General features: G+C 31.1%; 1 protein-coding gene across 2 annotated transcripts; it reads left to right on the top strand.

Moving 5' to 3' along the window:
* Positions 1 to 12,668: 12,668 nt before the first annotated feature.
* LOC143230866 (protein kibra-like) lies at positions 12,669 to 55,215 on the top strand. 2 transcript variants are annotated; one of them, XM_076465145.1, is made up of 22 exons: positions 12,669 to 12,896; positions 28,294 to 28,403; positions 31,312 to 31,406; positions 31,798 to 32,087; positions 32,961 to 33,090; positions 33,559 to 33,678; positions 34,231 to 34,379; positions 38,733 to 38,897; positions 39,260 to 39,349; positions 40,427 to 41,161; positions 41,371 to 41,439; positions 43,538 to 43,624; positions 44,417 to 44,609; positions 46,878 to 46,994; positions 47,285 to 47,363; positions 47,895 to 48,058; positions 48,478 to 48,684; positions 49,011 to 49,109; positions 50,143 to 50,326; positions 50,765 to 50,838; positions 53,612 to 53,727; positions 53,973 to 55,215. In XM_076465145.1, exons 1-22 carry the CDS (start codon positions 12,769 to 12,771, stop codon positions 54,181 to 54,183), a joined length of 3,612 nt encoding a protein of 1,203 aa, XP_076321260.1. In that variant the 5' UTR covers positions 12,669 to 12,768; the 3' UTR covers positions 54,184 to 55,215. The 2 variants fall into 2 exon arrangements, with proteins under 2 accessions (XP_076321260.1, XP_076321261.1); XM_076465146.1 differs by lacking the exon at positions 33,559 to 33,678.
* Positions 55,216 to 60,948: the final 5,733 nt, after the last annotated feature.

The following is a 60,948-nucleotide window of genomic DNA, read 5'->3' as shown; positions in this document are numbered from 1 at the left end:
TAATTTTACGCCTCGCTTAAGCTAGTTAGCTGTCTTTTCTTGGCTGCCATCACACCACTTACAAGCTGACTTTTAACCGGCAAAGATATTTAATGTTCTCGTAGAAATGCTAACTTCGAAGATAATTCACTGAAGATAAACGGGTTATAATGTACGAAATCTATAAACATTCTAGAAGGTTCTAGAGAGTTTAATTGGGAAAAATACTAGTAATCACTAGTATTTTACATATATCGTACATTGTTGATTCTTCCGCAAATTTACAGAACAGAAGAGACTTGCGCAATACACATCCAACAATATAGGTCAAATGAATAAACCTGAAATAAACACAGATATTAAAATAAATATATATCAGTGATTCTGTTACAATACTTACTTCAGTGCATAGCACCTATGATAAAGCATGAGGGAGAAAGTGTGCTGTTTTGGAGGTGTTTTTTGATCAGGAAACAGAAGATATTTGAAAACTAGGTTGAATAATAAACAAGCGTAAGTACCATCAGCTGCTGATCTGTCAGATGCTGGAACATCCAAATGGTGCAATGCTCTCCACAGAGCCCCAGTCTCAACCCACTTGAGCTGATCTAAGATTTAACAAATCAAACGTTACTCAAAAAACCATTTGTGGGAGTGTATTGCAAACATTTGGAGTAAAATCCCAAAGGAAACCATGATTAAATATGTTAATCAAAGTCTGAAAAACTGTCTGCAATTATTAAAGCAAATGGGGTCACACAAAATATTGTTTATTATTATTATTGTGTTATTCACACAAACAACTGTTTGCTGAACTCAAGCATTTCCACTGATTTTCTCTTGTACTAAATACGCAGATTAATAAACACTGATGTTTCTCTTGTCATTTATCTTTCCTTTTTCTTTGAAAGTAGCTTGAAATCTAATTGACATTTCACATTTGTATGTACTACTCTCAAATACTTTTGTAATTCAGAAGCTTAACGTTATTTTCCTCAGGATTTATCAACGATTTCTAGTAAACGTGCTTCATTTTCACCTACGAAATAATTCTTATTTGTGGCACTTATTATTCATCAATACCCATATTTTTGCTTACTGAATGCTTCAACAACGTGATTAATTGGTTATAACAGTAAAATGCCCGCGTGTATTAACTCTGTGTGCAAGAGTAAGACAAACGTTATAAACAAATCTGGGGTCATGCAGTTTTATCCAATTAATATGTTTCAAGAATAGTCTTATTTAAATTATTTAGCACTGAAGTTAATTGGGTGAGCGAAGGAAAGTGATAGTTAAATACACTAGTTCGCACACGGTCGTTTTAATGTACTAAATTTCTGTAAAATGTATTTGTAGAGGTTATATGAAGTTTCCCTAAAAACAGTTGCCCAGTAGTAGGCGGCGGATGGTGATAACTAATTATCTTACCTCTAGTCTTTCACTGCTATATTAGGGACAACGAGAACAGAAAACCCTCGAGTAGCTTTGCACAGAATTCAAAAACAACTATATTTTATTACGACGACAGAACTGTATTTATAACTAGGCATTTTGAATAACAAAGTGTAATTACTGTTATGATATTCAAATTTTTGGAAGCATATCACACTTATATCTCCACCCTGATAAAAGGATAATGGAAAAATTTCCTTCTATTCTTCCTCTTGAAAAATATTTCGGCCAATGGACTTTTATAAAAAACATTATGACTAAATCTGTGTAATATGAATGCATTTAACCTCCTTGACAGTAAACATCTGTTAGTAATGGAATAATAAATTTATTAGAAAAGTGGGTGATATGCAGGCATATTACATAGTTTTTCTTTTGTTTGAGATACTTAGGATTTTTAAAATATTACATTTATTTGGTGTGTATGCAATTTTAACATAACATCTTTCTAGTGTGCGTCTGTTTGTTACTTTTTTCTTCCATGAAAATTTACTACTTGCCGAATATTTTAAAATAAAAAGTCAAAGCATTATCTTACTAGCATTACCGAAAATAACAGGCAAGCTACATTTTGCAGTTTTCAAGTTTTTATGTGTGTATGTGTAAGTGAGGTTATTTAAAATACATACCTTTGACTCTTTTTGGCAATAAATTTCAACAACAAATAAACAGTACACAGTCCACTTTTTTCAAAATTAATATGTATCACAACTAGTCAAACATATACGTGAATGTTCTTTACACAGTTGAAAAACACAATTGTACCCAGAGCTTTAAATGTTCGTATATTTGTTGTTATTCTAATTCAAGTCCATGCAGTCTGGTTCAGTTACTTTAAAAACAACTGATAAGACGAATTATCCTTGTATGATCTGTTATCACAATACAGTTGGGGAAAAGTTCACTTGTGTTACATTGTTGATTACCACAGTTATGTCCGAAATTCTGTATACTGTCTTTTTCACCAAAAGTCCAAATAAGTTTGTTCAATTACTCTAGAACACAAATTGACAAGCTAAATTCCTCTTCGCTACTCTATTGTTACAGATAACTTCACTTAAAAAATGCCACTATATGATTTTTATCTAGATGTATTTGATTATATTTCTCAATAATTTTGCTTCTTTTTTCTGTATAACTTGAACTTTTTTTGGATGTGTATTTATAAATAACCTGACTGAGGCCTAAAGCTTTCAACACACTACCAGATATTATGATGTAATGATATTCAAAAAACTTTGAAGGTTCTAGTAACATTACACAATAATACGACAAACACCATTTTACAATAACTGAAGGGCCTGGCATGGCCTAGCGCGTTAAGGCGTGCGCTTCGTAATCTGAGGGTCGCGGGGGCGTTATAATGTGGCGGTCAATCCCACTATTCGTTGGTAAAAGAGTATCCCAAGAGTTGGCGGTGGGTGGTGATGACTAGCTGCCTTCCCTCTAGTCTTACACTGCTAAATTAGGGACGGCTAGCACAGATAGCCCTCGAGTAGCTTTGTGCGAAATTCCAAAAAGAAACAAAACAAACAATAACTGAACTGCACAACGTATAATTCTTACAGTTATGTAACAAACCTGTGATAAGTTAACTCTTGTAAATCATTACCTAAATCATTTAAATCGTAATACTTTCCTTTATACTTAAACAATCGTGTATATCTAACAGCAATAACACTTTCCACTTCAATTGTTACAGGTAACCTCATATTCATCAATATTTAATGTCAATGTAAATCATTTGTTTCCAAGACCTGATTGTTCTTGGTTCTGGTTTTTTTTGAGTAATTGACTCCTTTGTGTTATTAAACACTTATTATTAACTTTATACAGTATTCACACGTGTATTTAGTTACGTACATATATTGCCGCTACAAATTAAGTATTCTAACAGTTTATCAAATGACCTGATTAAGATTTGAAGTACCTTTCAACATTACAAAAGATAGTGATTGTAGTGTTATACAGGGTCATCAAGTTTTACAGTTCAGGCTTCATAAAAGAATTAGTTGCTAGAGATATTACGAAGAATTAAAACTTTTTATCTAAAAGTTTATTCCAGGAATAAAATTCATACTGAACTTCCACAAACTCATAGAACAGCAATTCTCCCCTTTCCTCTCGAATCGGCGAACTTCACAAGTAAATAAATGAAATAACGGTGAGTATTGAATGGCATGCTCCATAGAATTCCTCCACTGTACTATATCATGGAAGTAATTGTTTTGAAGCATTGGATAATGTTTTACACCAAAAAATTAATCCTTTGTTTTAGAAAGAGTTGCAAAGCCTTTTCAATACATGTTCGTCCTACTTTAAGATCACCGAGTAGCAGTCACAAATCGCATTTCATACATTCTGCTGAACAACACTCGCTCGCTGACAGCTCAAAATGAAAGAGTCACAAAGCCCCTCAGCTGGGTTTTTGAGCTTCTAGATACCATGTTCATTTGCAACTTTATACTCCAACTGTCTTAGCTTCTGCTGACTTAATAAAAATAATATGTTGTAGTGCGTACACTGTATTTCATGTTACCACTTGGAATTCTTGGAGTTCAGGATCGGGACATCCTTTCAATCACGTGACTGTCCTGGAGAGATAATTATACAATGTAGTGTACATATTGTATTTAATGACACTAGGTATATCAGAAAGTAAAGGTCACAAAGCCTTTTTTTCGCTGGTTTCTTGATCAAGAAACAGTTCTAACTACCAATAATCAAGTGATAATCATAAAATGTACTTCATAAATTAGGAATATAATAGCATACATACAGAAACTGTCCTAACTACTGATGCTCAATCAGTCCCATCCACATTGACTGGAAGGTTGACAATAGCGTCTTATCCTCTGGCAGGAAAGTCTGTTGTTTCTGACAACTTCTTATCTTGCCCATAATAGACCACCACATAAGTCTAGAGATAGTAAGCTCATTCTCCTTAATTCAATGATCTCATATTCACGTTTCTAGTCAAGCCAACACTAAATGTTCATCTGTGATATGTAGACACGGCTTATAGATGCAATTTTTCATAATTTGATTTCCTTGTAACTTGTACTTTAAAGGATCGACTTGTCAGAATATCAGATAAGGATCACTTCAACTAGATCCAACCTGTTTCTGTGCTACTGGCACGTAAAATAATTAGACCCAATCTTCACACTGGAATATCTATTTTTTTCCAGTTCTATTATAACACTTCTTCTTCTTTCACTGAGTGGTGTTCTATACTTCTTGCAAGATATGTTCATGTATGGTGACCATTTTCGACCTCAACCATTGCACATATTCTGATACACATTAAAAATCTCTTTTCTTTTGGAAAGACCACATATCACATCAACAGAGAGAAGTACTTCCTGCCCAAATATGAGCATAATCAGTGAGCAACTTGTATATCTCTATTCCAATGCCCTATTCACTATCATTACATATAGCAAGTGTTCATCCCAGTAGGTTTTGTTGGGATTAACAAATCTGCTTGATAGTCTGTATTTGCCATTTTGCCAAATCATCAGACTTGGATGATAAGATGAAATTTGCATCTTCACAACAGCTAACACATTACATTACCCAGAAAACAGCTGACTGTTAAAATTAGCTTCCTGTTCCATGCTGATTTATTCTAGTACATTGAATCATAATATCCAATACCACACAAACACATTGGCAATGGACTGTGCTAACGTATCAAACAATAGATAAGCCTTGGCTCACTTCATAAAATACTCAATAACAACAAATATTTATTTATGGTTTCTTCTAGTCTCTGGGAATGAATTAGTGATATTTAAAGATATCTTTTGAAAATAGATCGACCAACTATTTCAGAGTTTACGCTGTTTTTGTCCAATTCTTTCAAATGTGTCCTTGTAGACTTTACATCTTTGTTTTACAGAGTTTGAAGAACTCCTTGATGTATTGCTTTGGAAGCCACAGCTGCGTCTTGGCGTGGTGGTTTATAACAACAGCATATTAGACCTTCTTGCACATGTAATTGGTTGTATATATATATGTCATTACGTGCATCTGTGTTATGCTCCTTTATTAATGCTAATCGGGCTTTGTTTTAATGCAAAGCTTCTGAAGTATCAGTTTGGGAGTTTATCTAAAAAAGTGAAATTTCCTACTTCATGGCTTGTCTTCGCTATGGGGCAATGGTTTTGGTTTCAAGTCTTGCACAATGTACAGGACCAAGACATTCCATGAATGGACAATGTCTTAACGTATGATATTGTAGGCTAGGATGACGAACTATAACAAAGTCATATTCTTACAACATTGTGATATAATGTGCTACCAAACCTTCCAGATTTTTAACGTTCATTAACTTCAGTGAGCCTCCTACTATTGAACTAATAATGACAGTGTTTCTCGAAAGTTACAACTGTAAATCGTGCATTATTCATCTGCATTATGGAATCGTAAGTATACATTGGTACATGCAATAATACATTTCATTCCATCTTGCAACTGAAAACACATTATTCCCATTCCATTGTTGGTGACATTAAGTTTAACAGAAACTCATTGCTTTGTTGTGGATAGGCTAGCAATGGAGCATTCACTTAAGCAAATTTTAAGCATAAAAACGTTTGATCACAATCCTTGTTCCATCCAAAGTGCATTTTGACTTCCATGAGAACAGACTTTGATGCTTTTATCTTTGAGAAACTAACCCAAAACTACAATTAATAAAATGCAAATAAATAAAACTAGACTTTATGTTTGGTAAAAGGTTGAGGCCAGCTACTCACTGCAGCTATCTTAGCTAGGTCCATGAATATTTTATTTTTGCCTACAAAGTGATCCATGAACTCTATTTTTGTGTTTATGAGTGAGCACTTTGTTTCCTCATATAAATAAACACAGAACCTTAACATACCATATTTCTTCCTCACAGTCACCATTGGAAACAAACAAACGCTCTATGAAGTCTCTATAACTTTGTCCTTTACCAACCGCTGTATTTAAGCAATGGTGACGGTTGCTTAACTGGGTGTATATGGCCTATATTTATATGGTACTAAGCCAGTGGTGTTTTACCCAATCAGCCATTTGGTCCCACAAATACATTAACATATTCAATCAGCAAGTCCAAACAAATATATTGGATGTAGTTTAACTGACATAGCTCCAACATTACCATTGTTTACTTCTACTTTGCTTGCCGTGCCTATGACTATTCTAGCATATAGTTGAATAACCAATTGCCCTTAACTACAAAACAATAACTGGAAACTCATCTCTTTAAATATATGACTGTCTGAACTACTGCTTCCTACTTTCTGGATAGAAAATACAGTTCATTTCATCTGTGGCTTCTATAACCATGTTACACGCTACAGATGCCCTCAACTTTCTCCAGGGAAAACCACTTGTGTGTGCGTAAGTAACATTATTACCCTCCACAAAATACAGTTTCACAGTCCACTGTTTGTAGGCTCAAGCTAACCAATATTGAATAACTTTCTCACATAACATAAGTTAAGCTATTGCACAAGTGAAGCTGACACATAACTTTAAAAGTACATCCATCCTTATAATGCAAGTTCTAGATCCTTGTTTTGCGACCAGCATTTCCTAGATAGAAGTTCCAATCTCACAAGAAACCTCGTATTAATATCTTTATGATAACATTACCTCATGACTGGTCATTTTTTTCACAGCATTTGCCAGCTGCAATTTATAGCTATCATTTACTTAACCTACATAAGTGTGTGATGCTACTGCTATGTAATATCAAGCAGAGTATATATCAGGGGCGTAGAAAAATTCTACTAGGTAGAGATTTTGAAGACAAGGTGCATTTAACGTGCTGTCTTGGCTTTGCTTCTGTAATTTGTTTTCGTATTTAAAGCCGCGTTTGATTCTTTAAAAGGTGATCTTATAAGAGTTGTTTTTTTTCTGAGAGTTTTAAATTGTTCAAGATTTTGTAGTTTATTATTACAAACATCACGTTTAAGCTTCCTTGTGGCTTGCTTTTCTTTTAATATTAGGGATGTTGTGTTGGTAGTTTCTGTGTTTTTTAAATTTAACTTCACTTTCCACTTGACAAAGTGATATAGTTAAATTTCTGAATTTTGTTTTAATCTATAGTTTAATTAACGTTTAAAATGAAATTTTAAAAAAATGATTTTAATTTTGTTTAAATACAACTTTTTCTGCTTTATCTTAATCTTTATGACGGGTTAATTTTGAATTCAAGAGTAAGGTTTTAATTAGCTTAGTAGGGAGACATACTGAACTGATAAGTTTACAATAAAATTTCCATCTCGCGCTTATCAGTCCGACCAACACCAGCTAGATTCTTGTCCTTGCATAGCTTTGGTTTTGTATTGCATTGTAACTGTGTTTTTTCTAAATGAACATTTATTAACTTGTGATACTATCTTCTTTCCTAGATGATTTTTGGTTGTAGATCGGAAAGGTTCAAGAATCCATTATTTTTCGGACCACTAATTACGCCTAACTGACTTCTGTGTGAAAAAATCATTTTACCAGGAATACCACATGATAGTAGAATGTACTTACTTCGGGGTAATATTCAGCCCGCCAACACAGACATTGCATAAGTGAAACTGATGTGTAACGGCTCATTTTCATAAAACCTCGTACGTTAGGAGTTCCTCGCTGAGATAGCGGTAAGTCTTCGGATTTACAAGCTCAAATTAGGAGTTCGATTCTCCTTGGTGAGCACAACAGATATTCCGATGTGACTTTGCTTTAAGAAAACACATACTCTTAAGTTAAGAATATATGTATTTTTTAAATATGGACATTAAATGATATCGAAATTGTACTGATATTAATAACCAATTTTATACAACCCTCACATGTCCTTCTTCAAAATAAAGAGTTTTAAACATGTGTTTATTTATACGAAACATTTCACATGATTAGTATATTTTCTCTACATTGAACTCTTGATTTAACAGTTTGTTAATGAATATTAGGTAACAGGGTGTTGACTTACAGTGGAGCTGTACGCAAAGACAAGCACGAAATGGTTATATGACTATTCCATAAGTTTACAAGAAAGTAATCAAGCAGAAAGAAGCGTAATTTAAATATTTAGACGTCGGAAAAATATGTTTGGTACACGCGAACCCAATTTTCAATCATAAAATACGACTACAGCAAGCAAACCCTACTGTTTCGCTTTCTACATGCTGATCTTCACCCAGACTGCTATATTAATTTCGGGAATCTGATAAAAGATGGCAGTAAACTCGTTTCATTAGAGAAAAAAAAAAAAGAGTTCTACAATCTGAGAAAAAAAACAAAAACAAAAACTGACTATATATACATACTTACATTCTGTACATGTCAAGAGATGGCAGCACAATATAAAGTAATCATTTTGCTTTTTAATTTCAAGTACGTGTACATTTACTTTACAAGCAAAATTAAAGCTTTACAGATCAAAAATAAATAAATGCATTTACGTATACAATTAAAATACAAAGCACAGAAAACGACAATCATTAAAATAAAAAAGAAAAATAAATGTATTATGTTTTTAAAAGTATTTCTATAACTTATCAATTTAATTCATTTATTGTTCTACATGTTTCACTGACTCCTACAACTGAACGTCAAGACTTCAATCAAATATATAATGTTAAAGTTATCGCACGAATAAATTCGTCTGCGTCATTATTTTAAAACTACGAGGCGAATATATTGTTTCTGACTTATTCGTATGCATTAATAATGTTTTAGTATCAAAATATTACTTTGTCTATATCCTGTTTTTATTAATTGTTTATATTCCTCTTGAACTGGAATCATTTTGAATGAAACATTTTTACAGTTAATTCAATTTACAGAAGTGAATGTGAAAATAAATAACTAGTATTGTTTCAAGTAGTTATAGTTATAATAAGTTATATAATATGAGTTTAATTATTGATTAGTAATTTTTTATAAATAAATAATAATTACTAACTGGTTTTACCCTTTAGTTTGGAGATTAGGGTACTTTAACAACTGGGCTGCACTATGCCTGGCAGTCTACGGGGCTCGTCTTTATATTGTTTTGGTAGCTGTATTTATTAAAATGGAGACATTTATCGTTATCTGTAGGTTAACATGGAAGTTTGTGTTTTTTCTCTTGTCAATTGTACCGATGGACGTCGTTCAGTTAGTTAATCAAATAAAATTTGCATGAAATTATTGCATTTTTTTCATCTCTAAACGAGTAAATACTTATAATAACTTATAAATATACATTCCAGGGGCTGAGCGGCAAGACTGATCGAGAGCTCATAACACTAAATATTTTTATTAAACCTCACAGTGTGAAAAATGTAAACAGCTCACAAAACTTTACAAAGATTCTACATTTTAATAAAATAATAGTAATGTAAGTTTTATCACGGCGTGATAAAATATTGATGTGATAAAACTATTTGACATTTAAAGTTACTTGTTATTTAAGACAAATTAGTAATTATATACTGAATTAACTAAGTTCTTATAATTATGAATATCTAATAAAAATTTATTATCCTAATGGAGGGAAATCAAGTTCGTTGAAACTACTATGACTTGACGAAGGTGTTAAAATATTGTACTTGAAAAATACTCAAAGATATTCTGTGAGTTGCGGCTAAAAATCTGACAGTTAGCCCTGCGAAAACTCTATTCATAAACTGGTATGAGATATTGAAAAAAAAAATCAGGGATATATTTATGTATGTATATAAATGGTTGATTTTCTTTTGTAAGGGAGTTTTAAACGGTCAGGCATGGCCAAGCGTGTTAAGGCGTGCGGCTCGTAATCTGAGGGTCACGGGTTCGCATCCCCATCGCGCCAAACATGCTCGCCCTTTCAGCCGTCGGGGCGTTATAATGTGACGGTCAATCCCACTATTAGCGCAGAAAGCCCTCGTGTATCTTTGCGCGAAATTCCAAACAGGCAACTAATCAAAAACACATTATAACTCCCCCACGGCTGAAAGGGCGAGCATGTTTGGCGCGACGGGGATGCAAACCCACGACCCTCAGATTACGAGTCGCTCGCCTTAACACGCTTGGCCATGCCGGACCCATGTAATTGTGATTTCAACAACTTCCGATACAATTACGAGTAACGATGTTTACAAATGTGCAAGATGAAATTTAGTTTAAATGTAGGACAGTCATATCCTAGATCAGTCTCACGAGTCGTAGAGGAATGTCGAATGTTTAGTGCTCATAACAACAGTTGTTTTGTCATTATTAAACTTATATGAAAAAGCCAGCAGTAAAGAACGAAAAAAACACTAAAATAATAACTTTCTAGATCATTTTACTTTTTATCCACAAACTTACAGTTTAAACGCCGAAAGCCGGCAAAATATTGGAAGACCAATAAGCCTAAAAAACTTTTTAAAAAGTTAGCGATATATGTGCTCTCTCACACTTCTATCGTTTCGAGCCACAGTAAACAAACTAAGAATGTTAATGGGGGTTTGCAGAAATGCACAGGTAACTTGTGTTATAAATAATATATAAATTTGTTTTCATATTTAATGCTTGAATGTTTTTTTCTTATATTAAAAAGTCACATCAGGGTATATGCTGTGTCTACTTAGGAAATTCGAACCTCTGATTCTCGCTGTCCCACCGGTGGACTTCGTATTTAGTAAAAATGTGACCCAATTAATTTACATATCTAGACATTCCACGCAACACTGAGCGTGTTCGTTTGTATACTCACTTTAAAATGGAACCTTATAAAATATGCTGAGTAATCTTGGGCATGAACTCAGTGATCTGAAAAAAAAAGAGTAAAATTTTATATTTCAGAACCCGAGGACTGTTAGCAAATAAAAAAATTCACTCCATAAACACGATTACATACACACATACAAGTATATTTAGATATGGTAGGAGATTAGAATTAAATATCTTATAATAATATTAGAAATAATAAATTTTATAAAACAGAATGTGTCTTTATTAGGGCACTTCCAGTGGCACAGCGGAATGTCTGCGAACTTTCAATATTCAAAACTGGGCTTTGATACCAGTGATTGGCAGAACATAGGTAGCCCATTTATGCTTAAATTTAAACCAAACAAACCCTCATTATGTTAACAAAATGTGAAATCATTCAAGTATTTCTGAGTAACTTTTCGCAGAAAAGCATATTATTAGAAAGTGAATTGAAAAGCTACATCAAGTTTTTTGCTGTTTGTGATAAAAGGTTGTAGTAGCAGAATAGATGTTTTTCTTGTGACGAACCTTTGAACTAAAGTTAATTTGAATCCGTTAAATTTTCAAGCCAATCATCTTTAATGCAGAACTCAAGATTTCAGATTCAGATTAATTTCTTGAAAAGGGAGTTTCTTAGAAAAAATGCAGTATTTTGATGTCTACGAATAAGAAACGCCGTTGTATGATTGAATCTTTGGATATTTTAGAAGAGGAAAGCTAGCTAGTTTGAAAACCTAATAAAAATAGTTTGGAGCAATTTTTATAGGATATTATGAATAGAAAGTTTGCAAACGACAATTTATTTAGAAACTATGGTAGAAAACTAAAACAGGCCACTTTTTAATTTTGTGAATTAGTTTGAAATCACAGATCTGAAAACAAAATTTAGTTGATTATCAGAATGTATAATAATGAATTAATAGCTTTCTCAAATTTTGAGGCACTTCCCAGTTCTTAAAATCCTTAAACCAATACTATATGCATTTGCTCAATTTCTTTGAAAAATTCATATAATCTTAGTTACATACATAATGTAATTTTTGAAAAGCCATCCTGTAATCTGAGTAATGGGCATTAAGTTGCTTTAAAATTGTGTAACTCTGAAATACTTTACGGTAATTTCTTGACTTTCAAGTCACGCCATTGACGTAAGCTCACTATACAATTGACCCTTTGTTTTCTAAGTGATATGTAGTAAGTGTGCCTTGATTGTTGTTCTTGTTTATTTCATCATATTTGTTGAAAAATTCAAATCCGGTTTCATAAAAATTAATGAAAAATTAAAATCCATATATTCTAAAATAGTATCGATTGTGTATGGATCACGTATACCAAGAAAGAGAGTGAGAGAAAAATTGATAAATCTATATATCATCCTTTTATTTTCCCGTGGAGAACAAGTTAGTTATTCCCCTCTGGCAAACAGGACGAGCCAAGGTGGGGAAAACATCCACATTCCATTCTCTTGTTCATCCGGCTTTGATTGGCTGTCAGATAGTTTTTGATGACGTCATCCGAATGCAATTTCAGCGATAATAAGCTATCCAAGATGGTGAATGTTAGTTATAAGTTGCGTAGTGGCGGGTGAAACCTTGTGAAATTTTACTGGTATTTGCTTGAAATATGCCTGTTGGACGCAATGATGATATTCCCTTACCCGATGGATGGGATATAGGAAGGGACTATGATGGAAAAATTTATTTTATCGACCATATCAATCATCAAACTACATGGATAGATCCCAGAGACAGGTAAGCACGGTGGTCCCCGCGTTACTTAAGTTTTGATATGCGTACCCCCTTGGCTTAACTCACAAGCTACAAGTAGTAGTAGTAGTATTCACCAGTAGTAGTACTGTTTTAGGTACTTACTGTTACTAGCCGTAGTTGTAATGTGGTATGTTTTATCTCGCTATTAATAGCATTTTAAGGAATTTACAAAAACGTACAACTTTAAGATTCTCATAATTAGAAAATTAATTTTCATTATTTTTATTTTGACACTTTTTTTTATTAAAACTAAACGTCCAAAAGAGATTCAGTTATTTCGGTATTTGTTAATATCCACGACCGCAGTAGTAATACTGTTGGTATTAAAAGCTTATTACTAATGAATAATAAGAAAATTAGTAAGTCGTAGGTCAAACAGTAACAAGCCAGGCCACATGCCAATGGGAGGGTGTAATGCGTTAAGGGTAAAGAATGGGGTTCCTTCATTCACTAAGCGTGCAAACCACTATGTGACCTTGCAGAATCTGTGTTCTACTTCTAGTTCAGCCTTTTTCCAAGAAAACATAATTTATTTCCTTATTTCATTTAATAAGATATCTTAATATTCTTATAATAACTTATGATACATTGAAAATAAAAAAATAAAAGTAGGGTATTTAACACCTTTTAAATATTTGATTTTTCTCCTTGATTTAATGATAAGTGCAACTAGGGCAGATTGTTCAAATTTCAGTCAAATTTTATATAAGGAATCAAGTTGATAGTTCCTGTCTATTTTTACCAAATAAAATTATTAAGATAACCTGAAAATTTTTATAGGATTGAAATGCATTATTTTGTAAAATTTTCACATGCATTTTTCGATAAACATAGTGTGTCATGTTTTGTCACTATAGCATAAATATAAAACATTTGGTGAAAGAGAGCCATTCAACCCATTAAATTCACCCAAATTATACAACATAAACATAAAAGAATACAAAGTACCAACATTTTTAACTTTATCTGAATTAACACTACACTTAATAGGAGAAAGAATATACATTATATGGAACAATGAGAGACACTTTGATCACAACTCCAAGAAGAGAAAAGAAAATTAAGTCCAGTCTTTATTTTTCAGTAAATTATTCAGTGTGTTACCAGATATCAAGAGTGATACACTGACGCATTTTATTTCTGAATGTTGTGACATCATAAACAACTTGGAGACCGTTTATGATACCATAGCTTACTTTTTACCGTTTACTTAAAAATCATGTTTTAGAATAATATACAAAATTTGTTAAAAACTAATCTACTTAAAAAACAAATTAAATAAAATAATTTGTCTTTTGCATATGAAGAAGAAAAATGTTGTTTCTTAGTTTTAATTTCCACTGCTGAGCATCTCTTCAAATCTCAATTCCTGCAGCTGCCCAGTGTCAAGTTAGGTTAAGAAGATGTGTTGTCTGTTTTTTTCAGGTCATTCTTCATGTAAAATTTAAGAGAGCTATGTATAATTATGTACCTTACCTATCAAACTCATATTGGTGTACAAAGAAACTGGGGAAAAATTAATACTTTAAAAGTTTCTAATTGGAACAAAAATACAACTGGAAATTAGGATGTGTGATAACCCGAATCATTGATTTCCATCTTAAAGGTTTTTTTGTTTATTTTTTTAACCAGCCTCAGCTACTGCTAGTGGCATTCAGTTTCACATGCTAATCATCCTGTTAGAAATATAAAATTGTTTTAACTGGAACCTAGCCTCTCATTTCCAAATTTTAAGATTATGTCCTCATTTCTTTGATATTCAGAACAATGAAATACAGGAACTTTGATCCTGTGGATTATTTTGAAAACTCTTGTGTTATGCTTTTTTTCTTAAGAGAAAATAAATTAATGAATCTAGTTAGTGATTTGTATGTATAGAGAATTACCTCTTTTTATTTGTATTCAGTATGTCTGTAAATACACCTTCAAATTCTTTAGTTTTACTTGTTGCATGACATTGGACTTCATTTGTTTACTAGCAAAGAAAATAAAAATAATTGACCTGAAATTTCTTTCATCATTCTGAGATCCCTTTTTAAAAAAAAATAGATATTACATTGCCTTCCTTCCAATCACCATGATTTTTTTCCTCTGCGTTTTAAAAGCTTCTGAAAGATTTCAGTTAAAACCCTACAAGCTCATTATTTCGCTGCTTTTAAAATATTAGAATAAAGTTTCAGCTGGCTCAGAAGCTTTATTATCCAGGTAGTTTCTCAGTTTATTTACTATAGGTTTCTCATTATAATAATTTGTACTAAAGATATTAACAAATTCTTTACTGCTTCAACCATGAACTGCTCCTCAACAGATCCAATGCATATTCTTTGACTTTTATGGCAAACAAATTTGGATATAGTTTTCTCAAATTACAGTGTAGTACCCAGAATATTCATATATCAAATCTTTATTTCCCCACTGTAGACATATCATCTGCTGAACTAAATCACTTATAATGTTCTACTCGCCATAAAAATTGATCTGTCTTTATAGCTCTGATTTTTAAAATATTAAAGGAACAAATAAAGACTTAGAGTATTGTGATAGAAACAAACACATGTAGTACCATCAAATATTATTACTTAAGTTTCTAACTGTAATACTTTTGTAGAAGAATAATCTCAATTCCCAAAATATAAACATTTTACCCTTGATATTCAGGTATGTATATTACAATATTCTAGCTCTTTCACCTTCATCTTTCATACTTTAAGGAGACCAAAGTGTACATTTTCTCTCCAAATGATGCCTTACCAATATCTTATGCATGGCTAAAAAAACCTTTTTTTTCTTTCTTATTTCTATATAAATTTCTCAAAGCTCAATCTACTCTTTCATTAGAACTGAACATTAGAAGGGCTTCAAGCTTTTACTAACAATTAAACCTATGTTGTTTACCTTTTGTCTTTCAAAACATCAGTGCTTTTTACATACATTAAATCCTTTCCACATTTGTGTACTTTTGTGTGCATTACATTTACTAATTCTGTTCCAGATTGTACTGATTAAAAAAATAATTGAGACATTTACTTAATTATTATTCATATGTATGGTGTAATGGATTTACCAAGAAAACAAATGGTTCTGATATGAATATTTGTATAGTATAAAGTCACTTGAATGATACAAAGAAAACTGACCGTTTGATTTGATTTTAAGAGATTAAATGTTTACTTTGTAGAATTTTTTTTATTCCCTTTATCACAGAAAGAATATTGAGTTTTCTTGGAAATAAAACACTGAAAATATGTTTTGGCTGAAAGCAACAAATCACTAGAACTTGACTTAAATACTTAGGTATTTGATTTTAGTTGTTGGTTAACATATGGAAAACAAGGGACCATTTGGTTCTTTAAGATTCTTCCTTTACACCAACTTCTGATATATATATAGACAAAAATTTAAACCTTTCTTTTTAATTTTTCATGACATCAGCAGTTCCTTTCTTAAATGCTCCCTCTTAAGGTGCTGGTCTCTCACTTGCAACACAAGTTCATTTAATAAGTTAATTACTTGTATTCTTCACTGGAGACTAGCCTGTCTTTCTAAGTTTCAACAGCTGATCTTCATCATTCTTTCTTCAGGATACATAATACAAAATTGGAGGCCTTTATCAAATTGATCTCTTAAATAATCGTGTAAAATTTTAAAATAATACCTCGTGTTTTTCTTATCTGAAAAGAAAAGGAAGTTAAGGATGTAATCTATTATCATAATATAATCCTGCTATTTCTTGAATTATCTTTTCCAATGAATCACTATCCTTTATTAGATAAAGAAATAAACCACACATAGTATTACAAATAAGGCATAACTAGTAATTTGTTTAAAGATGTAATTACTTCCTTTAAATTGTAATAATTATGTCTGTAAATAAATGTATGTTTTGAAATTTGTTAGCTTTACTACTGACCATAAAGCACTGCCCTGATGGTTCGATTGAGTGTATTGTAGTCAAGGTTCATTGCTTCATTTATGCTGTTGAGTGGGTTTCAAACTGCATTAAATTTATAACCCAAATTCATTATCTTGCATTTATTATAATTAGAAGTTGTTTTTCAGTTATTTATGTGATTCACCAGTTCATCCAATCCATTCTTTAGTACTTCAACATCCTCAATATAGCTTGAAATGCTTACAAGATTAACTTCATTGTGACAGGTCATGGGTCAAACAAAGACCATGTTGTACCTCATTTGTCAACTCTCATTCAAAATTTTATTTAACTACTATTTTAGGAATGTATGGCAATAAATTTGGTATCAAGTTGTATATTATGATTCAAATTTTAGTATTATACATTATTCTGTTTCTTAACTTAAAAGTAAATATAAAAACAACAACAGCACTTAAACAGCACTTTTTAAGTGTTGCATGGTGTGTGGAATGCAGCATTGACTCAAATGTTTGTGATGTCCAAATACAGTCTATAGTTTCTTATGAGTTAGGAACTAAAATTACTAGTATTGAGAAGTTAGAATATTAGTTAAGAACATCCTGTCTTTTCTATTTACTGAAATATTACTCATACTGAATCAAACACATTGGCCCTGCTCACCTCTTTCCTTTTTTTGAAACACTCCTCTATATACACTTCCTTCTGGCTATGACATGTGAATAACCAATCAAAGTTCAGAATGTATTCTCGAGACAGCTGATATAGGTATTAGAACTTTAATTAAAATAAAGTACAAAACAACTTTTTGACCTTAGGTCATCTTCAGGTTAACAAAGAGAATACATTTTCACTTCAAATGGTTTCTCATCTTCAAGGAAAGACCAGAATGTCCCTCTAGCAGCTTTCTCACACATTTTCAAGTATTATGACATATCATTATTTCAGAACAAATCTTTAAACTAGTAATTTGTCTTTAGTCAGCTCAAAATCCCATTTTTTAGACCCAAATACAGCTTAGTTACTAGGCTTAATATATTATAGTGAAATTCTGTATTATCAATATAGTAATTTATTATTTTTTGTTAGTTAAATGTGTATACAAAATCTGAAAACATTATTTCATTTCACATCCTCAATGTGCAAAATTTTATAAGGCTTAGCAATCTGTGGCAAGCAGTGAATGAGAACAGAGGTCATAACTAGAAAGGATGATTGTTTTACTTCTTTATTTACTGTTCTATGTTTTAAAAAAAGTTTAAGAACTTTTTGTAAGTAGTAAAAATGTATATGCATATTTAATATAACAGAAATGTGGCTACATTTGTTTCCAAAATAGCAGTCCACTAAATGACGGGTCACTTTGTAAGGCCAGTTTTATATTCTTGAGTATGATGGCATGAGTACACGTACTTTGTCATTGCAGCTTTTATAGTGTTAGCTAGACATTGCTGAAAGAACAATATAATAAATATATATAAATGTATAATGTTATGTAGTGTAAGCTATTTTGAGTAAACATTTTTGTTTTCATGTTATAATTTGTAGTCATTCTAGAAAAAACAATTGCATTAACTTTCAAATTTTTTATGGAGGTTACCACATCGCTCAGATTGAACTGACCCCTACAGAGCTAGTGAAAATAATACATAAAATATAAATATTTTTCCTAAAAAACAAATTGTATAATTACTGTGATGTTGTTAAGGTGTTGTAAAGCTTTTGCTTGTAGAATTTGAAAATATGCTGATGCATAAGTATTTTTAATCATAAAATCAAAATTACTTTGGATAGTCAACATCCAGAATGAAAAAAAGTACAAGATAATTTTTAATTAAAAAATGTTAATATTTAATTTTAAAAACCTGATATTTTGTGTTCAAAAGCCTTATAATGTTTATTAATAATCTGCAAAATTGTGTAAAGCAGTTGATACGTTATTACAAATTATGGTATAAATACTTTCATGGTCACAAACTAGGTGGATTTTACCCAACTAGTAATGGAACGGTTAATGGCCTCAATCATTAATGTAAATGTTGAAGGTAGTGGACAGTCTATCTATAGTTAATGTGTACATTTTCATGAATAATTCAAATTTTAGAGGTAATTACTACGAACTTGTAATACTTAGATGCATACTTGTGCTCATTGCAAAAGAATATAATGGAAAATGAAGTATGAAAAAATAATCAGCTCATTGAGGTCATGCCATGTTTATGATAAAAAAAAAAAAAAAAAAACAGGCCAGATTTAATTAATTTCTTTGCATCCCTGTATTTATCCTGTAAAGTCAAGAATAATTCAAATTAATTACATGTATCATATCATTTTGCATCTCATTACTCCAGTAAATAACTGTATAAAAGCAGTAAATTATTTCACTTAAGCTTTCTAAATCTGAGCATCCAGTTAGATAGCTAACTTGTTATGGTTTTTCTCGCTGGTTGTGAAACATACAAATTTTTTTCCTGCAGTTAAGGAGTATTATGGTTGATATTATTGGACTTACTGACTCTGTCATTCACTTGTTTATGTCTTATTTGCTTATCTAAAAGGGGTAAATAGCCATATAATGTTTTATAATATTATTTTCATACAGTATAGATACAACAGAAAAGTTTATCAGTTTTGGATGAGTAGAAGGGCTTTCTAACAAAATAATTTTATTTACTTGTATGTAAATCTTAAGTTTACAACTGCTAGATTGGAGCAAAGGCCATAATGAGTTAATTTAGTAACTGATAACAAATTCAGTCCATAAAAACTGAAACTGCACTTTGAAATTTACCTTATACAAAACATCACAGTGCAAGTATTTATTACTGGAAGTTTTAATTGAAGCTTTTGGCAGTCTGACAACTATATGTATTGATTTCAATAGAGGGTCTTTTACAAAGCACTGCTCTGTTTAGTGTACACTTGCCTAGAACAGTCACATGTTGTATCAAGTGCATCTATAAAGCATAGGACTTGCAAGGGCATGTATAACCTCAAGGTTACATCCTAGCATATTATTTCAATGAAAAAAAAAATGTATGGTTACTTCAAGGTAGACAACCAGTATATTGTTTCACATGAAATTACTGTGGCATATGTTTTCTTTGAAAATCTCAAAATGCATTTTAATCTCCTTAATAAAAGATATTCAAAAGCCCTTAAAACAGTTTCTTCTACAAATTTATCCAAAAACATTGAGAGAAAGAGGAATGACAAAGAGCTTGCATTTAGGCTTACATAACTCTCTTATATGTATTTAACTCCAGTTTTCAAGATCCTATAGTCTTGTATCCGTACAGTTATTTGCTGAGAAATCTGAAATGCTTCTTGTGCTGTTGAAAAGCTAAGTCATCTGTAGTTTTTTTTTCCTTTTCACTATGTCAGTACTTCTGAAATTGTAACAGTTTGAAATAAAAAGTAATGTCTCTACTAGAACTTGAACCTGAGCTCACTAATGTCTTTGTATCAGTGTTTAATCAAGTGAACTAGAAAGGGTTCAAGTCTAAACCAGATAACTTTACACCTAGTTCATTATAGTAAGAAAACAAATTTAAGTTACATTACAATATTTATGCAAGATTTTATTTTTCTTTGTACTGCTTAATTTAATATGAAAAAACAACAAAACTATCTCTTTAAAAATAAATTGTTATATCTTTATAAGTAAATAACAGAATTTAAAGAAACAGTTGCTAAACCCATTATTATAGCAATTAAGTGGCAGCAAATGGCCTACTTGTCCCTCAAGGCTTTTGCACCCATTAAACAAAATTGGAAATACCACAGTCTTTCTCTTACATTTATTACATCTAATACATTTGATAAGTGAACCTTTATGCTTGAGAAAGTATATCTGTCTAAGCTGAGGATGGTGATTTCTATCCTTTATGTTCCCTTGTCCAATCATTTTCACATAAAATTAAAAAAAAATATCATATTGATACTATCAGTTCTCTCAGTAATCTTAGAACATCTTAATCAGATCCCCTCAAACACCTCTTTTTTCAGTGGAAAGCAATTTCAGAGGACTGAAGTTGTCCTGTTGTAGTCATCTTTCCATCTAAATTAACTAAATACTGTATGTTTTGTGTTATTGGAACTAATTTTACATATATTTCTGAAACTTAGGATGTAATATACAAGATGTGCATTAAAGTAATTACAAGAATAAAATATTAATTTTATGAAAAATAAGAAAAGTCGGTACTTAAGGTGTGTTTTCATTGCAACATTTCTGTGGAGAAAGGATTTTGGATTCAGAGAGCATATGTTGTTTTCACCATAAATTTAGCTTGAATTTGACATTTTAATTTATTGGCAATCAGTAGTCTGTACCTATTGTCCAAGGTCAAAATTACACCACCAACATAAGAAAATTATAAACTTGTAGTCATTTTTCAGTTTTCTTTTTTAAATATTCTAAACCTGTAGGAGGAATGTTTAAGTGGTTCTGAACAAAATTGTACTAATTTGAACACTTTAATCAATACATGCTTTATTGATTTCAGCCAATCACAGTTTCTCAGTATCATTTGTCATAGTGTTATATAAATTGCTTTTATCTCAGTTTGAAAAGTCAGTGTTGTGATCTAAACATGTAATGAAAGTTTTTTTTATATTTTTTTTGTTACATTAAATTCTGTTTATAAACCAATATGTCTTCCATTTTAATAGACTTGTGTAGCGATCTGAACAGGGTAATAAAACCTTAGTCTGGTAAATGTTGCAAGAGGGAAAGATATTTCTGAACAACTTCCACCACAACTACAGTTGTTATTCTTTTAAAACTTTCCATGGCATTTCATACTTCATTTGAATTATGATATTGCTGTATAATATGAAATAAATATTTTTATAGAAGCACTGAGGTTGAGAATTGTTAGGCTTAATTTAATCGCTTTGCATCTAACCATATTAAGTTGTGCCTGCAAAGTTGCTGTTTTCAGTCTATTTACATTAGGCCTTAATGGTCAGAGCAACTGCTTTAATAGTTAAAAAAAAGTTACTGAATAGATACATATCATATGTAAATAAAATAATAAAAAATAGTTTTAAAACTTATCAAATGAAACTTTCTACTACTTCACTAACACTTGTAAAACAGTCAATTGCATATGATTTTGATATGGTGAAAAGTTACTTTTATGATATGTTACTGATAGTAAAGACTGAAACTGTGTGTGTCTGGTGTTTTCCTGATCACAACAAAGACAAAATAACAGATTTATAAATAATGTGTTTTTTATTTTACAGAAGGTGCATCGTCTGTAGAAAGTTCTCCAAATTTTCAAGCAACTTCATCCAGTACTCTAGTGTTTTTGTTTGTTTGTTTTTGCCTTTGAATAAAACATACCTTGCAACAGATGTACCAGCTGAACAATCTGGTTATTTTAAAGTTAACTGTGCAATATGTCAGTTTCTGTGTAGTAGCCGACACAGCAATATAACAAAGGGAATGTCAAACAATTAAATGTTTTCTGAATTTAGTTTCATTTTACTTCCATAATATTTTAATATTAAAATATTCTTGACTGAGAGTTATGATTCACACATGGTTAATTTCTAAACACTAAATTTTCAAACATATAGGGTCAGCTCCTGATAAAAAGTAGCAATTAGTTTACCAATGTTAAGATTATTATTGCATTTTTGTGATATCTTTAGTTAGTTGGCCTTGCTTAATATCTAACCACATAGTATTCAGTCCTTTTTAATGTCACACAGCTATAATCATTTCATGTATTATTATTCACCTGAAAGCCTGATAAGTGTTTGTCATAGTTTATTTATCTTTAGATTATATGAATTCAAGCTTTGATAATGTGTTGAATGACTATATTTCTGTCTACTTTACACTTGTAATGTCTTTTTAGTTTCAGGTTTCAGATAGACCATTTGTGCCTCTACCATCCTGTAAAACCTTTGCTGAGCTTACTAGTTTGATTGTTGTTTACTGGTTAAACATTTATTTTCTTGTTTGTTTTTTCTTGACATATAAATTGGGAAATATTAGACTCAAACCATGAGGGAGAAAGTTTGTTGGAAACTGTTTAAAATGGTTTTATTTTCCAATTGACCAAGGAAACCACTAGGTGCAATGCCATTTTAGATTTAACTTTTGATATAGAAATGGTTGAAAGTGGAAATTGAGGAACATCATGTGCAAGTGATCTTGACTGTATCAGGTTCAGTGTCTTACTGCACATGGAGATCAGGAATAATTATACTTTGGTTGCTAATTCAAAAAAGCAAATTTTGAAGAGATATGACAAGAAGTATTGTTTGTGAATTGGGCAGCTGAGATGTTAATCAAACTTGTAAATTTTTTAAATGTTCAAGATAAAGAAAAATATAGCTTTAACCAAAATCCAGGTTGGCACACAAATGATGTATAAAGGATAAAACTATAAGCATCACATATTTAATAAATTTCAATTAATTGGTATGATGGAAGATTTAGAACATTACAGAAGATCAAAAGAAGTAGTCAAATAGAAAAGTTGAACATCAAATAGAATGTTTGAAAAGAAGTTTCCTGAAAATGGAAAAATAACATTAAGAATTTCTTTAAGTATATTAAGGATAAACAAAATATTAGAATTAGAGTAGTGCATTCAAGATGTAGGGTAAAGGATACTTGTACCTAGTAGTAATGAGATGGCTGAGTTATTAAATTCTGCTTTTTGTTCAGTTTCTACTAATGACAATTTAAGCACTATTCCACATCTTGACCAGTTGATAAGTTGAAACAAGATGATCACATTAATTCTGAGCTTAAGGAAAAGTTGTGAAGTGTAAAAAATAATAAAACTCCTGGGCCAGATAATATTTCCACAAGGGTTTTGAAGCAGTTAAGGATTGAATATGTGAACCAGTTGCTACTATTTTTCATAAGTTCTTGAATAATGGGCAGGTGCCAGAGGATGAGAAGTTGATTATTGTTACTTCTTTTTCCAAGGAAAGTGATAAAAAAATTGTCCTATTAACTATAGGCCTATTAGTCTTATGTAAATTGTGGGAAAGAGTTTTAGAAAATTTGATGAAAGATCCTTTGCAAAGTTGTTTTACAAAGTTTACAATTTTACTGGATAGTCAACATAGTTTCATTGTGGCAAAATCTTTTGATATTCTTTGAAAAGGTTACTGCTTATCTAGATGAGGGTGATGGTGTAGATTGGTGTATCTGAATTTTCAGAAAACATTTGACAAGGCTTATAAAATATTATCTCTAGGCATTGAGGATAAGGTAACAAATTTGATAGAAGAGTGGCTGAATGGAATAAAGCAGAGGGTTGTTATAAATGGAGTTCAGTCAGACTTGATTATTGTCACAAGTGAGGTACCTAAGGGCTTATTCTTAAAACCTTTGTTATTTTTTATGTACATCAGTGACAGATAAAGGAATACTAAATAAATTAAATTTGCTGATGATAGGTTGTTGCTAACTGTAAAGAGGATGCTGCTGTTTTACAAAAGAGTTTAGATGAGTTAGTAAGTTGGGCAACTAAATGGTTGATGGGTTTTAATTATAGTAAATATGGGTTATCATAATTTAAATTATAAGTACTATGCTAGTTTGTCCTTTGTGATTGAAGAGGAGGATCTTTATCATCCATTGATTTTGTATATTTGTTGAAGATGTCTGGCATCATGAGGGTAAGATAGGGCACTTTTGGGTTCTGATAGTTACTTCCTATTGCTTTACATGCTGCACCCTTGTTCTGGGCTGTCAGGATGGCAATGATCTTAAAAGTGTTATGGAAACAAAGGTTCTTGATATAGTGGTTGATCAGTCTCTTAAGCCATTCAAGCAATCTACTGTTGCTAGTGGTACAGCAAAAATTTTTTATGTTGTATCTATAGAAGTTATAAATACAAGACTAAAAAGGATATAATCTCCCAATTAGGAAGATTATTTGCAATGTTGACAGTACATTTTTGTAATTTATATGGTATTAGGAACCCTATAACCAAACAGAATTATAGACTCACAAGACATTTAGTGTGTGTGTGTATATAGTTTAGATAAAGATGTGTTTAAAAACCAGCAAGATCCATATGGTAGTTTTAAATTGTTTTACTTTTAAGTTTTTAATGTGATTGATATAAAACTTGAGGATATGTAATAATGACATTTTGTGTGATTCCAGTGAATTTTAGTGTAGTCTCAAAATTTGGATCTTTTGCTCTTTAATGTAAGTGGAATAAATTAGTAGTGTTTGCAATATCAGTGCTACCACTGAAGGTGACATCAGAATTTTATATAACTTTATTAGTCATTATATCTGAAAGATGTGATAGTTTATGTCCATCTTGAAGAATAACTAAGTATTAGGAATATGATTTTGCAAATTATTGGTAATAACTGTTGTAGTCATAGATTCTAATTTTATTAGCTCTGTATCATTTTATACATTGTGTATAACAATAATATATCAAGATACTAAGATATTTGGTGTGATCAGGTTTGAATCCATAATCCTTGGTTTATTATAATGTTCTGAGGCTGATTGTTCAATGAACTATTAGGACTGAAGTCTCCAAACAAATAACTCTTCACCTTGATTGTTACAATTTCAATCCAACATCTAACTGCAGTTTTTCTGATGTTATAATTAATAGTGATGTGTCTGTCATTAATGTTGCTCCACTATCTGACAAACATATATGTCAGGTATTAAGGTTGAGGTTTGCCAATTTTCAATTTAAAGGCTTTTATTTGTACTTCTTTACAGTGTAGATATATAAAGTGTAGAGTAATTCTAAGCCCAACAGTAGGTGTCTGTGGCTTGTTAATGATACATTCAACAATAAATAAACAGCATGCACTCCACTTGTTTTTGGAATTATATATATATATTGGAAACTACTTTAGTGTGTGTTCAACAGATTCTTTACACTATAAGCTATCATAGGCATTTCACAAACCCTAAAAAAAAACTCTTCTTATTATCAAAAGTCAGTTGCATTAGAATTTCAGTTAACAGGCTGAACTGTCTTTTCATATTTATATCTCACTAATATTCCATGTATAATTTCCTTACAGTTATGGCACAAGTTACCACAGTTGTATACTTCTCTTACAGTAATTGTTATATCTGCTTTCTTCAAAATATCTTCTTCTGTTCCTTTTATCAAAATGCAGTCAGGCTGATTCAATTACTTAAGAACCATGCTTTGATGAAATAAATTATTTTTCCTTTTCTACTGTTGGTCTTAACATACTGAATGTTAGGCCCATCACTTCTACCAGTTAACTCCATGACATGCTTTTCTTTGGCTTGTACTCTACTCTCTTCTGCTATTGTCTTTGTTTGTTTGCTGTTTTTTCCTCTTTTCATACTATTTATGTTTATTACTGAACCATCTGCTTGCTATATTATCAACATCAATGAGTTACAAACACAACTTTCGATATTTGTCTACTTTTAAATCTTATAGTAAACTAAACCATCATAAAATACTCATTCACAAACTGAACTAATTATTAATATCTACACTGTAGCATGATAGTATAACTACAGTTTATCTGATAACAGAATGAATGAAATAAGTAAATTGTAGGCCTAATGTTATTATTCCACCATATCAGATCTATATATCAGGGATGGCCAAAATTGCTTAACATAAGAGCCACATACAATAAACTTCAGATGTTTGAGAGCCACAAGACATGAACAGATGTTACACAAACACGATTTTATTGTGTCATGCACATTTTTAACATACATTTTATATAAATATTAAAAAATATATGTATGTAATAATATTTATTAATGTATGTAGTTTTTAAACTGTTAATTTGTGTTAGTTTCAATAATCACAACGTTCAAATATATATATACCAAATGTTTTCAAAATGTTGGCTGATTATTGTTTTAACTATATTGAGTGTATTTAATACGGTAATGAACTATGGAAACGTCTAAGAAAAATATGCAAATTTGCATTTCATTAACATTTAAGTGAGACTGCAAAAATTAAAGAGATAAAAACAGATATTTTTAATGATATTATTTGTCTTAGTAAATATCTGGTCAAAACATGGAGGAAGTAGAAGTCTTGTGAGTTTCCATCTTGGTTGTGAGTTGTTGAAATTGAGGCTGATATGTTGTCAAGGCTGTACGAATTAGCTCTATCAGTTGTTGATTTGCAAGGATTGCATGATGCTTTGATTTCATTACAGAGTAAAATGATTCACAGCAGTATGTTGTACTGAAAATTGAGATGAGTCACACACTGGTTTTCTTCAGTTCAGGATATTTTATTTCTGGAACTTGCTTTCAGAACTCAATCGTAGCATTGGATTTATGGATCATCTTTAGACCCAAGTCCTCCTGTAGTTCTATTAGTTCCATTTCCACAGCAGATGATTCTGTAACCAGAGGTTCGAGAATTGGACAACTATCATTGATCACATCAACCAGGAATGAATTTACAAGAAAAGCGAAGGAGGGATTCAGCTTCTGCAAATCCTCAAACCTGTCTAGGAAATTATGAAGCAGACCTTTATCTTTGTATTCTTCCAGTTTGTGGTCTTTTATTTCAATGTCAGGGAATGTATTTACTCTCCTTTTGAGATTAGGAAAGTAACTGAGGTTCCTTGACAATATGTCTCTTTGAAAAAGTATTATTTTATTCTGAAAGCTGAAAATTGTAGTAAGGTCAGAAACAATCTTATTCTTCTTCTGGAGTGCCAAGTTGAGAGTTTGGAAATGATTTGTTATATCAGTAAGGAAAATTAGATCTTCCATCCATTCATCATTTTCCAGTTGAGGATGGAATCTTTTCTTTTCTTCAAGAAAAGTCATAATAGGCTCCAACAGATCTGCAAACCTATTTGAGGCATTGTTGGTTAACAGCCACCTCACAAGGTAATAGAAAGAGATCACTTTGTTTATCTTCAAGCTCCATTCCTTCAATAAAATTTTTGAACTGTCAGTTGGTCTTCCCATTTAAGCATATGAAATTGATAATTTCAAGAATAAATTTCATAACATCTTCATACTTGAAGTATCTGGCTGCCAGGTGTTCATGATGAATAATGCAGTGAAGAGGGAGAAACTCTATAAAGCTGGGATAACTTTTCATAATTTCAGTTAATCCTGCATTTTTCCCCCACTATTGCAGATGCTCCATCTGTTGCAGCACTGACAAATTTATCCAATGGAATATCAGCATTTGTTAAGGCTCTGTCAAACACATTTTTAATGTCAACACCATGAGTTGCTTCTTTTAGTGCCATTAAATCCAACATCTTTCACAGTTACATCAGAAGAAACATTGTACCATTATGTGACATTAAGCAAAATTCTCAGTTTTTTTTTTAGTTGATAAAACCTTGCTGGCTTGGTGGTATGTATACATGTCTTCTATTTAAAGTAAATATAGTTGATCTCTATATAAAATACATATTTAAAAAAAATGGAAATTTTACTATTATATAAATTAAAGCTGAGTTTATAAGTTTGTATCTCGTGTATTTAGGTGTGCTAAGCCTCAGACTTTTGCAGACTGCTCAGGAGATGAGTTACCATATGGTTGGGAACAGTGTTATGATCCAACTGTTGGTTACTATTATGTTGACCATATTACTCGTAAGTACACAGATTATCTTAACTAAACTATTATGAAATATTAACACATCCAAAAACTTTCATTGTTGGATAGTACAATTTAAATAAAATATTTTTATTATGTTATAAATTAGATTCAAAACCAGTACTCTAGTGTACATTTAGTGTTTTGTATATAGACGTGAATAACTTAAGATGAATCAAAATGTGCATCCATAAGTTTGTTTTTAAGTTTCTTTAAATGAGCATGCTTTGATATTCACAAAATTTAAAGTTAAATTAGTAAGAAAAATTTAAATTTTGATTACCATTTGTATTCATAGTGTGAGAAACTAAATCTTAGTATAATAATAAACCTGGTTTATGAATAGTAGCAGTATAACTGCTATAGTAATATCCGAGTCTGTCACTTCAGTTGCCATGGGCAGATGTATATAAAGTGGCAAGTTTTTATAAGCCCATGTTTTTCTGTCAATGAATTTAATGATAATGATGTAAATAAATATTAGGCTTACGGTTATTTTTGTGCACAAAGTAATTAGAAATAATAATACAATGACTGACAATCTTACACAATATATGAAGTGACTTCACCTTGAACAGACAAGGTTGAAATGGGCAGCAATTGCCAAGTTCAGAGATATGTTAAAGAGAAAATCTTAGAGGACTAATCTACAAAAGAAACACACTGTGTAACTGTAGTGTTACTAAATATAAATACAATGTACAAGGTAGAGATGTGTTTTATCCAAAACAGAAATAAATCTCATAAATGATCTTTGTGATATTGGAGCCATGTGGTTTAACTTCTTAAACCCAAGGAGTGGAAAATGTAAGCATCTGGCTGAAAATCCCAGTTTACCCACCTGAAAACTAATCCAAACCATGTTGTTATGCACTTTTTTTTATAAATAAATCAAAAACTGTAGTAGAATATAGTGATAATTATTGGAATGTTGTGAAAACAATTCCTGCCAAACATACAAAAAATTATGGATTTAAGAGATAAGTGATTATATACAAACAGTGGTTACAATTTTTAATGTCATTTAAACTGATCAACTAATCAATGTTACAGTTACGTTAATTAACTGAAATTAGAGTTTCCAATTATTTATATTTTTGATTATTCCAACTATCCAGTAATCAAAATGTTGCTAACAAACTTGTTTGCTCTATATTTGTTTTGTCAAAGCTTATAAAGCTTTCTGCCACTGTCACTGACAAAGGCAACTCACTACCAATGCCTCTCCCTAACATTTGCTTTTGTTTGTGAGTGAACCATTGACAGAAACATAGACAACTGTCTGGCAGCACCTGGCAACAATTTTTTTTTTTTTTTTTTTGAACTGCTGACTGGAAGGAAGATAACTGCTTGAACACCCACCATCAGGTTTTTGTTTTTAGTCACCTTAGTTTTGAGAAACACTATATTGATCAGTAAATCAAATGTAAGTGATTAAAGGGGATGTTAATTAATTGATTAGCAAATACTATTAATTGTTCAGCACCATTGAATTCTCAACAGTAGTAGTTTTGTATATGTACAGATAATATGCACTCAGAAGTATATATATAATACATGAACAGATTGATTTGAGCTTTAAACAATTTGAAATGTTCAAAATTAGGAAATGAACACTGAAGTTTTTGTTTTTTGTATGTAATATAGATAAAAATTAAATATATTTTAATTATGCCTGGGAGCTGCAACCAAAACTGACACTAGAGAAATTTTATGATCTTGTTGCTTTCAACAGTAAAGATCTTTAGCTGTGTTACTACATACTTCACATATTTTATATATAAAGACATTTCATTCTGAAACTCCTTATTATATTTAATATTTTCTACCTTTTTATTTCTAAGAATTGCATATACTTTTAACATGTTTTTAAATGAAGGGAGGAACTTTTGTTACCATACTACTTATATCTCTGCATCTAGTTTAATTATGCAACTGGAACTGGTGCAGTAATTTACCTGTGCGACTGATCAACTTAATAATTGCAGAAAATTTGGTAGAAATTATTATGTTTTTATGAAATCATGAATTCTTTGCCAGTTATTTACTGCAACAACGAACCCAAGAATGACCTCATTTTGTTGGTAAGTTTAGGTTCATGCTCATGCATCTAGTATAATCAGTTTTAGTAGTGCAATATACAATCAATATCACCATGCCTGAAAGTCCAATGGATTAAAAGAAAAAGTATTACCAGCTATTGATCAAGATAATTTTCATACTAGGCCTCTCCAAAATGAAAAGTAATATGCTACTTAAAAGAAATGGTTGTTCAAGCACAGTGTACTGTAAAGAAAATATTGGTGGTAAAAGAAAACAACTTGGAACATAATCTCTAGTCACAAGCTTTATTCAGTAAAAATATTTTGATAGATAATACATTTTTTCAGTTAATGCACTTTTCATTTTTTTTATTCAAAGCAAAATAAAGTAATCTAACTTTTAAAGAAAATGAGAGATTAAAAAATTTGCCAGATTTTCTTTGTCATTTTCAATACATGGGGCATTTAAAAAAAATCAGAAGGCTAGCTAACTCGTAAGCTAATTTTTGCATTTATTAATATTTTATTTAGCCATTAGATAAAAATAACATGGCTTCCAAGTTGATATCTAGAGCCATATTTCTTCCAGTTTTAGTTTCAGGACCTTAAGATGAAAGACATAAATCTTTCAAATTATTGTACTTTGCACTAGAGCTTCTTTTCAAGATTATTTCTTCAAAACATTTTCCTTAATGTCACTCTGAACTCTGCAGTTGCTACCCATTTCAACTTTGTTCAAAGTAAAGCTACCATATGTATCGTTAGAGAGCACTAAAAATCTCTAATATTTCTGATCATCTTAAGTATAGGTCACATGTATTTCACTTTTAACATAAAAATTACATTTTTTTTGTGCTCGTAGAAACAAATCAACTTGAAGATCCGAGACAGCAGTGGCGACAACTTCAGGAAGCAATGCTTAAAGAGTATCTTGTTTCTGCTCAGGAAGAATTAACAGTAAACTTTCTCTTCTCTTTCTTGCTTCAATTTAGTTAACTTACTGCTTAAGTAAAGAAATGGATAGGATTCCCAATAGGAGTCCAGCCACCGTTAAAAGTTAATATCAAAATTAATGGACCAATTGCTATTTTTTTAAAATATCAAGTGAAATGAAATTTTTCCAAAATAACCTTAGAATGGGAAAGATTATTTAAAGAAAATACAATGTGTTTTTGTGAAGAATTGTATAATGCTCTAATTATAATTAATTTGTAATTTATATAATTTATAAAATTGTAATTGCTCATGTTGAAAATACTCTCATTTTTACAAGAATTATTAGTAACTTCTTTTTTTTTTTTCAGTAACTTTTGGATAGTATAATGTTTTTTTTTTTATTATTTTACAGTCAAAACAGGAAATGTATGATGTCAAACAGCAGAGACTGTCATTAGCTCTTGACGAATACCATCAGTTAAACAGCACCATAGCAGGACTTAGTACCTGCCCATCCACCAGTAGTTTGTGCTCCACTGGATCAGCTGCTTCGTCTAGTAGTAGTGCCACCAAATATGATCCAGATCTTCTAAAAGTTGATGTGGCTGTTGCAAGAGAGCGTGTAGAAAGACTGAGACAGGAGCTTAGTCAAATATGCACTGAAATGCACTATAAAGAGCAAGGTTTAGAAGCTTTGTCTCGGTAATTAAGACTTGTTTCTTTTTAAGTAATTTTTTAAAAAAAGTAATGCCTGCTTTATATTTTATTATTTTTTTGTTATTTATGTATTATAAAAATAACAAATTGAATTTTTAATACTGTTGTGATGTAGTTAAAGTTGCACCTCTTAGAAAAAAAAACAATGGTTACCATACAGAGGAGTCTGTCGTACGTTATATACTGTGTCACTGTGACAGGCATTCTCTTATCAGTATATTTTTCTTTGGTAAGCTATCTTGAAAATATAATATTTTTTTTATATAATGTCTGTCTATAATATTTTATTCCAGACATTTTTCAGTTGTTTACAGAGAATAATTTGTATAGGTGATACTTAATGTATTAAAAACTTGGTGTATAGTTTAAGCAGTTAACACTTATTCTGATCATTGTTAATTTTGTTTTTGTGAAAGTTATAATCATGTTCTAAAAAAGCTTTCAAGATTGAGTAATTAGATCATACTCTATGGAAATTCTGGTGTTAAATAACAGTCTGTATATTGAGAGCAGTTAGAAAAAGGAGATTATATGAATGATTCAGTTCTTGTATGTTTTTGAATACATGAAAATTAACAGGATTACTCCAGAAAGTATTTGATAAAGGTTTGTACTCAGCTTAGGAATGTTACAAATAGTGTATGTGTCTATGTTATTATTTTTGTAGATTGAATCTACATTAAAAAGTTAATGTTTTTCCTTTCAAAGTATGATAATTTTTTTCAAATTAAAAGCTGGGTACTGAATATAAAGAAACTAGAAGTGTATTTGACTCAGTTCATGATTTTAGAATGCAGTTTTAAGTACATGCAAATATAAATAGAGGAAAATGTTTAGAATAAAAATTGTCAATCATAGAGTGGAGCAGCAGTTTTCTGGTCAGAATGTTGCATACACTATAGAAGAAGCTCAGGCTGTTATGGACGAAATTCGAAATGTCCAAAAATCTTTGAGAACTGGAAGAAAAGAAAAAGCAGACTTAATGCAGGTAAAAGAACTAAGAAGTAGTTTTTCATTCCTCATATATTTGGACTCCACGTTTTCCTGAGAGTTTTTGTTTCTTCCAACTGTACTGTAGAACTAGAATTGCAGCATGTTGTATGGATGATTTCCTTCAATATTCCAAAAACATTATTGTAACTTGAAATGAAATTTGTTTTGTTTTTCACTTGCATTTGTAAATTGCATGGTTTTCTTTCATGGATAGTTATAAAATATGCACTTTTAAAATTATTACAAGTTGATGGAAACTGAATGTTTGTGAAAACTAGTTCTGTTTAACATTTCTATCAAGATATTTGCTTTGCATGTCTTCTTGTTTCACATAATTCTTGTGTCATTATAAAAACTTTAGCTTAAGCAGAAAAACACACACACAAAAGATGTGTAGTAATATTCCATTGAATTTTCTGCACTCAAAAGGAATTTGTCCAGAAAGCATGTTTTAACATTACAGAACTTAGCAAGATTAAAGGATGATTTAGTTTGCCTGAACACTACCCCAAGAGATGATCCTATCTTATGTAATCCCATGGAGAAAGTAAGCACTGCATCCCAAACAGAATTGTCAGGCGAGGTAGTTATAGCTATTCCTTTTGTGTGATTTATTTTCTGTAAAGTAAAAGCTTGTATTTGTATGTTCATTGAATTTCAGCCATTTTCTTACATTTTTTTTTAAATTCTTATTTGTGTTGAGTAGTTCTTAATGCTTTTAACACAATTCTTTTTTCAACAACTGATGGTACAAAAATTAAAATGTTCATAATAATTATTATAAAGAGAGAGAATCTTGTTTGCTTTTTCTTTGCTGTAAGCTTCATGATTAAATCTCCTTGTAGGAGCTCTTTACATAACTCATTTTTCTTTTTCTTTTTAGTTATTAATGTTTAATTTATTGTTAAACACATATTTTATAAATGTATCTTGTATCACTAAATAATTAGAATCTAATTATTTAATCTTGATAATTCAGTGTTTAATATAACAGTAGAAAAAACATTCCAATGCCATTTTGTTATAAACATTAAACTGCTCAAGATTAAAATTATACAGCTTTTGAAGGTAGTCGTTATGTGATTTAAAATTGCTTGTGATATCTTGCTTGAAAGTATTGGTACTTACGATATAGTATGGCCACCTTGGTGCTCGGCTGGCTGAGATGACTCGTATGAGGCTTCAGTATGATGAAATGCGGAAAGTAGTTCATCGAATACAGCAGGAACTAGCTGATCTAGAAGACATTATGTCCCCTGGACAGGTGGAGTCTGATAAAGACAGGTAGTTGAGCTCTGTTCATATTTATGCACATTTATTTTCCCTCATTTTTACCTACTTACTTCTTAAGTGGAGTAGTATTCTGATGATGCCTTAAAGTATAGTGAAATTTCTGTGTGAAAATTTTTTAATCTTCATGCTTTTCTATGAGCATCTTAAAATATTTTTATTGGAACTTTTATGTCCTTTGAGTTTTTTAATATAAAACTAAAGATTTAGATGATATTTCTGAAAAGAAAAACCCTTTCTCATGTCTGTAGCTAAATTTGTAATAGTTTAATATAGAATGATTACTATTTTATTTGGAATTTCACTGTAAGTTTGAAAGTTTAGCATGTTTTAATAGCATTGCTTTCTGATAAACACTTATCTACTGTCTTATTATTTCACTTGCCTAGTAGCAGTATATTTCTAGTTAGGTCAGTTTTATGTAGAAAATTATGATACTAAAAACATGATGTGCTACTTACTGCAAAAAATATGTAGTTTAATTTCATTAAACAAAGCAATATGCTACTTGTTTATCAAAATAACTTAATGTTTCAGGATACACAAATATAGTAATTGACAAAGTTAAAGTTTTGTAAAACACAACTTACTGCATCACTGTACTTCTCTTAATTAATCTTTAAAAAACTTGAGAAACCACTTGCAGTATCACAATATCCTCTGTAACAACTTATCTATCATGAGAAATAGCTCCCAATATTATTTCACTGCTTAAGCCAGCTGCCAAAACATTTGGCAACTTGGCTTATTGTAAAGCTAAATTTTAAACAAACTTACCATTTATTTCCACAGATTTACTTAGAGAGTCTAGGATTGTATTGTATTATAGAGATATATCATCTCCCAACTTTCATTTAGCCAATTACCTGTTTGATAATTGCACCTTCATGCACTTTTGTAGTTTGTTTTCAGTTTCTCTTGCTGGGAGTTTTGTATTTCAAACCAGCATTTTATCATCTAGTCTGAGTTCTCTATCTGTCTGATTGCTACTTTGGGCAAAGGAAAGAGAGAAATTCATGTGTTTTCATGTTGATAAACAGTATTAATAAGAAACAGGGATTTTGCTGCTTGGTGAACTTAGATCTTCTGGTTTTTAACACACTTATGATGAAATTTGTATTTATTGACAAAATGAGTGACAACTTAAGAACTGTATTAGCATATCCCTTAACATTATCTTATAGTCAAAGGAAACAACTTTCAATATCATAACTAGAGCTATGTGAATAATGAAATTTCCTAATTGATTAACTTTAGGCCTTATTACCTGATTAGTTCAATTATTCAATCTTAAAATCTTGGGTAGTGGAAATAGTTAAAAATAGTAATGATTAGAAATTATTTTGGATACATTACCCACAAGATTAGCTATTCTCATTCAGTGCTGCCTACATTTTCTTTACACAAGCATTCCACACTCTTATTGAAATTAGTGTATTCCAACATGCATCATCCAACAACAAATAGTAGCATAGCATGCTCACATAATAAATGTGAGTTCTTCTACACTCCTCCACTAAACCTTCACTTCTTGTTTGAATATGTTTTTGCTGCATGTTTGGCTTTGTTCTCTCTACCAAGTGGCTCATTTTAAACATAATTTGATTTGTTTGATCAGATTTTGTCTTATGTATCACCTAATTCACATCAATTTATTTTTGCACTTGCATTTTATGAAATTTTTCTGTGCAGTGCATTCCGAAGTTCATCTCATATACTGTCATGTACTGAGAGGTTGAAGTTTAGAGGGACCAAAACTTCTCCATAGTCCTTACTGAAATTGTTGAGCTCTTGCTGGCTGATGAGGACTTTGTTCTTCTTTTACTACCACAAGTTTGCTGATCATTCTATTCCCATACTGGTGGTTTTCATTGGCCTAATTCAGTCATCTTGGAATTTCTATTTTAGGTTTGTGTTGTTTTATTCCTGTCACTTGTTTCTTTTTCACCTTGTCCTCCATTTTACATCTATTATTTTCCACATTTGGACTATATGGTTTTTGATCAGTAGTTGTGTTTTTTTGTTGTTGTTGTTTTTTTATCTCTTTGATGGACAAATCCTGAACACGCTGTTGGCCTTATGTATACCTTTCTTGCTTACATCAGTTCTTGGAGGATATTCACAGATATCCTGAGGGTTTTGACAATACCCTTCACTTTCTGTCCTCTACTTTAACCTTTGCTTTGTTCTCGATTCTGAGTTTCTTGTTGCCTTCTAGGTTAGGACTCGAGCATTGACTTGGGTCATTTTATTCTCAATATAACTCAAGGTATATCTCATTTTCTGAAGCTTCATATTTGCTCCAGTCCCTGTCAGTATCAAGCTGTGAGTGATGTCAGCCTGACAGAACTCTACCCTTGCAAACTCTGTACCCCATTTGTCTCTGTTGGAATCTCGCATGGCACATATTCTTCCCAAGTCTTTTCTGTTCCCTCAATTCTGGGTAATTCTTTTCATCAGTTTCCTCTATGGAGTTCCATCTGTTCTCACCAGTAATGATGACTACCCTGAGGGTTCAGATCCTGTTAGAGCTCAACCGTTGGTGGCTTTCCTTTTGTTGAAGATCAATGAGTGCTAAGGTTTCATCGTCCGTTTCCTTTCCCTTCCCATCTTTTACTACCCATTTCCTTTCCTCCTTCTCGAGTTCCCATGACATGTCTGCATCTGTCAGAGATGGTTCAAAATTTACTTTGCTTTGAGCAATCAGACCAGTTTGTTATCCTGTTAATACTCGCATGTTCTGACAAAAGTTGAAGTGAAGGTTCGGTAGAGGAGCGTAGAGGGAGTTGCATGCATCTTGTGAACATGTACTATTGGTTGATGGATGATGCATGATAATTTGTGTGAGAAACAGGCTGGAATTTACTAATTCCAATGGAGGAGAGCACAAGGTGTATGGCATACATAAAGAAAAAGTTCACATTTTAAAAGCAGCACTGAAGTATATTAGCTAACCCTGTGAGAAGAGGTAATTATCTATCAGAAATACATTTTCAGTCTAGGAAAATGATAACTTTTGATTTGTTGATTATTTTCTTGAGTCGTGACAAATTGTTAAGTTGGACAGCCTGTAAATAATAATGAGAAATCAATGTAATATTTTGATTACCTGGATAGTTAAAATAATTGGAAATTCAAATTTCAATTAACCTTTACTTTAAGTGATACCTATGAGTATTGATTTATTAATTAGTAATCAATTATATTGATTAATAGAGTTAATCACCCAGAACTAATTTTAACATTCTCTTTAACCAGTACTTGTCAATCATGGAAAGTAATATCCAGTATGATAATCCCCTTAACCACAAGTTACTTGGAACAACTTTCAGTATTCAAACATTCTTCTTAACTGTTTATTTTGATTCAGGGAAAGAATCTAAAGAAATTTTGATATTAAATGTTTTTAACAAAACTATTTGTCAGAAGTAATGATACAAAGAAAGGTATAGATAAAAACGTTATAGCCCTCCTATTAAATGCAAATGTCTTGTTAAAAAAGAAATAGTTATTTATGACAAAAAAAACAACTTAAAGAGCAGTAGGTTTTAAACATAAAATTTTGATAAGTATTTCTCAAAAGACTCGTGCACTATACCTGTACAAATGTTTATTAAAATTATAGAGTGTAATGTTTTATTAGCTAAATAGTAATTAAAATATGTAACAATTCTGATTCATAGTAGAAATTTCTTAATAAAGTCATCATACTAAAATTAATTTTTGAAATTGGAGCATATTTTATTTTTTATTAAAATTTTAACTTGAAAGTCTCATAAATGATTATGAACTTGTATTAAAGAAAAGTTTTAATAATTCTGTATTTTGCAAAAGTATAATATTGAAAAACTTTTGTTCATATATGTTACTAATTTTAATTCTGCTGTCTTACAATAAATTATTCAAGTGCAAGGAAAATGTGGTATTGAGGGGGAGAATATATTTTTAAACACACACACACACACACACACACACACACACACACACACACACACACACACACACCATTCCTAAAAAACCTCTACAAACCTCTTCAAGATAAAACACAGTAAAAAAAAAAAGGACAACAAAATGTAAAAAAATAAAAAGTGTGTAAAAATAGGAATACATACATCTATAAAAACTTTATTATCATTTGCAATGTTTTAGGCAAAACCCTTCTTCAGGTAGTTCAAACTGTATTGTATACTCTCTCTCTCTCTCTGTTCTAACCCTTCAATAATTCTGTCTAAACCTTTCTTCAAAATGGTTTATTTGGATAGTTTGTCTGGAAAAATGTAATTACGTGAATAAATTCAAAAATTTTTATATTTAAGATGCAACCATTAATTCATTTAACCATTTCAGGCTACTACTGATTCAAGAGAAAGAGCAGCTGTTACGAGAATTTCGAAGTCGTATCACAAAAGAAAGAAACCAGAATGAGATAGCTTCCATTCGAGCAGAAATTTCTAAGTTAGAAGAAGATGTAGGAAATGCCAGAGAAATGTCAAATAAAGCCATTGCAGAAAGGTGAAAAACTTTGTATGTTAGATATAAAATTAATATAATGTATAATGTTGTTTTTTTGACTGGGTCAGTATGTTTGACCCAGATGTCCTCTTCCTCCATGTTGAAGCCAATCATTCACAAATGAGTTCCTCATTATAATGAGAACATATTTTACCATTTAGATCTTTCTTGAGATATTTGTATTGGAGTTGATGTTTTCATAGAAGTATATACGTGATATTTGTGTTCAAATCAACTCAGAATTTACTCGCTTATTTTTACATAAGTTTTCCTTTCCATGTAAGTTTTGAATTTTAATAAACTTTCTTAAAATGTAAGTAAAGTATATTTGAATATTTTTTCTGTATTGATTTTCTTTGCAGATTGAGACTTCATGAACAGAAAAACAGTTTGTTGCAACAGTTAAAAGATGCAATACGTCATACAACATTTTTAGAGTCAAAGTTGAAAAGGTAAATAAATACTGAATTAAGCAAAAACTTCCATTGGATAGTGCTATTTCTTGATGTCAGTGTAATCCCAAAGTAACTTTATAAAAATATAAAAGTTTTTAAATAAATTCATTTTTTTTCTCTTTCATCTAAAAATATCTGAATAAATATTTATTTTACCAGTTATATTGATTTTTGGTAATCAGTTTATGAACCACATTAAACAAAAAACAACAACCTGAACCTTAGCCAGTATTTTCTCCTGCATATTGTTTTTTTTTTATATTATCATGGTATACTTTTAAATATAGTTGTTGTTTGAAATTCCATCGTAATATAACAGTAAACATAAGCTTTGAAATTGGTGTAATTTCAATGAACATTACTCAACATTGTACAAAAGTACAACTTTGTCTTTTTTCAAATATTGAAATGATAATTAATCAAAATTAGTCAGTACTTTTATTACTGTTACAATAGATACAATGATTATTACTTCAAATGTAATGTACCATTTCACCATTGCTGAGTAAGAGCGAAAGATTTTGATCAGCAAGAAAGGTGTTTTAGCATGTTTTTAAAGTTGCCACTACTTGGCATTGATTCTAAAATATAGTTTCATCTCAATAAAACTGATTTTAATCTACTTATTTGAAGTCATATTTGAAAGGTATTTTAACAGATTTGTCCAGACAAAGTTTTTGTGGATAAAGTGTAACAAAAGATAAATTATTTGTTTAAACAAGATAAGAAAACTATGATTAACTTTAATATTCCAAGTTGGTAAATTTTAAGCTTATTGGCTCACCACTGTTTTATTTGTGATAAGTATTTAGTCTCTTGTAATAACTTTTCAATGTAATTTCCTTATTTGTACAAATTAATGTAATATTTCAAAAGTTAATATCTCAGAATGTGGCTACAATCACTATAATGATTTTTTTTTTATTATGCAAAATCCCTTACATTGTATATCACTAACTGTATTATAAATTTTTTTGTTGTGCTTTAGTGAAGAGAGCACAAGCACATGTTAGAATTATAGTATATGTTTTTGTGAGGGCTAGTTCTTTAATGAAAGTTTTTTATTTGTTTTAGTTTCTCAGCTAGTACACTGTCAGTGTCATCCAGCAGTTCCCTTGGGTCTCTTAGCACTGAATCATTATCTACAAGCAGCAAAGGATCGTTAAGTAGTCTCAGTTTCACTGACATCTATGGACTTCCACCAATTGCTGTAAGTTTATCTCTTGAAGATATCCACAAACAAGTTTGTCAGATACAGCAAGACAACACCCAGAATATCGTCTCGGGAGCAGCACGTGACGATTTGTCTTCTCCAGCATTAGGGTCAGGCTTAAGAGGACCATCTCTCTCTCCTCGTTCATCATTGTCATCTGTATCTCCACCGTTCTCGCCATATGACCCTAGTTTTGAACCAGTACATTGGGAACGACATCACAGGATTGATATGAATCACATCCAGGAACAGTTAGGAGAATTGCAGTTAGTTTCTACATCACCAGAAATCCTTCCATCTAGCAGTTTAAATAAAGTCTCACTTGATCATCATCCTCATAAGGAAAATCAATCTCCAACTTGTCAAGGCAGTCTCCAGTCTTCAGCAGATCAGTGTGTTTTTCCTGTACAGCAGCATTCCCTGGAACCAATTGGTGAGACCGTAGGAAATACTTCACTGAGTCCCATTTGTGAGCATGGATTCAATCCTGACACAGCAGGCCATCCAGGCTCAGCTGGTAGGCAAGGCATGTGTGCAGCAGACAGTGACGAGTCAGTGGCAGGAGACAGTGGAGTGTTTGAAGTTTCAGTAAAAAAGTAAGCAATACATTTCTCATTTTCTTATAACTATAAACAGTTTTTCTGTTTAGTTTAAATAAATGTTAAAGAATATTGTAGATTCTGGTTTATTTATTTTGTTGTTTGTTAATGTTCTAATCTTGGCACATATTTTGAAAATGAAAATTAATTATCTCTAATGTTTACATAGAATATATATGTAAAAGCTAATGACTATACTTTAATAGACCAGGAAAAGACAGACGAGGACAACATAACCCTAACATTGAAGCAACTCAAGTGCAAGTTAAACTAAGGTATGAAGTGTAGCTCTTTATTAAACGTTGTTTAAAGTATGTAACATACAGATGATAAGGAACCATATTTGGTCTTTCAAGGCTGTTCCTGCATACCAACCTTAGAAGTAAATATTATTATTTCAGGAAATTATCAGTTCCCTTAGTAAACTCTTGTAGACTCCACTACTGCTGATTGCATTTAATTTTCTAGGACAATTCACCCTACAGGTTTAATTATATTTAATATTTTGTTGGTATCAGTAATAAATAATTCAGTAAAGAAACAGGATCTATACAAAAGGATTTAACAGAACGGTTGCAATGTTTGTTTGTTTTTCTTCTTGTACATAAATATAAAAGTAAAATGATATTCTTATGGTAATGTGAAAAATTGTGTTTATGTGTGAGAATTGGTCATTTTCAGTGTAATACCAGCTTCTTAATGTACTTTAAAATATTGTTGTTCTTTTTTCACAAAGCACTCAAGTTTTTTTTCACTTCACTTTATAACATGAAAGCTGGATTTTAATTTTTTTTACAAATATGTATAATAATATGTGGTATCATGATATTCAAAGACAGTTCCATCTAAGTTGACATAACCACATCTTAGAGTATCTGCCAGTAATTTATCTGATTAATGTATGCTTATGACAGGTAGTTTTTAGCCATTTTCAATTTCTTACAGTTCTGTACTGTGTAACAGTGTAAAATAATTTGCTGCTATAATCAGGGTTTAGCAACAACAAAAAGTAATAAACTAAACACATACCAAAACACATTAATAAACATTCACCTGGCCAGGACGTTAATGTTAGTGAACAATATATACCATAAATATCAATATTGTATTAGGAGTAAGTACCAGGAAGAAAAAAACAGCAACTCCAAAATACCTTCCAATTTTAATATCAATATAGAGTGTAAAACAGTAATAATTCACCATCTTTTGACTTTTTCTCGGTGAAGCATCTGACAGGACATTAATTCACTGGGTAGGTCATGAGAGTACATCTTATGTTATCATAAATTTGCATAATCTTCTGCTTCATTAATAGTATTTGTACATCACAACTGGAGAAGAAATTGCCAGTTTGATCATAAGTATGTGCATATTTACTCAAAATCCAAATGATTAACTAGAAGCGAGTTAGCATTTTAATTCAACTAAAAATTAATAGATAAACTTAGTGGTAGATGCAATGATAAACACAGTCATAACAATAAAAAAACAAAATTGCCATTTCATAACTAAACCTTGAACAGCACTTCTAAATCAGTAGCAAACTTGGTTAATTCTCCTATTTATTTCTGTTAAAAAAAAAAAAAGCTGTTCATCTTTTGGGATTGTAATAAATGTGTTGCTCACTGATAGCTAATAAAATAAATTGCAAGAAACATTATTTATATTAGTACTAAGTAATTTGGTTCTTTGTAAAATTCCATGTTTCATAGTTTTTTTCTCAAATAATTTCAGTTATACCTCATACACCTTGACAGGGATTTTGTCTTAAAAGTTAATGAAATATGTTTGTAAGACTTATAGATGTTTTTAAAAAAGATAAATTTTTCTGCTTTGCCTTGTAGCAAATCTAATAAACAAGACATGGTGTCAAAAACTAGTCATTTTTTTTATTTATTACCAAACTCATTGAAGTAACTTCACAATTCTAACACTTACATTTGTTGTAAGTTAATTTGAATTTCATCTTTCAAGTATTTAAAAAAACATATTTTCCTTTAGTTTTTATATGAATTTTTTATCTTCATTTAGTTTGCTCTGAAAAGTTTTTAAAGTTTTGAAAATAATTTTTGAGATGTATGGTATTAATGTAATACATTGTTCATTGTATGCTTTTTTGACATGGTATATGGGTATCTAAGATGGTCAGGTGTCATTGGGGAATTATTGGGATTATAACTGAACTTTTTTTTTAGTGAGGTACCAAACTGACAAATCATTACCTTCTACTCAGTATGAGTTTTATGAAATTGTATTCTCCTAAGTAGATTGATATGTTAAAAATCAGCTTCATTATTTACTGGATTAGGTTTTAGTTTTCATTTATATATGTAGCTTGCATGTATTAGTAATTATTGTTTCACTATATTTTAGATATGCTTTAGAAGACTGTTTATTACACGTTGGAATTGAACGAGCCAGGAATTTGATGGCATTGTTTGTTCCTGATAACTACAAAATGTAAGTTGTTGAATTATCTTAATGTTTGTTTTTGTAGAGTTACAGTTTTTGGTAGTAGGTGGTATTAAACATAATGCTTTGTTTCTTCTGTGTTAGTCAAAACATATTATATACTAACATCTTGCATATGATGAAGTATATTAGTTACCACTTTCTGTGATTAATAGAATTTTACATTTGTAAATATTTATTATCTAATTTCCAGTAACATGCATGTGGAATTTGATCTTTCCACAAAAACTACTTAGAAAACCAACCTTAAAAAATAGTCACACTGTGCACAAATATTAATGTAAAACTGCCATAATCTTGTTTTGAATTCTATAGACATGAAATAATTGTAATTCTGATGCATTTTGTACAAGGTATCATGCCATACCATAGATATCTCAAGATCTGACAAGCATGTGAAAATATACAATGTTTTAATACTTGCTACACTACATCAAACTGTTTGATAGCAGAAAGTAGATTTCAGTCTAACAGCTGAAACTTCTTTTTAAACCTCTATCAAGAGGGATAAAATCAATCCTTGTAAGAAAAGTGAAAGGTTTAAGGAATGTGGAAACTTGTCCTACAAATTAGCATTGTCTGTTCTTTTAAAAGTGTTTGGGTATTTTAGTGAAATTAATGTGTAAGTTTCTAAGATAAGAGGTTAACATTCTAAATATTGATAAAATTGTGACTTTTTCAACTAAATTTCTTACTATGTTTTTATCTTCAGCCAAATTTTCATTATACTACAAAAAATATTGAAATTGTTTTTTTCTTGTTACTACTCTTCACTTTCAGATACATCAAAGTAAGCTTGTTACCTGGATTGTCAGATCCCCTGGAGAAAGACAGCACCAAATTTTTAGAAAGTCTGAAAAAGCCAACTATTGGTGAAAATTTCAGATTTCCCATATCTCTGCCTAAGTTATATACCAAAACATTACAAGTCAGTGTTTGCTGTGTAGCCCCTTCAGGAGAAGAGGAATATCTGGTAATTTTTTTTGTACAATAGAATAATATATCATAAAATCTTTTAAGCAGAAAATAGTCCTTTCTCTATTTTAGTATTTTGTTACTTGTTTTCAGTCATAATAGTATGTTTTATGATTAAAATTATATCAATCATTTTATTTCTAGGACACTGTTTCCTGTCTGAACTTGGTATTTGTAGTAGAAAATTCTTGATGCCATTAATAAAACAAATGAATATTTAGAAATAAAGTAAATGGATTGCTGTTATGATTTTTTTCCTGTTAAACTGGTATTTTTATTAAAGCAAAAAAATATCAAGAATTTGCTATTATTAGATTGTTTGAAAAATAATGACAGATTTTGAATTTCAACTTTAATAAGAAATAAACAAATTCAAAAGCAACTTTATTAATTAAAATAGAAATCCTGTGAATCTATGCACTTTTGCCACCAAGAAACAAGATTATTTGTGCCATCATAATAAAACTTAAGTCCTAGAATTAAAAATTTCTTTAAAGCCATTCTCTACTATCACTCTGTTGTTGAACCTTTTGTCCTGTAAAAAGTTGTTCAAGTGCTTGAAAAAGTAGTAGTGGGCCAGAGGTCTGGGGTGTAAGGAGGATTGGTAAATGTTTTATAGTCCAATTCATTGAGCTTCTTGAGCAACATGTGGCCAAGCGTTACCATGAAGCAAGATTGGTACTCTTTGATTAACTAATGCTGGAATTTTTATTACACAACTTTCTATGTACTACTTCCAATTCTTGACAGTGATTTTTTTTTAGTTCTGGTTGAGCAAATTGTAATGGATAATACTGGCTGCAGACCACCATACAATAACCATAATCATTTTTTGGTGAAACTTTGGCTTTGGGAAGTGTTTTGGAGCCTTAACACAGTTTAGCCATTGCACAGATCCCTTTCTTTTGTAAATGATCCACATTTCATTACAGGTAGCAGTTATATCAAAAATGGATCATTTCTATTGCATCTATGGATTGCTCAAGATGGGGTGAAAATTCCGACACCCAATTCTTGTGCCATTTCTTGAATAGTTTTCAACAGCAGAAGGATGTTCTCTGCTCTCCTTATCTTTAAGACACATTTCTATTGAGAAACTTTTGGAACCAATGCTGTTCTGTACTTTCAAAGGTGGTTCCTTTGCCCCATGCATGGTTGATATTGTGAGCTGTTTGTGATGTATTATGACTAAGTTTGAATTCATGCAAAAAAATGATGCATACATTTTTACCATCATTAATTGTAAGAGGCCGAAATGTTGGAAATAGTTTTAGAAACAAAATAAAAGCACCAACAAATAAAAGAAACCTTTAGTTCTTGAATGGAATGTATGAAGTCAGAAAAAAGACGTTTCTATTCTTGTCCCTATAAATGACTAAAATTTTAATGTAAAACTGACATTATTTTTCGAACAACCTGATATTTCTCCAGGTTGAAGTGCCAAGTTTTTCATGTAGAGTGATTAAGAAAAACAAATTCCAGTCACCTTGACTAACTACTTTCAAATTTAGGTTAAATAAAAAGGAACAAACCTGTATTCATTTATATCATAAATGAGAGCTTTAAGTAAATATTTGAGGAAATGTATTATTCAAATGTAGTTTGTAAAGTTAAACCTGTATACCTGAAATTGGTGGGCCAAGAGATTAGGAAGAAAAGTGAAAGTTGGCAAAGGTTACACTTTTATTATAAAGAATACAAATTTAGTTGAACTTAAAAAAAACAGTCTAAGCAGTAAACTGAAATTCACAATTAAGTATTTAATACTTTAAATGTATGATAAACTTTTAGAGGCCTTGTATTATGAGAAATGTGAAACTTGAATTTCAAGAAATTAAGTAACCAGAATGAAGTTTCAGCTAATAAAACTAAAAATAAACAAAACCAAACACTTGTTTCAAAATTTGTTTTTCTGTGAAATAAAAAATACTCATACGTAATTAGTATTGTTAGAAAACTGTCTTGCTCTATTGATTGGTACATTATGAAGTATTAAAATAACTTTCACATGTGCTTGACTTTTTTTTCAGTATTTAAGGTTAAAGCATATGATTATTAATCCAGGAACTAAGTTTTTTTATGTGCAGTTTTTTTCTGGTATATAGAAATTATTTGTGCTCAATTATAAATGTGAAAAATTTTGAAATTCATAAGCTTTTTGTTGACTAGATATATTTGTTGTAGAACACAATTGAATATATATTAGTGTATGTGTACAAGTTTCAATATTTGAAAGAGATTTTTTTTATTAATGAATAATTTATAGGGTGGTGCTCAAGTGAGTCTTGCAGACTTTAATCCAGATACCACCATTACCAAGTGGTACAATGTGCTCAATTTTAGTTTTCTGCACCCGGAATCGTTGCATGATAAAAATCAGAAGGTCAGTATTGGTAGCATGAATTATGGACTTTGGTGTTCTCTTTGTAATTAAAGATATTTTTCATATTGTACTGCTATAGGATTCAGTTTTGAAATGAACTTGAAATTTCAGTTGATGATTATTTGTATGGTCTGATTTAATTCATATACACTAGTGCCATATTCTGAAACCTAGTGTTTCTCATTATTCATTATTCTTAGAATCTCTCTGAAGTTAATAATTCTGTATTACTTTTAGTTTTGTTTTAAAGATAAGATCAATCTGATTTAACTAAATCTTCATGCACCTAGGTTTTTGTCTTGAAAGAAGAAAGTAGTGATGAGTCAACTATAATTTCGTCCCAGACTTCAACACTAACGAGAAATCAAGGTGCAGATTTACAATTTATCTAAAATTAAGGAAAAATATTAGTTTGTTTTTGGAATAAGCTATTTTTTTCACAATTCTTTATACAATATTTTATTTTAATTTGTAGTACTAAAATTAATAGTGTTAACTTCTTGTTGGATATTTTTTAAAATACCTGCATTCAAGAACTGGAAGCATTACATAAATAATGGAATTTAAAAGATTTTAAGATCAGAAGTTCTTTAACTTCATCAGTTATTTAACAATGAACAGTTTTACTCTTCAAAGAAAATGACAGAACATTATTGTAATAGATCAGTGAAAACAAAAATGCATCAAATTTGAACAGAAACAAGGAAATTGTTTATGTAAAGGACAAAATCAATTAAAAATGAAATTGAAAGCCATGTGGCATCGAAAAAATGAAATAAATTTATATGGGGGAAGTTTGTATTTTCAGAATTTTTTCTTTTTTTGTCATTAAATTTTCATAACAAACCACTAATTTTAATGATGTGAAAAGTGTTGTAATATCATTGTTACTTATTTAAGATCCAAATATAGTAGAATATGATGCCTTTGTAATGGGAGATGATGATGATGATGGTAATGAAGAAAGTGATGATGAGAAAGGAATTTTAGAGGAAGAATGTCGAGATAATGTATATACAACAGAGTACCAAGAGTTGCAGTATGCTGGGGATGATGAATGTGAGGTATATCTTTTTTATTTTACTTGGTAAATACTCATGTATAAACTTCAAGGAAGCCTCTTTCAAATGTTAACCTGAGTGAATTGTATGTCAATATAAAAGCTTTATAATCCATAAAAGGAATTAAAGAAATATATTCATGGATTAATATGTAATATAGAAATAATAATTACATTTTTAACAATATAAAAGCTTTATAATCCATGAAAGGAATTAAAGAAATATATTCATGGATTAATATCTAATATAGAAATAATATTTACAGATGTAGTTTTGTTTTAATATTTGTTAAGATAGCCTTTATTTCTTTATAATCTGGTTATGTTCATATATATATATATTTTTTTCCTTCTTATTTGAAACATAAAACTTGCATTTTTTAATTACATTGTAAAACTACCTACTGTGTATGATTCTATTAGGAGGATGTGTGTGAGGAATGTTTAGCTGAGAGGCTAACTCAACAGGTAAAGCTGTGTGATAAAGAAACCAATACCGAATGTGTTTTTCCCCCTTTTCGGGGAAAACAGAACCAAACGGAAGATACTACTTCAAGAATCAGTGTTATAAAAAGATCTCAGACTTTCACCCCTAGTGTTGCTGTTAACAAACATCAGTATATTTGTAGAGTAAGTTTATTTATTTTTGCTCAGGTTACATTGTTGAATGTTATTAGAAATAAGAACAAAATTGACATTCACCAGAAGTAGTGTTAAACTCATAAAATTGTAATCTCTCAATTCTCTTTACAAAGAAATATAACGTTACTCAATTATTTGATCATGTGTCATACAAAATGCGTATAAACCTTTTTTTTTTTTCAGAACAAAAAGCTTAAAATAGCATTTTAATTTGTCACTTTTTAAATTGATGTAAATGTGCACAAGTAATTTTGAAGTTTGTGTTGAAGAAATAGAATTACCTTTTACATTCAGACATTATTCTCACTTTGTAGTTGAACAGAAGTGACAGCGATAGTTCCATGCCCCTGTATAGAAAAGGAACCACATTCCAACGAAATTCTGCCAGGCGTCAAAGTCTTAGATTGAAGAAGGTAAGTGAATGAAACTAAATTTTAATACTAGTAATTTAATGATGCGAAGAACAAGCTACTCATGAGCAAGTTGCAAGTATATCTTGGAGAGACATTTATTATTATATTTCATTATTTGACCTGAAACGTTTCTAATTTTCACAGCTAGTTACTTTTATAACAATAAAGAAAGAAATATAAAAAAATGAGAAGACCAGTATTTGTGTTTGGCCTCTTTTACCTTTTTTTATATACCCACTGATGAAACTTAAGCCTACATTTTTTGTAGCAGTGGTATTAGTACATTGAAAAATGTTGATTTTTCAAACGTATGTAAAATAATAACATATACAAAGAGACAATGTCCTAACACTGTTATAATTTAGAAACTAAAGTGTAAGTACCTTGTAATGATTCTCTTAGTTGTTTGATCTACATTCGAAAATAGTAACTTTCAAGCTGTTGTCAAAATTATTAAAAAAACTTTTTCAAACTTTGTCTTTCTGTTGGTTATAAATGATATAATAGCAAAAGAATCGGAGAGAATCATAGGTAACTTATGAAAGGAAGCATGGCATGGGAGAACATTTTAAGTAAGTCTGACTTTGTGGTTTATAAATCTGAAAACAAAGGAGATTGGGCTAATGACAAAATAGAAAATGGGAAAGTCATAGTGACCAAATGTCACATTACACAGAGAAGGGGAAATTGAGAATTTATTTAGATATTTACTATTGAAGTTAATAAAGTAAAACTTGTATGATAATAAAATTTGACTTCAAAATGTAGTTACTATGATTTAATTAAATTTTGAATGTAATATCTCTGTGAAACGTTACTTACACTTTGACCTACCTCTTTTAAAACAATTAGGTTATAAATAGATTCAGTCTTTTATTGTTATTGTTTAAAGGTACTTTTAGTTCAGAAATGGTGTAGCGTTATCACTTGGGATTCAAAATTATGTACTGTAGCTTGTTTTTGCATATGTTTGTAAATTATCAAGTGTGTAAGCATTTTTGAAATAATAAGCTTTTATTGTATTAATAACTAGACAATCACAGTATGTACGAAGCATCAACATGCTTCCTCAGGTGGACTGAAGAAAGCCGTTGCTCGAACATCAATAGACCTAGCTCTAGACCTTCAGGCATCTCATACTCAGCTGACAATTTTGCAAAGTGAACTCTCTAGGCTACGAGAAATAAAACGTAAACTTGAGGAGGCAAAAGCAACAAGTAAGCAAGAATTATTAGATTGTAGTGCTCTGGATTTTGTTTATTATTAGTATATAATCTGTCCAGTATAAAATATATGTTGTATCAGCTGAGATCAACAGAACTTCCATATTTTTCCCAAAACCTGTAAAAGTGTTATTTATTTGGTAACAGTTTTCTTTCTTTTTTACAGTGATTTTGTATATTAATAATTTCTGCTTCAATTATATTCAACTGGACAGACCACTTATTCTCGTTGTACCTATCGGACAGATTTTCAAACTATTAATAAGCAGTTCAGTCATTCTTGAGAAATATTTTATAGAATATGACATGTACCCAAAAATATAAGAGTTTTAGAAGCTGTGTTTCTTAGAAATTCTAATATCATTAGTTGTTGTTCATTTCTTAATATATAATAATGGAGTTATGTTTGGTTGTTTTCCTGCTGTCTAATAGGTGGGGGTGTTATGCCTTCTTGGTTACAAGAAAACAAGCATATGCAACAAGTGTTTTCAAGTGTCATAACAGAGGTAAGTTGAAAAATTAAATGTATTTGGCAAATCTAAAAAAATATAACTTAAAAAAAACACATAAGAAAGACATACATACAAAGAATATATTTCCAGTTTCATGCATAAAAAATACTTTTAATTTATGTAATCTGCAAGAACATTTGTTTCAGAAAGTTTGTGCCATCAGTAGTCAGAAAATGCCACACTGAAGGACAAGTTCTCAGCTACAGCTTATTGGTCATTTATAAATAAAGCTAGTAATTGAGGTCATTAGTAATTGCTTGGCTCTTAATTTTCTTAATTGTATATCTTTTGGTGTTCCTCAAATTGTTTGACAAACATCATTTGAATAAATCTATTACATACACTCAAATAATACTTGCTTAACATGTCTAAAAACAAGATACCCAAAGTAAACAGCCATTAAAATTTTATATTAATATTTTGTTAACATTTCGATTAATAACATCCTTGTTATAAGTAAGTCTAAGCTGCTATTCAAACAGATAATTGAGTATATAAAATTATTGGTCATGTGATGGATATCTTCAAGAACTGGCAAAGATTTCCCTTCTAGTTCTTTTAACAAACTTGTACATCTAGTATAAAGCCACATAGATCATAAATTTAACAAAGTTTTTAATTCATATCTTAAACTTTATAAACTTATTTATTATAATTTTACTTAGAAACAAAAGACAGTAGAATATAACGTACAAAACTTTATGTATTCGTTTTGTTTTAGCTATATTTTCTAAACTTTTATGGACATTAACAATATAGTTACATTTAAAAAAGTCTGGGTGAAGTGTTTTTTTGGAAAGGCTGAGTATAACAATAATATTAAGTTGTCCAGAAATAAATGTCGTTTTTGAACTGTAAAGTTTGGAAAAGTATAAACCAGTGTTGTAAAACATGCTTTAATCAAAGTAAGCACCTGTTGCTTCAACATGTTATGAAAATCTGTGGTCAGTGAACTCCCTGAAAACTTCTTCTTCAGCTGCCTGGTTTTGAAGGCATTTATTGTTCAGAAAGTTGTCAAAGTGCTTGAAAAAATGAAAATCTGTAGGGGAAAGGTTGGAGGAATAAGGTGGATGGGGCCAGAACCTCATTTGGAACATTATCCTTGACAGGCCTCATAGTGCTGATTTTGTTCATCTTCAGTCAGCTCGTGCGGAATCCACTTATCCAGCTTTTTCCTCTTTTCAGTCACACTCAGGTGGTTGGCAATGCTTGATTTGCTTGTGCCTAGCTTTTCTACAAGCTCACATACCATTGTGCGAGGTTGTCTCAACTACTACCTTTAATGCGTTTTCATCTGAGGATGGCTTCCTTACACAATTTTCGTGGTTTTCAAAATTTTCATCTCAATGTTGAAACCTTTGGGACCAATGCTGAACTGTACATTCAGTAACATATCCATGGCTGAATGCCTGGTTGACCTTCCGTGTAGTTTTGGTAGCTTTTCGTTCTAGTTTGAAGTTGTAGAGGAAAATCAAATGAAAGTCCTTCTTGCCATACTACATTGGGGGTTGTGAAGCTTACTCTGAGTAGAGTTGAAACAGCAGATAATTAAGACACCTTGTAAGCAACAAATGCTGGATTAATGCAAAGATAACTTACTCAATATTCAGTTTCTGAATGTTATCATGAGAATTCTGACATTTATATCTGGACAACCTAATACTTTCCTTTAAGAATTGCTTTGTTTTTATGTATCTAGTAGGTTTTTCTTTTAAACTTAAGATTACTTTACATCAACATTTTGTAGAAAAAAAATCATCTGGTATTTATTTCATATGTGCATATTAATATGTAGATACACATACATTTATGTATATGGTGAAACTAGTCTACTGTTTTACACTTAAAGTAATTCAAAAAATTTACCCAATAAATTCAAGTATTTTTAAAGGATAATCTCATCTCTCTTAAAAAGAGAACTGAAAAAACCTAACTTCGATATTTTGTGGTTATAGGCTTAGTAATCGGTGTTTCTCATTTGGCTGCTGTGTCTTTTGTAAAACAGATTTATAAAAGTCTCAATACTATAAAGCACTTTGAACATGTGTTAAAAACTATTTGAAAAGTGTAACTCACAAATAATGTACAGGGTTGTGGTACTGCTAGTTTGCATATCTTTAAAACTTCACTAATATTAAATAAAAGTGTGTGAATGAATTTAACTCACTTAGTGATGTTTTATGGGATTGTAAAAATTCAATTGTAATTGGATAATTAGTTGTCTATTTTTAGTTAAGGCAAGCATGTATTATAGGTTAAAAATTCAGAAAACAAATGAAATGGGATAGAAAAAATTGTTTGAAAATGTTTTGCCTCATTAACATAATAAAATATTGTTTTTTTGAATTATAAAATTTTAAAGTGTGGGATAACTCCAACATTTATATTTATGTAATGAAAATGTATGAAGTACTTAAAAATTTCTTGTCATCCCAAGTAATTAGATACCTTTGGACTATATAAAAATTGATAATGTGCAAGATAATTTATTATAGCTAATTTTAATAAGCATGAAATGTAAGTAAACAGTGCTGACGAGAAAACCCACTTGTAAAGAAAAATATATATGTAAAATGGCTGGTTTGGGTTGAAAATTTTTTATGTAGAGGAGCAAACAACGATTTGACCTTTTTTGGTGAACCAGATGATGACTGGAGAAGGTCAAAATGTTTTCTCCTCTACATATAAAATTTTCTCAACTCAAACCAGCCATTTTTACATATAAATGTAAGTAAATTTCATTTTTTGTTTTGTTATTGATTGTTAGACATCCAAGAATAATCCTGAAGAGAAAAAGCTAGAAAAGCTACTCAAAAGAACATCTAGAGAAATCTACAAGCTTAGGAGGAATCGTAAAAAGCAACCTGATATTTCAAGTTTTAGGTAGGATTTTTGAAGCACTATTATATTACTGGTAAAAATGATGTAAGTGATACCCTGATCATGGTAGGAACTTGTACATTGAGTTTTATACAGTAGTAGACCTCAAAGAAATTTGAATGTTTTTATAATTATTATTATTATTAAACATTCTAAATTGTGAACAGAAGTTTATGGTGTGTATTATTTAAACCTTTTTTTTTTATATATATAAATTATAAATTAATATTTGTAATTATACCTTACAGGGAAAAAATGGCTTTTTTCACAAGGGTCAACAATATCATCCCATCTCTTGCTTCAAGTGAAAATGTTGAAACTGTGACATCCCAGGATAGTTGTGTTCCACTCAACTATAGCTCTTCAAGACCAAGCAAGCAAAACAGCAAGGTTGATAGCACTGACGCAGAACAACGATTTGAATATACAGTTGATCCAGAATATGGTGTAGAAGTGTGACCAATGTGACCTTTGTAATGAAAAGTGTGAATGTATAGCCTTTCGATCTCGATTATTTCACATAATGTTACTGTACACTTAAGAGTTAGCCATTTATAAAACTATACTCATGGGTTGTGATAGCAGTAACTGGAGAAAAGACCATCATGTTGGAAAATCAACTGTTAAATTATTAGGAATAAATTTTAAGAGTCTTCAAACCAATTTGTATGGAGGCTATGCAGGTTTTCCCATGTGCCATGATACTCATGTTTGCAGTTGCAAGTTAATTAAGATACACTGATAGATAGTAAGCTTCCAGATATGCAATCTCATTTTTAAATGTTTTTAACATGCAGCACGAACAAATTCAAAACATGTATTTATGTGTATAACCATCATTATTTACATGTTTATATGGTATATTAAAACACTGGTTCTATCAGTTGTTTTTCATGTTGTATATATACTGTTGAATTCACTCGTATAGACTTCTGGACTTGCACAGATAAAGTTTTGTCTTTTGTGAACCCGGTGAAACTGTTCATTGTTGGTCAAATATTTATAGAATCTTAGTAAAATGTGTTCTTCTCTTTTTGTTTTGTTTTTTTGAAAAAGGTGAAGAGTGTTGTCATGTGGTTTGTATGCATGTGTGTGTGAATAACGTGTCTTCAGAAGCGTGGAAAAAACACTTCACGGGTAGTTCAGATATTGTGATTAATATTGTAAGGTAGATATGTCAATATAAAATTGCTTCGGATGTATTGACTCAATGTGTGCTTAAGTAATTCTTCTTTGTACATTACTTATTGATCTGACTTACTTGTTCATATTATCTGTAGTCTTTCTCATGTTAAACTAAGTTTTCATATTGTTCTTGTTTGTATGAATGTGAAAGTACCAGCAAGAGTATGGTTTAAATACTGCTACTTAGTGTGTACTCACTTTTTGTATATTTCAATCATTTTGTATAATTATTTTAAGCTTCTATTGCCAACTGCAACAATATGTACATGATCAGTTAGAACTAAAAATAAAGTTATTTTTAAATTATATGTCATTTTCTATTATTTAAACCAAAAAATGGTACAAATTGTTTACAGGGGGGCACTGTCTTGTTTAAAGAAACAGTCTTATTTAGTCCTAGTTCTTACGTTGGTAAAAAGTCCTTCGTCAGGATTAAGGATTGTTCGCCACTTCATCAGCTTTGGATTAGATGAACTTTTTTGTTTATTCTTATTAGTAGCAGCCTGTTACATAAAATATATGAAGAGTTCCAGATGTTGAATCTTATTTCCTACTTATAGAATTCATTAATAAAGCTATTTTATTATGTTTCAAAACAGTAAACTGTATATGTAATATGCAAGCTTTGGTTTATTTGTTTTATTTCAAGAAAGTGGTTAATGATATAAAAATTGCTGTCAATTTGATATGTGTACTAATTAACTTGAAAGATATGGAAGTGAAACTTACTCACCTGACACTTCTAATGAAGTGTGCGACCCCACTTTCGTATTGTGATCATATGATCTTATCGTGGTTAATTCACAAAGTTGCTGTACATGTAGAGTTAGCCATTTGTATAACTGTGCTCGTGAGTTGTGATAGTAGTCATTGGAGAAACGACGTATATGTTGAAAAATGTTTGATCTAAATTGTTATAGGCCCAGCATGTCCAAGTGGTTAAAGCACTCGACTCGTAATCTGAGGGTTGCGGGATCGAATCCCCATCACGCCAAACATGCTCGCCCTTTTGGCTGTGGGGTTGTTATAATGCACAGTCAATCCCACTATTCGTTGGTAAAAGAATTGGCGGTGGATAGTGATTACGAGCTGCCTTCAGTCTGCCAATTTAGTGACGGCTAGCGTAGGTAGCCCTCGTGTTGCTTTGCGCGAAATTCAAAAGAAACCATGTTGTTTTATACAAATGTTGAATCGTTAAAGCCATGTAAAACACCTGCCTATTCAGCACCGAGCAACACTTCCTACCATAAACAAATTCTATACTACCAATCCAGTTTTTTCAAAGGCTGTAAAACTTGGTACTTGAAACTAAATAATATTCTGTCTTGTTTAACGTACAATAGGTTTGTGTTTCAGGTCAAATATATTTTTCAATTAAATATTCGTAAAAAGTATCTAAGTTTAGGTAAGCAAGATTAGCATAGTTTTGTTTGTTTGATGTTAAAAGCTAAACTATGGGCTAACTATGTTGTTCCCACCACGTCTTATCAAAAACCGTTGTGTGTGTTATAAACCCGTAGACTTTACTACTAAGCTAATGGGAAGCTTAGAAAAATATTTTCTGTGTTACTCACCTGAGTGTAGGCTTATGACATTTTGTCAATTGAGACGTAAGAAAAATGTCCTTTGGCAGCTATTCTGAAACTATATCGTACTTTTTTTTTGTAATCGGAAAATCACATTGTAATATTATTCTCATTTGATATGAAACTATAATTATTTACATACCTGTTTATGAATAAAAAACTGAAACATTGGCTCTAATTACCTATATCAGTAAACGTGTTGCTCTTTCCCTCGTTAAAAAAAATTATTCAAGGGTACCAAAGTGACGCCCATCTGACATGTAATCAATACTGTCTCTTCTACTGAAAAAAAACAATAAACCATTTTATGATAAAACACTTCTCATGGTCAAAACATCATTTTGTAACCAGGCAATAACAATGGCTCCTTTTCATAAGCGTTACACAATTGGTTAAAAAAAACAAAGAAATGAGAGGACGTTTGGTGAAAATCTAAATATAGATTACAGTAAACGATCGTTAAAATTTTAAAATTTTTTAAAGAGAAAAAAAACTGTAAATGCAAAAAAAAAAAAAAACGTTTGCGTTTAATCCTGACGAGGAAATGGTTCCAAGAATATAAATATTTTTCACGTTCATGAGACGAAAGTTCAACTCGAGCAAACCTTAAGAACAATGTTATTGATATTTTCCTTCATAATGTGTCTTCTTTATTCTAGAAAGTTATCAATAACTTTGCAAGCTGTCTCGCCATTTGAAGAAAGGCTACAAAAATCAGAAAATAAATTGTAAATGATAGACTCGGAAAGATATGTGATATACTTTTTAATGTGAAAATGATCGTCAGGCCGAACAATCAAAAGTGCGATTTTAATAAGTGATTTAGAAATTTCTTATTATTTATTTATAAAGTTTCTCAACTATGTAGCGGCTTTATAAAATGTATTTACCTGGAAATACGAGCAATACTTAAATTAAGTGTTTCTGCATGTGTATCCACGTGTCAAATCTATTCATGTACTTTGAAAAACAGCGTAAAACTGCATTGATACTTCAAGAATTATAAGGTGTTTAATGTTACTGATTTAATAGTGTATTTTACTTATACGAAGTAATTGTGAGTCCCAGTTTTTGTGTGAATTAATAGAATTAAGATTTTGTAACCGTTGTAAGTTTATGGGCAGTGTTCCAAAGTGAGAGGCTGCTTTCTTGCGATACTGTTGTAGGCCATCAAATCAGTGTAGTAATCACACCGTTTCGTCAAGCAATAAATGTAAATATTTATAGAATATGACCCTTCTGGAGTCCCAGTTAAGTTAAACCTAAAACATAAATACAGCATATATTCCTCCTGAGTCACCTGCAGTTTTAGTAACTGTTTAAATTGTTTAGTGAATCCACTTCAAAATTCAGGACACCGAAATGTTTATACGTCGTAGAGGGAAGAAACAGCTCAAGTTACTTTGTAATCAAACTGTAAAGGCAGCCATTTAACCTCAGAATTTGGTGAACTTGCTTTTTATTAGAGGAACAACTGTTGTAAGTGAGTAAGATACTGCTGCACGAGAGATCTTCGAGTTCTAGAGATATTTGTATCTCCACACAGGGCCTGGCATGGCCTAGCGCGTTAAGGCGTGCACTTCGTAATCTGAGGGTCGGGGTAAAACATGCTCGCCCTCCCATGTTACAATGTGACGGTCAATCCCACTTTTCGTTGGTAAAAGAGTTGTGGGTGAATGACTAGCTGCCTCCCTCTAGTCTTACACTGCTAAGAACATAGCACAGATGTCCTCAGTAGCTTTGTGCGAAATTCCAAAACAAAACAAACAAACAATCTCCACACAGCTGGTCTTTATGTGGATCATATGGATGATGTTGAATATTCATGCAAGAACATGAAGCTGTCGTGTGTTTTTTTAAGTCTAAGTTCGTCAATGTTCTCAGTGAAAAGGAAACAATTTTTGTTGAAAGCAAGAAAATATAAATAAATACTTATTATCATTAGTATTTTATATCCAAGTAATACTGATTGTACTAATTTTGGGCATATAAAGGTACGTCCAGTAGTAACAGGGTGATAGACATGAATCTTGATAATATATTAGCCAGATTACATTGCACTTTAATGACTAAAATAGTCGTGAATTTCAACCTTTCATACCTGGCGTAGAATATACTTTTATCCAGGTGTATTTTCCAAAATTTCCTTGCAGTTTCTTCGTGTAGTCATGACATTATAGTTGAATAGATGTCAAATATGTGTTAGTCCATTAACAAGGATAAGGACCACATTTTGCAACTTTTATCTTTGAGTCTCGAGTTGTAGTATATATGTCAGGGGTTCCCAACCGGTGGGTCGCGACCCCTAGGGGTCGTTAAATTATAATTTAACGACGCACTCATGTTAAACACTTTTAATTTCCCCCAGCGTTTCTGGAAACGCTCGGATTTTTAATTTTTACCCTCTTCTCCCCCCCAAAAAAAAGGTTCAGTAAAACATATTTACATACATATGTTGCTATTAGTATTATAAACTAGCTGCCTTACACTTACTTTATCTATTCTAAATTAGGAAGCGATTAACACAGGTAGCCCTCGAGTAGGATTGCGTTAAATTCAAGAAACAAACAAGACTAGCTGTCTTTCTTCTAATTGACCAGCTGAATTATTAATAAGAAATTACGAATGAAATTAAGCCAGTATTAGAGACAACTACATCCTTCGTGTAGCTTTGATCAAAAATTAAAAATCAAGCGAACAAAGTATCACAAAAACCAGTGTTAAACTACCAAACTAACTTTTCAGTAATTTCTAGGAAGCAGCATAACTCTACGGGATTCGATCTAGCATATCCGGCGTCAGAAGAAGGAAAATGCATGTATCATTTTCAGCTACTTCAAAGGCTTAAACGTATTTCATTCTGATATTCTGTCAGTAGTTGTTAAGCTTTTATCATTTAGTCGGTTCATATTATTCCAGTCTATATAAATTCGTCAAATACATTAAGACTCTTAAAAAGAAATACCTAGATATATTTTTGTTTAAAAAGTGCATTTCTTGTTTGGAATTTCGCGCAAAGCTACACGTGGGCTATCTGCACTATCCATCCCTAATTTAGCAGTGTAAGACGAGAGGAAAGGCAGATAATCATCATCACCCACCGCCAACTCTTGGGTTACTCTTTCACCGTAACATTATAACGCAGGCACGGTTGAAAGGGCGAGCATATTTGATGGGACGGGGATTCGAACCTGCAAATTACGAGCCGAATGCCTTAACCACCTAGCCATGCCGTACATTTCTCTGTTATTGGTAAGCATGTTTGGTATTTGTCCTTTCAGCCGTGATGCTTTATAATATATCGGTCAATCCCACTATTTGTTGGTAAAAGAATAACCCAAGAGTTAACGGTGGTAGTGACTAGCTGCCTTCCCTCTAGTTTTACACTGCTAAATTAGGGAAGGGTAGCGTAGATAGTCTTCGTGTAGCTTTGCGCGATAATCGAAAGAAACAAAAAGCACATTTATCAAGGATCTGGGATCAGTAGTGAAGTGTGTTGTGCTGAATTTTAGGTCCAGCTTTAAATGGTTTTATCAAAACCTGTTTCACATTTATACTCTACTTGTATAACCATTAAGTGTTTTATAATCCTATGTAAATTACACGTACATGCCTGTTGCAACTTACACTGTTGCTATGGAAACGATATCCCAAACGGAGAAAAATACTCATGATAGTAAAGAGCATCTGTTTGATGAGCACGTGTTGAAATGAATTAGGTACCTGTACACTTTTATATTTATGTACAATGTTAATAACTGAAAAAAAAAAAAATTTTATCCACAGTAACGCATGTGCTCCAAATAGCAGATGGCGGAGTTCTGGTGATACACAATTCATCTTAATTACTTTTAAACACCAAAATTAATTCATATTTTCAAAGTGAGTTAGACATTTAGAAACCATACTTACTGTATCAACAAGATAGCACATCATTTTATTTCTTTTCAAGCATTTCTGATGAGAAAAAAAGCTACCACTTTGACATAAACTTGTCAAAGTTCACTCTTGGCATGTGGGTTGTGTAAAGTACTACAAGCTTGAGATTTCAGAATAAATATTATCACTATGAGCTGTTCGGCAAGTCACACATGACGAGTTATTTACTTACCAGTTAATGATTGTATCGAGTGAAACTAAAAAGGCTCATCACAATTTATGTAAGTATGTCTTAACTATGACAGAAGAATCTATTATTCGGTTTAGAACAATTATGGGTGGTGATGTTGAGTGGTTACCCTCCCTCGGGTGAGTAGTTCTCAATTAGGAATAGTTATATGTATACTCATGAACTTTGAGAGTCTTTAACATGACCATTTAGCTCATGTATCTCATAAAGTGTGGTTCCTGTTGAAAATATTAAACACCTAATTTATCCAACATTTTCATATGTAACACATAAAGCCAGTAAAGAAAATTTTCGGAACTAGCTTGCCAACTGATAAATATATCA

This window comes from Tachypleus tridentatus, chromosome 10 (assembly GCF_004210375.1).
Source record: "Tachypleus tridentatus isolate NWPU-2018 chromosome 10, ASM421037v1, whole genome shotgun sequence".
NCBI classification, from domain to species: domain Eukaryota; kingdom Metazoa; phylum Arthropoda; class Merostomata; order Xiphosura; family Limulidae; genus Tachypleus; species Tachypleus tridentatus.
Note: the sequence above shows the minus strand (reverse complement) of the source record. Positions and strands in the feature narration are given on the sequence as shown.

What these genes read in the sequence shown, in the direction of transcription:
- LOC143230866 (XM_076465145.1), top strand. Translation starts at nt 12,769, where the DNA reads ATGCCTGTTGGACGCAATGATGATATTCCCTTACCCGATGGATGGGAT. An exon ending in AATAAAGCCATTGCAGAAAG is followed by an intron (nt 38,898 to 39,259) that starts GTGAAAAACTTT and finishes TTTTCTTTGCAG; the next exon opens with ATTGAGACTTCATGAACAGA. An exon ending in CTGGGGATGATGAATGTGAG is followed by an intron (nt 48,059 to 48,477) that starts GTATATCTTTTT and finishes TGATTCTATTAG; the next exon opens with GAGGATGTGTGTGAGGAATG.